At 57.3% G+C, this 57,643-nt stretch overlaps 2 protein-coding genes across 2 annotated transcripts; one reads left to right on the top strand and one right to left on the bottom strand.

The window, feature by feature from the left end:
• The first annotated feature begins 2,339 nt into the window (after window positions 1-2,339).
• Window positions 2,340-24,824, top strand: ARHGEF1 (Rho guanine nucleotide exchange factor 1). The gene is given in 33 exon segments (XM_038766973.1): window positions 2,340-2,433; window positions 11,317-11,393; window positions 11,647-11,715; window positions 12,002-12,115; window positions 12,277-12,375; window positions 12,964-13,006; window positions 13,394-13,640; window positions 14,463-14,489; window positions 14,784-14,883; window positions 15,067-15,163; window positions 15,323-15,358; window positions 15,542-15,599; window positions 15,645-15,805; window positions 15,920-16,043; window positions 16,796-16,807; window positions 17,754-17,883; window positions 17,885-17,964; window positions 18,240-18,385; window positions 19,179-19,325; window positions 19,439-19,521; window positions 20,490-20,615; window positions 21,399-21,513; window positions 21,588-21,688; window positions 21,828-21,905; window positions 22,614-22,689; window positions 22,946-23,113; window positions 23,198-23,285; window positions 23,540-23,623; window positions 23,812-23,879; window positions 23,970-24,056; window positions 24,152-24,318; window positions 24,464-24,566; window positions 24,733-24,824. Coding segments are annotated over 31 exon segments (3,048 nt in total). The 5' UTR covers window positions 2,340-2,433; window positions 11,317-11,366; the 3' UTR covers window positions 24,554-24,566; window positions 24,733-24,824.
• Window positions 24,825-25,880: 1,056 nt separating this feature from the next.
• ERFL (ETS repressor factor like) lies at window positions 25,881-33,754 on the bottom strand. Its single transcript, XM_038766972.1, has 5 exons — window positions 33,691-33,754; window positions 29,259-29,493; window positions 28,225-28,411; window positions 27,500-27,632; window positions 25,881-26,335 (listed from the first exon to the last, which is right to left on the bottom strand). The coding sequence occupies exons 1-5, from the start codon at window positions 33,752-33,754 to the stop codon at window positions 25,881-25,883; spliced, it is 1,074 nt and encodes a 357-aa protein (XP_038622900.1).
• Between the last annotated feature and the right edge of the window lie 23,889 nt (window positions 33,755-57,643).

The following is a 57,643-nucleotide window of genomic DNA, read 5'->3' as shown; positions in this document are numbered from 1 at the left end:
TCTCCCAGTAGTAGTAGTGATGGCATTTATTAAGCGCTTACTATGTGCAAAGCACTGTTCTAAGCGCTAGGGAGGTTACGAGGTGATCAGGTTGTCCCATAGGGGGCTCACAGTCTTAATCCCCATTTTACAGATGAGGTAACTGAGGCACAGAGAGGTTAAGTGACTTGCCCAAAGTCACACAGCTGACAAGCGGCAGAGCCGGGATTTGAACCCATTACCTCTGACTCCAAAGCCCGTGCTCTTTCCACTGAGCCACGCTGCTTCTCTAGTACACACACATACACGTACACATTTCCACCTAATCCACAAGGGCTCTGGAGACCAGCTAGGGTGGGCGATTGGAGGTTAAGAGAGCCTTTATGAGCGGAGGGGAGGTGAAGGGGGGGATGGGGAGGGAACATTTTTTTTCTACCTCTTCCTCTCCTCTGCATAGTCTCTTTAAATCAGGTTGGGGAGGAGAATAAAGAGTCCAGGAAGAAGCTGTCACTTCTTGAGGGTACCATTTTTACTCACCAAAGATTCTCTGCTAAGAATCAATCAATCATATTTACTGAGCACCTAGTGTGTGCAGAGCACTGTACTAAGCACTTGGGAGAAAGTACAATATAACAGCAGACACATTCCCTGCCCACGATGAGTTTACAAACTGGAGCACGTACTGTGTGCACAGCACTGCACTAACTTCTTGGGAGAGTACAGTGCAACAGAGTTAGCAGATACGTTACAATTACAATACTTTACTGTATGTTTTAGCTGCTGTATACACAATTGCTATATTGCTTTATAAGCTGTTTAACAAGGCTAATTAGTTCCCTTGGGGATTGAAAGGGCAAGGAAGGGATTGTATGGTAGACTAGATTGTAGACTGTAGACTCTACCTAGACTGTAAGCTCATTGTGGGCAGGGGATATGTCTATCAACCCTTTTTTTAAAAAAAGAAAGGTATTTGTTAAGCGCTTACTCTGCCAGGCACTTTATTCATTCATTCATTCAATCGTATTTATTGAGCGCTTACTGTGTGCAGAGCACTGTACTAAGCGCTTGGGAAGTACAAGTTGGCAACCTTGTACTTGGAGGAGTAGTTGGGCAGTACTGGGGGAGTACTTGGGGAGTAGTTGGCAACTTTGTACTTGGGGGAGTACTTGGGGAGTACTTGGGGGAGGGAAGGATGCTCTGTGGTAGAGGGAGCTGAAATTAGACGTCTCCTGATCCCGGGGAAACAGACCGAGACTCAGAGAGGGAGCAGAGACAGCGAGGAAGAAACAGAGATAAAAGGAGCCGGAGACAGACATAAACTGAGAAACCGACCCAAGAGAAGAGAGAAAGAGAGACACACACACACACACACACACAGTGCTTTACTAAGCACTGGGATAGATGCAAGCTAAGCAGGCTGGAAACAGTGTCCCACATGGGGCTCACAGCCTTGTTCCCCATTTTACAGATGAGGGAACTGAGGCCCAGAGTAGTGCAGTAACGTGCCCAAGGTCACACAGCAGACAGAGCCAGAATTAGGACCCAGGCTCTTCCAATTTCCAGGCCCAGGCCCTATCCATTCGACCAAACTGCCTTTCTACAATGCAACTCCGTTGTATTGGGCTCTCCCAGGCACACAGTACAGTACTATGCACGCAGTAAGCACTCAATAAATACAACTGATGGATTGATTGATCGGAAGGGAGATGGAGAGTGAGAACGGGACATGTCTCTGGGAACTCGGAAGGGGCCTTGGTGGGGGCTGAAAGGGGGAGGGAAGGATGCTTTGTGGTAGGGGGGGCTGAAATCAGCCGTCTCCTGACCCCGGGGAGACAGACAGAGACTGAGAGAGGGAGCAGAGACAGCGAGGAAGAAACAGAGATAAAAGGAGAAACAGAGAAACTGACCCAAGAGAATCAATCAATCAATCGTATTTATTGAGCGCTTACTGTGTGCAGAGCACTGTACTAAGCGCTTGGGAAGTCCAAGTTGGCAACATCTAGAGACGGTCCCTACCCAACAGTGGGCTCACAGTCTAGAAGGGGGAGACAGAGAACAAAACCAAACGTATTAACAAAATAAAATAAACAGAATGGATATGTACAAGTAAAATAAAGAAATAAAATAAGCGAAGAGCGAAAGAGACCCACACACACGGAAATAGCCAGAGGCAGAGCTACAAAACAGAGACAAGTATATGGTGGAAGGAGAGAAAGGGAAAGAAGAAGGAACTTAAAAGAGGGAGGGCGGAGCAAGAAGGGGGTGTCCCTCTCCCCGACAGGGCAGGAAGCGGGGAGGGGGTGGAGGAGGGGCCCGGTCTCCGGAAAAACGCCCCAACTTCCTGCCCTGTTGCAGCCTGCAAACCGGAGCCGGGACAGCGGGAATTCTGCGCCCCCCCGAGACCCTGGTGACCTCCCGTGACCTCCTGGGACTCTCCCGGCCCCGAGAGACCAGGTATTCCCCCCATTCCCACCCTCACCTCTTTCCCTCCCTCCTTCCCACCCTCTCTCCAAGGGTCCGGCCCAGCCCCTGGCCCTCTCTAGGCCGGGTCCGGGTTTCCGGGTTTTGGGCGATTCCTTCCCCCTTTTTCCTCCCTCACTTCCCTGTCAGCTGCATTCAGGAAGAGGCTCTTGCACCTCGGGGACAAGGGATGAGGGAGAGAGGTTGTGGCACCCCCGGGACAGGAGGTGCTGGGGGGGAGGTTGTGGCACCCCAGAGATAGGAGATGCGGGGGAAAAGTGGGTGCACCCCAAGAGAGGAGCTGGGGTGGAGAAGTTTTTGCACCCCCAAAGACAGGAGATGCGGGGGAGCAGTTGTACCCCAGGAGAGGAGCTGTGGGGGAGAAGTTGTTGCACCCCAAAGACAGGAGATGCGAGGGAGAAGCTGTTGCACCCCAGAATAATAATAATAATAATGATAATGGCATTTGTTATCGTTAATGGCATCTCCCAGAGACAGGAGATAATAATAATAATAACAATGATGGCATTTGTTAAGCGCTTACTATGTGCTCCCCCTTTTAGACTGTGAGCCCACTGTTGGGTAGGGACTGTCTCTATATGTTGCCAATTTGTACTTCCCAAGCGCTTAGTACAGTGCTCTGCACATAGTAAGCGCTCAATAAATACGATTGATGATGATGATGCAAAGCACTGTTCAAAGCGCTGGGGGGATACAAGGTGATCAGGTTGTCCCACGTGGGGCTCACAGTAACAATCCCCATTTTCCAGATGGGGTAACTGAGGCCCAGAGAAGTGAAGCGGCTTGCCCAAGGTCACACAGCCGACAAGTGGCGGAGTCGGGATTCGAACCCACGACCTCTGACTCCCAAGCCACGCTGCTTCTGATGCGGGGGAGAAACAGTTGCACCCCAGGAGAGGAGCCGTGGGGGAGAAGCTGTTGCCCCCCAGGAACAGGAGATGCGAGGGAAAAGTTGTTGCATCTCGGGGGAGGAGCTTTGGGAAAGATGCTGTTGCACCCCAGGGACAGAAGCCATGGGCGTTTTTGCATCCCCGGAGAGGAGCTGCGGGGGAGAATTTGTTGCACCCCGAGGAGCTTTAGGGAAGCAGCGTGGCTCAGTGGAAAGAGCCCGGGTTTGGGAGTCAGAGGTCGTGGGTTCTAATCCCGGCCCTGCCCCTTGTCAGCTGTGTGACTTTGGGCAAGTCGCTTCTCTTTGCCGTGCCTCAGTTACTTCATCTGTAAAATGGAGATTAAGACTGGGAGCCCCACGTGGGACAACCTGATTACCTTGTGTGTGTGTCCCCCCAGCGCTTAGAACAGTGCTTGGCACCTACTAAGCGCTTAATAAATGCCATTATTATTGTGGGGAGAAGGCTCTTGCACCCTGGTGAGAGGGGGTGGGGGGCTGCAGGGGTCGAAGGCTGGTAGAGGAGCGTGAGGCGCCAACCAGAAGCCTCCCTGTCAGGAGGTGGCACCTCCAGGGGAGGAGCGGGCAGCGGGCAAGGCAGCGTGGACGCAATATAAAAGAGGGGCGATAATAGAAATCAGAGAAGATCATGAGATACAGATCATGAGAAGCAGCGTGGCTCAGTGGAAAGAGTCTGAGCTTCGGAGTCAGAGGTCGTGGATTCTAATCCCGGCTCCGCCACTTGTCAGCTGTCACTTTGGGCAAATCACTTTAATAATAATAATAATGGCATTTATTAAGTGTTTACTGTGTGCAAAGCACTGTTTTAAGCGCAAGGGAGGTTACAAGGTGATCAGGTTGACCCCCGTGGGGCTCACAGTCTTCATCCCTATATTACAGATGAGGGAACTGAGGCTCAGAGAAGGTAAATGACTTGCCCAAAGTCACACAGCTGACAAGTGGCCGTGGGATTTGAACCCATGACCCATGACTCCAAAGCCCGTTCTCTTTTCCACTGAGCCACGCTGCTTCTCTAACCTTAACTTTAACTTCTCCGTGCCTCAGTTACCTCATCTGTAAAATGGGGATGAAGACTGTGAGCCCCCCTTGGGACTTCTCTGTGCCTCAGTTCCCTCATCTGTAAAATGGGGATGAAGACTGTGAGCCCCCCCGTGAGACAACCTGATCTCCTTGTAACCTCCCCAGCGCTTAGAACAGTGCTTGGCACATAGTAAGCGCTTAATCAGTGCCATTATTATTACAAGAAGCAGCGTGGCTCAGTGGAAAGAGCCCGGCCTTGGGAGTCAGAGGTCGTGGATTCTAATCCTGGCTCTGCCACTTGTCAGCCGGGTGACTTTGGACGAGTCACTTCACTTCTCTGTGTCTCCGTTACCCCGCGTGGGACAACCGGATTAGCCTGTATCCGCCCCCGCGCTTAGAACAGTGCTTGGCCCCTAGTAAGCGCAGTGTGGCTCAGTGGAAAAAAGCCCGGGCTTTGGAGTCAGAGATCATGGGTTCAAACCCCGGCTCCGCCAATTGTCAGCTGTGTGACTTTGGGCAAGTCACTTCACTTCTCTGTGCCTCAGTTCCCTCATCTGTAAAATGGGGATTAAGACTGTGAGCCCCCCCGTGGGACAAGCTGATCACCTTGTAACCTCCCCAGTGCTTAGAACAGTGCTTTGCACATAGTAAGCGCTTAATAAATGCCATCATTATTATTATTATTAACAAATACTGTCATCAGTCAATCAATCAATCAATCGTATTTATTGACCGCTTGCTGTGTGCAGAGCACTGTACTAAGCGCTTGGGAAGGACAAGTTGGCAACATATAGAATCATGATTATAAGCAGAGTGGCTCAGTTGAAAGAGCCCGGGCTTTGGAGTCAGAGGTCATGGGTTTGAATTCCGGCTCCACCACAAGTCTGCTGTGTGACCTTGGGCAAGTCACTTCACTTCTCCGAGCCTCAGTTACCTCATCTGTAAAAATGGGGATTAAGACTGTGAGCCCCACGTGGGACAACTTGATCACATTGTATCCCCCCCCAGTGCTTAGAACAGTGCTTCCGCCTTTTAGACTGTGAGCCCACTGTTGGGTAGGGACCGTCTCTATATGTTGCTAACTTGTACTTCCCAAGCGCTTAGTACAGTGCCCTGCCCACAGTAAGCGCTCAATAAATACGATTGATGATGATGATTGATGTTTTACTTGTACATATCCATTCTATTTATTTTATTTTGTTAGTATGTTTGGTTTTGTTCTCTGTCTCCCCCCTTTTAGACTGTGAGCCCACTGTTGGGTCGGGACTGTCTCTAGATGTTGCCAACTTGTACTTCCCAAGCGCTTAGTACAGTGCCCTGCACACAGTAAGCGCTCAATAAATACGATTGATGATGATGATTGATGACAAATGCCATCATTATTTTCTCTGTCTCCCCCTTTTAGACTGTGAGCGCACTGTTGGGTAGGGACTGTCTCTATATGTTGCCAATTTGTACTTCCCAAGCGCTTAGTACAGTGCTGTGCACACAGTAAGCGCTCAATAAGTACGATTGATGATGATGATGATGATGATTATATGGAGGAGGAAGCCCGGGCGCCCTCCCACTCGCCCGCCCACTCGCCCGCCCAGGCGTCGGGGCTGGGCCGGGCCGCAGTGACAGGGAGCAGTCGAGGCGAGGCGCCGGCGGTCCTCCGGGCGGGGCGGAGCGTCCCCATGGAGGGCGAGGGGCGGTGGGCCGGAAGTTGGCCGAGCGGCGGACTGGGGCCTGGGGGAGCAGTCGAGCTGGGGGCTAGGGGTGGGTAGAGCGGCCCTGGGGCTGGGGTTGGGAGGCCTTTGGCCAGTTGTCGGGCGCAGTGGAGAGGAGATTACCGGTCCTGGCGGTGGCTGTGGAGGCTCTCGGCCCGGACCAGGTGAGGGGACCCCCCATCCAGCCCCCCAAGAGACCCCAGCCGCCCTTTGCAGCCCCCTCACACCCCTCTCTGACACCCCAGTTCCTTTCCCAGACGCCTTTGCAACAGAGGCCCCTTATCCCCTGAACCTCAGCTCCCCCTAAAGCGCTCTCACCCCATCCCCTTATTCATTCATTCAATCATTCACTCATATTCATTCATTCAGTTTTGTTCGCTGTCTCCCCCTTTTAGACTGTGAGCCCACTGTTGGGTAGGGACTGTCTCTATATGTTGCCAATGTGTACTTCCCAAGCGCCTAGTACAGTGCTCTGCACATAGTAAGCGCTCAGTAAATACGATTGATGATGATGATTCAGTCGCGTTTATTGAGCGCTTACTGTGTGCAGAGCAGTATACTAAGCGCTTGATAATGATGGCATTTATTAATCAATCAATCGTATTTATTGAGCGCGTACTGTATGCAGAGTCACTTTTAGACTGTGAGCCCACTCTTTTAGACTGTGAGCCCACTGTTGGGTAGGGACTGTCTCTATATGTTGCCAATTTGTACTTCCCAAGCGCTTAGTACAGTGCTCTGCACATGGTAAGCGCTCAATAAATACGATTGATGATGATGATGCAGAGCACTGTTGTACTAAGCGCTTGATAATGATGGCATTTATTAATCAATCAATAATAATAATAATGATGTTGGTATTTGTTAAGCGCTTACTATGTGCAAAGCACTGTTCTAAGCGCTGGGGGGAACACAAGGAGATGAGGTTGTCCCATGTGGGGCTCACAGTCTTAATCCCCATTTTACAGATGAGGGAGCTGAGGCACAGAGAAGTGAAGTGACTCGCCCAAGGTCACACAGCAGACATGTGGGGGAGGTGGGATCAATCGTATTTATTGAGCGCTTACTGTGTGCAGAGCACTGGACTCAGCGCTTGGGAAGTACAAGTCAGCAACACATAGAGACGGTCCCTACCCAACAGCGGGCTCACAGTCTAGAAGGGGGAGACAGAGAACAAAACCAAACGTACTAACAAAATAAAATAAATAGAATAGATATGTACAAGTAAGATAAATAAATAAATAAATAGAGTAATAAATATGTACAAACATATATGTATATACAGGTGCTGTGGGGAAGGGAAGGAGGTAAGATGGGGGGGATGGAGGGGGAACGAGGGGGAGAGGAAGGAAGGGGCTCAGTCTAGGAAGGCCTCCTGGAGGAGGTGAGCTCTCAGTATGTGCAAGGCACTGTTCTTTTAGACTGGGAGTCCACTGTTGGGTAGGGACTGTCTCTATATGTTGCCAGCTTGTACTTCCCAAGCGCTTAGTACAGTGCTCTGCACACAGTAAGCTCTCAATGAATACGATTGATTGATTGATTCTAAGCGGTAGGGGAGGTTACAAGGAGATCAGGTTGTCCCATGGGGGGGCTCACAGTCTTAATCCCCATTTTACAGATGAGGGAACTGAGGCCCAGAGAAGTTAAGTGACATGCCCAAAGTCACACAGCTGACAATTGGCAGAGCCGGGATTCGAACCCATGGCCCCTGACTCCAAAGCCCGGGCTCTTTCCACTGAGTCATGCCCTCCTCCATTAGAATCAATCAGTGGTATTTATTGAGTGCTTATTGTGTGCAGAGCATTGTACAAAGCGCTTAGGAGAGTTAAGTACGACAATATAAAGGAGTTGGTAGGCACATTCCCTGCCCGCAGGCCAGAATCCCACGGCCCTCCATTAGAATTCCTTACTTCCCCAGTAGAATCCCTGGCTCCTGCTTTGTACAGCGCTCTGCACACAGTAAACACTCAATAAAAACCAATGAATGAATGGAGATGTTTCTGACTTTCCCTGTAGAGCCAACAATCATTCAATCAGTCGTATGGGTTCCAACCAACGATATTTACTGAGTGCTGATTATGTGCAAAGCAGTGTACTAAGCGCTTGGGAGACTACAATAGAACAGAGTTGGTAGACGTGGTCCCTGCCCACAAGGACCTTTCAGTCTAGAAGGGGAGAGCGGCGTTAAAGTCAGTTACGGACAAGTACGTAAATACTGTGGAGATGAGCACTTGCTGTGTGCAGAACACAGTACAATGGAATTGGTAGACAGGATGCCTGCCTTCAAGGATCTTACGGTCTAGTGGAATTTTAGTGGAATCTCCTTTAGAGACCCTTCCCAGCTCCTCCCCCCTGCCTTTCCATTAATCCCTTCTCGAGATCCCTTTAGGCCTTCCCGATTAACCCAAAGTGGACTCAGTCCTCCATAGACCCCAGAGAAGAACCCTGTAGCTGGCGAGTCCCCTGATGAAGGCCCCTGCGGATCACTTCCGCTTACAGGGAGGCGGAAACTAGAGAACCTCTCCGTTACTATTACCCATCTGTGACGAGGGAGGAAATTAGCGTGGCACAGAATGGGGTCGTGGGCAAGAAGTTTTTCAGTTACAAAGAGAGAGACTGCTGGGAAAAAAGCTACTCATTTATTCATTCAGTCGTATTTATTGAAGGCTTACTGTGTGCAGAGCACTGTACTAAGCGCTTGGAAAGTATAGTTCAGCAACAAAGAGAGACAGTCCCTGCCCACAACGGGCTCTCAGGCTAGAAGGCGGGGGGTTTCCAGGGGGAGGGAGAAGGAAGAGGGAATGGTGGAGGGTGTAAAAGAAAAGACTCACAATTCCCAGAAGAAGGGGTTAGTATTATTATTATTGTATTTGTTAGGCACTTACTATGTCTCTAAGCGCTGGGGTGGGTACAAGTTAATCAGGTCGGACGTGGATTGTGAGTCCCATGTGGGACAGGGACCAAGGGGGAGGGAGAACAGGTGTCAAATCCCCGTTTTACGGATGAGGAAGCCAAGGCACAAGAGAAGCGAAGTGACTTGCCTAGGCCACACAGCAGGCAACTGGCAGAGCCGGGAGTAGACTAAGGAGTAGTGTGGCCTAATGGAAAGAGCACAGGGTTGGGAGCCAGCCTGGGTTCTAATCCCAGCTCTACCACTGGTCTGCCGTTGGAATCTAGGGCAAAGGACTTCCCTTTGCCTCAGGTCCTCATCTGTAAAATGGGGATAAAATACCTGTGCTCCTTTCCTCTGAGACTTTGAGCTTTATGTGAGACAGGAACTGTGTCCAATCTGATGATCTTCTATCTACTCCAGCATTTAGCACTGTGCTTGGCGTAGAGTAAGTGCTTAACAAATGACAATAATTATTATTATTATCATTTTGTTATTAAGGCAGCATCACCCCCACAAGGAACAGGGTTGCAGGGAAGAAAGCTGTTGCATCTGAAGGAGAAGGGGTTGGGGACCAGAAGGCTCCCTTTTCTGGAAATCAAGCCAGGGTGGAGGGGAGAGAGTGAAGGGAGTGGGATTTGGTGCTCCCCAAGCTGAGGGTGGCAGAGGAGAAGGCTCTCTCCTCCTGCAAGGAGGGATGGAGAAAAGCAAGGGTTGAGGAGCAAGGGACTGGCAGACTGGCTTCTGGTGTTCTGGGCCAGGCCCAGATTTTGTTCTTTTTAACTCAGACACTCCCCGCCCAGGCTGAGGCCAAGAAAAGCCACGCCGAAGGCACATCTCCTCCACGAGGTCTTCCCTGACTAAGCTCTCCTTTCCTCTTCTCCCACTCCCTTCCGCACAGCCCTGACTTGCTCCCTTTATTCATCCTCCCTCCCAGTCCCACAGCCACTCATGTCCATATCTGTCATTTATTTATATTGCCGTCTGTCTCCTCCTCTAGACTCTTAAGTTCCCTGTGAGCAGGGAATGTGTCTGTTCATGATTATATCATACTCTCCCAAGTGCTTAGTACAGCGCTCTGCGCACAGTACTGATAATCAGCGCGCTCTCCCTCTCTGTTCCCCTCTCCTTGTCCTCCTCTTCCTCCCTCCTCGGATATTTCCCGTCTGTTTACCCCCCGCCCCGCCAACCCCATCTCGTGAGATAGGAGACTCTGAGCCTGAATCCCGCCAGCCACAAGCTGCCCCCACCCACCTCCCCCGGCCTGGCTCTTCTCTTTCCCGTTCCATACCTCCTGCCTGCCCAGGGTTCAGCCCCCTGCTCTCCCAGAAGACTGTGCCTGTGGTCACCTAAGACCCTGTGATCGATGCCTCTGAGTAGTCATCATCAATCGCATTTATTGAGCGCTTACTATGTGCAGAGCACTGTACTAAGCGCTTGGGAAGTACAGATTGGCAACATATAGAGACAGTCCCTACCCAACAGTGGGCTCACAGTCTAACAAGTCACACTTGTTAATGGGTCGAGGCCAAGGCTGAAGAGGGGAGGCATGGAGCGTTGAACCTGAAGGCAGGCCTCTGGCCCCCAGTGTTTGGGGAAGGGCACGGGGGCTGGGGGTGGGGCCCAGGATGGGATGGGGAGCCGGGGTGGGGGAGCGCGGCACACCTTAGTGCCGGAAGAAAGCAGTGACCCGGAGCCGGCTGGGTGGGGTGTGAGCGGGGCGAGGCCGAGGGTGCCGAGCCGGGCAGAAGCCGGCGGGGGGGACAGGACTCCCCGGGGGTTGGATGATTTGTGGGCCCATGTGACTTCCTGTGACAGGAAGTGGGTCTTGTGGGGAACACAATTTCCTGCAGTGGGTCCCAGTCTTGGCTGAGGTTGGAGCTCACCTTGAGACCCCCACCCTCTGGGCATTGGACTCCCGGCCTGTGGATTGGCATGGCTGGACTCCCTGAGCTCAGGGGTCCTGCCACCCCTCCTTCTCCCCCCAGCAGGCTTCGCACCTCCTCCACACCCCTCTACCTCCAGCCCTGGCTTTCCCCTTTGGCTCGGCTCTTCCTCCTCTGAAGGGCCTTTTTGTGGGGAGGGACAGAGGCCCCATTGACTGGCACTGCAGCAGGGGGGCGGGGAGAGACGGTGTTTGCTCACAGGGCGGCCCCACCACCTGGGCCAGGAATGTCTGAGTAACCCTGATGCCTGGGCCTCCTGGCCCAGCTCCAGCCCCCCCGGGGGAAGAGACTCCGCTCCTGGGGGCCGGCGACGGGGGAGGGGCCCGGGGTTTCTGGGCTCGGATCCGGAGGAAAGGAGGGCTTACTATGTCTTTCTCTCCTCAGCTTTCCTGCCCCTGTGGGGTCCCCCCTGAGAGCCCTGTGGCACCGGGCTTATGGAGGCAGACGAGCCTGCCAGAGGGGTGAGTGATTGGGGAGGACCGGGAGGGAGGGAGGAAGGGGGTCGGGGCGGTGTCTGGTGGGAGAGAAACTAGGCCGGGATGGCGGTGGGGGGTATTGATATTTTGCGGAGGGTCAGTGGGGGCAGGACGTGCCAGGGTAGGTTGGAGGGTGGGAGCGGGAACCCTGGCTCTGACGCCGATGAGACAGGGAGGGGCCGTGGGGCTGGGGAGAGCTGAGGGACGAACACCGTCGACGGAAGCTCTGCCCCCACAGGCCCCCACCATGGCCGGCCCCAGCATCATCGGAGCCGAGGATGAGGATTTCGAGAACGAGCTGGACACGGTGAGTCTGTTGGGGGCCACGCCCCACGCTCCCCCAGCCTGGAATCGGGAACCCCGCCTCCCCTGCCCCAGGGAGGCCCCTCGGGCTTCTGGTTTCTGGGCGGCAGGTCTGCCTAGCAACGAGGCCTGGAAGCTCCTGAAGGCCGGGCCCCCTTCCCACCCAGCCTGCCCCGCCACCACAGTGGCCTCTTTACCACCTTGGCTTCCCACCAGGGCCTCCTCCTTGCCTCAGGGCTACCGTAGAGGTGGCTGAGGGGCAACCTCTCTCCCCACCCCTCCACCCTCAGAACCCCGAGGAGCAAAAAAGCCATTTCCAGAACCTGGACCTGGTGAAGCGGAGGCCTGCCCACCTCATGGCTCTAGTGCTCCATGTGGTGCTACAGTTCGACCCCGGGTACCTGGTGAGGACCGTGAGAGGTGGGAGCGGGCATGGAGGGTTCACCACCAAGCTCGAGGGGGTGGTGGCGAAGAGGAAGGGGATCTGGGATCTGATCTGGGGAGTTTCCGGAGCTGGGCCGCGGAGGAGACCCCGGGGGACACGGTTTCTTCTCCACCTCTTCAGCTGTGCTGCCTTCATGCCGACATCCTGGCCAGCCTAGGATCCAAGGAGTTTAAGAAAGCCTTCCTGGATTTCTACCACACCTTCCTGGAGAAGTCTTCCGTGAGCCCTTCCCCTCACCCCCTTCTCCTCTCCACCTCTCCTCCCGCCACCCCTTCCCCCAGACAGGGAGGGGAGAGCCTTCTCCTCTGCCTCCGCAACCCCCTGGATTAGGAGGGAGCCTTCTCTTCTGCTGTTTCACCCCCTGGACTTGGGTTTTGGGGAGAGACAGGCCTTCTCCTCTGTCACACCATCCCCTGGACCATTGGAGGGGGGATTGAGAGCCTTCTCCTCTGCTGCCTCATCCCCTAGAGCAGGGAGAGCCTTCACCTCTGCCCACCCTCCCCAAGTTTGGGGAGAACTTTGTTTGCCACCCCACCCCCAGGATGGCGGGAGAGCCTTCTTCTCCGCTGCCCCATCTCCTGGTTGGGGGAGAACTTTCTCCTTTGCCACTCCCTGGTCTGGGAGGGGTGGGCCTTCTCCTCTGCTGCTCCTTCCCCTGGCTTGGAGGGGATAAAGAGGGGCTGGGGAGAGCTTTCTTCTTTGCTGCCCATCCCGTAGTAGGGGAAGAGGCCTCTCTCCTGCTACCCCTGTCCCCCTGGGCTGGGAGAGCCTTCTCCTCCTCTCTTACTCATCTTCTCCTTTGGGCAGGTTTTGCGGGTTCCAGTTCCCTCATCGGTGTCCTTCGAACTCGGTAAGGGGAGCCTAGGGAGGATGGCAGGGGGGCTTCCTGGAAGTTTCCATGGCGTCCTGAAGGCAGGGCAGTGAGGCAGCCCCATCACCCTGGCCTCGTTGCATTCCTGCTCTCTCTTACTGTAGGAGCTCTTTCTTCTCTGTCTCTTTCCTGAGTCATCTCAGGGACCAGAGCTTCCATCAGCCCTCAGGTTGCCCGGCCCAACTCCGACCCCTAGACGGAGTTGGGGACCGGAACCCGCCACCCTCAGAGGCTGATGGGAGCTATAGTTCCCTCGGCCACCCCAGCTTGGAGCGGCCGGGCCGGGGGCAGGGAGGGTGTGTGACCCCCGATTCCCTGTGTGTCACCCCTTCCTTCCTTCCCCCGCCCGGCCCCCACCTATCGCAGACAGGACCCGGCCGGACATGTTGACCGAGGAGCAGCAGCGGCACATTTTGCAGGATGTGGTGCAAAACCTGCAGCCCATGGTGAATAGTCAGCTGCAGGACTTCTGCTCCAAGCGGCTGATGGGGATGACCCCCGGGGAGCGGGAACTCATTCAGCTGGAAACCAAGGAGGGTCGGGACCCCTCCAAGCTGGAGGCCCTGGAGCGCTCATATGCCGAGTCTCTCCTGACTCAGTTGGAGGAGATACAGTAAGGACCAGCAGGGTGGGGCAGGGGTGGTTGGATGGTCGGACGGATGGACGGACAGACGGGGGCAGCTTTCACCCGGCTTTCCCCGGCTCCCCTTGCAGTCAGCCTCTCCGCCCCTCCCTTGTGGGCGATCCCTCTCCTCTACCCCAGCCTTCCTTCACCACCCCAGCTCTTAATACAGCGCCTGCCACAGAGTAAGCACTTAGTAAAAATCGTTATTATTATTCACCCCTCTTTAACACCTCACCCATCCCCTCTCCATGTGTCCCTGGTGGACCATCCCTCTCCTCTGCCCCAGCCTTCCCTGCCCTTCCCTGATGGGTGATCTCTCTCCTCCGTCCCAGTCTTCCGTCACCTCTCTTCCCCACTCCCATCCCCTCTCTGCCCCTCTTTGTTGGACCATACCTCTCTTCTGTCCTGGTCTTCCGTCACCTTTCTCCCCAACCCTCTTCGTCCCTCCGTGGTGGACAGTCCCTCTCCTGTGCCCCAGCCTTTCTTCCCTATTCTTTCCCCTCTCTGCCCCTCCCTGGTAGGCAGTCCTTGCCCCTGCCTTCCTTCACCCCTCTCTAACTCCACCCCTGTGCCCTTTCTGCCCTGTCCCTGGTAGGCGATCACTCTCCTCTGCCCCTGCCTTTCTTCACCCCGTCTTCCCCTCTCCTTGCCATTAGCCTCCCACCCGGACTCCTGCTCCTCTCCTTAGGCGCAAGAGCCTTCTCTGCAACTTTTCCCTCAGGCAGACAGTTGGCTGTGTGACCTGAGCCGCACACAGCCTCACATCCTCCCCACCCTCCCCACCCCACATCTCCTGCCTTCCCTCCACAGCTCCAACAACAGCGACGATGAGAAGAAGTGAGTGACGCTGAGAGAGGTCTGCCCAGGGATTTAGTGATGGGAGGCTGAGGGAGGGGATTCCTGGGTCCTGGGAGCTGGGGGCAGGCGGGGGAGGAGAAAGAGCTGGGTTCCGGTCCCTTTTTCTGCCCCTCCTCTGCACAAAAACAGGAAGTGGCTTTGGGGGTGAAGGTGTGTACCCCGGAAAAGGGTCAGGGGAAGCCGGGAGCCTGAAACTTGGGGCTCTGGTCCAGGGGAGACGGGGGCTCACCCACACTCCCCTCCTTTCTCCCCCCGCCCGCCGCTGCTGCCCAGTACGGCCATTTTCAGTGCTGTCAATCTGTACATGCGACACCTCGGGGTGCGGACAAAAACCAGCGACAAGAAGCCGAGGGGGAACTTCTTCCGCAAGAAGGTGGGGAGACGGGCTCGGCCCTGCCGGGCCCCACCCCTGCCCCTGCTGACCCCTCCCCAGCATTGCCACTTCTCCCCTCGTCCTCCTGCTCACCCCGCCTCTCGGACCATTCCAACCCTCCCGGGGAATGGGAGCAGGGATGGGTCGGGGGACCCGGATGCCACCGTGCCCGCCTCCCCCCAGATCTCGGGGAACCGGAAGTCAGACGACCCCCCCAAGACTAAGAAGGGTCTGAGCAGCATCCTGGACCCTGCGCGCTGGAACCGGACCGACAACCCGGGTGAGTCCTCCAAGCCCCTGCTGCTCCCCGGCTCTGGGCCCCACCCCTTCCCTCCCAACGCTGTGCCCACCCCGGCCCCGTGCCCGCCCTCCCTCCCCAACCCCGTGCCCTCCCCGGCTTTGTCCCTACCCGTCTGCAGCCTCCAATGTACCGTTCCAGGTCCAGAGCCCCGGCACTCCAAACTCGATACCGAAGGTAAGATCGATCCCCGGCTGGGTGCCAGGACCCTTGGGTCCCGCCAGGAGTGGGGTGCCTCCTCGGACCCGGGTTTGGAGATCCGACCCGGCTGAGGGGAGGCAGGTTGGGCCTGGGGGTTTGGGCAGGCCTGGCCCGAGGGGACCAGGGCTCCGAGTCACACGGGTCTAATTGTTCTCCAAGGTCACGGGCACGTGGGACTCGGCACACGGGCTGCCCAATCCTCCCCATCACCAGTCAGGTGGTCTCCGCTGTGCTGACTGGGGGCAGGACACCTGGGTCCCAGTTGGCTCTTCCCCCACACCCAGGTGAGAAGCCCGGAAACCTTGAGAGGAAGATTAGCCATGGGGCCCCTCCCCGGGACAGAGGGGCGGGGTCGCCCGGCCAGGACCCCCCCCGGAGTCACCGTCCACCCACCTCCCAGTGACGGCGCTGACAGGGAGCCCGGTGAGACTGGGCCTGGGGGTGGGGGCTGTGGGGAGCCTGGGGGTGGGGAGCCTGGGGGACGGCTGTGGGGAACGATCCCTCTCAGACCCCCACCTCTTCCCCCACCGCGCTCAGGCACCGACGTTCCCGTGGATACGGCCGACTCGCTGCTCCGGGGCCTCTCCAGTTCCGAGCCCTCCAGGATCGCGGAGATCACCGCCGCCACCACCGACGATGACGAAGGAGCTGACACCGAGAGGTGGGGTGGGGGCCGGCCGGGGCCGCGGTTGCTGGGACTGGGGCTTGAGGTTCGAGCGGGGTCCCGGGTCTGAGGTCGGTGAAGCCACAGTAGGAGGAGGAGGAGGAGAGATGCTGGGGGAACGTGGTTGTACTGGGTGGAGGGGGTGCTGGCCGCAGGACCAGTGGCTTGTTGTTCCTGGGAAGGGGCTTTGTTGCGGGGAAGAGGCCTCGCTGCTGCCAACTGCCCGTCTGCTGCCATATCCAGCCTCCTGCTGCCCCTCTTACCCTTCCTCTCGCCCCCCGTCCCCAACTCCCCCGGTTCCTGTCCTCTTTTCCTCTCTTCCTTAACTCATTTTTCCCATTTCCTCTTCACCCTCCTCTCCTTTCCTCCCCCATCCCTCGCCTCTCTTCCCATCCCCTATCCCTCTCATCTCGTGACATCCCCTACCCCTCTCCTTTCCTCCCATCCCCATTCCCTCTCAAATCCTCGTTTTCCCTGTTTCCCTTCCACTTCCCCGAGCCTGTGTGTGCCCCCGCCATGCTCCCTGCCTGGGGCCCCAGACCCGGCCCTGCCCTGTCTGTGCCGCCCCAGGCCCTGCCCCGCTTAGTGCCGCCCCAGGCCTTGTCCTGCTCTGTGCCACCCCCGGGGGCTCACCCCCTCAGGAGAGGGGGCTTGGTTGCCCCCAGCCCGTCCTCGTGCTGCTGCTTGGGGGCCAAGGGGACCGTGGGAGGCATGGGTGACCTCTGACCCTGTGCCTGCTCTCTCCCCAGAAGGTGGAAGAGGTGGGTGCCTAGGCCTGGAGGGGTGCTCCCCCTTCCTCCCCACCACTCCCTGCCCCCAGGACTGCTCCCCCAGCCACACTCCTGGGGGCTCCTTGCTTTCACAGCTAAGTATCTGTTTTCCTGTCCTCTGAGGAACCCCCAGCCCCTGCCCCTCCTCAGGGCAACAGCCTCTCTCCCAGACTGCCCATGTTCCCGGCCCGGCCCCAGCCCCTCCGGAGGTCGAAAGCCTTTTCTCCCAGAACCCCGGGCTCTCATCCCGACCCCTGCCCCCCCCCAGGGTGACAGCCTTTCTTCCCAGAGCCCTTCAGGCCCTCTTCCTTCCCCTACTCCTGCCCCCCATCCCACCCAGGCTCTCCAGCCGGACTGCTGCACCCCCAGCTGACCAGCAGCGTGGCTCAGTGGAAAGAGCCCTGGCTTTTGGAGTCAGAGGTCATGGGTTCGAATCCCGGCTCCGCCATATGTCTGCTGTGTGACCTTGGGCAAGTCACTTAACTTCTCTGAGCCTCAGTTACGTCATCTGTAAAATGGGGATGAAGACCATGAGCCCCACGTGGGACAACCTGATTCCCTTGTATCTACCCCAGCGCTTAGAACAGTGCTTTGCACATAGTAAGCGCTTAAATACCGACATTATTATTATTATTATTATTATCCAGGGCCCCATCCTCCTCCACTGACCCCTTCTCCCTCTGTCGTCGCTCCTCCCACCATCCCCTTCCTTCCCTGTCCCCTCCTCCCCGCACCCCTCACCCCCCTTTCCTCCTGAGCTGCCCCCCCCCTCGATTTAACACTCTCTCTTTTTTCTCTCCCTGTTGCACGTTTCCACCCCCGATCTCTGTCCTGTCCCCTGTCTCCGTCCCCCCGGCTCCCCCTTGGTATCCGGCCCCGGACCCCTCGGTTTCCGTCCTGTCTGCCGGTCCCTCCGTCCCTCCGTCCCCCGCCCCAGCCCAGTCCTCCCGTCCGTCCCCGTTTTGGGCCGGGGCCCCAAGCTGCCGGGGAGGCTGGGCCGGTCCGAGAGCCTGCGGGTGAACGATCTGCGGCGACCCTCACGGGGAAGCCAGGGGACCAAGGGCCGGGGGGGGGGGCCGGTCCCGCAGCGATGTCGACATGGACCCCAGTTCGGCCACCGCCGCCCTGGGCCCTGCCCAGCGCCCCACGTACGTCTCTGCATTCGTCTGCCCCTGGCGATGCCCTTCCCCGCGGCGGGCACGGCCCAGAGCGGGGAGTTTGGGGAGGGGAGCGTGGAGCCTGTGCCAAGGAACCTGGGAGGGGGCTGCACCTGGGGAGGGCAGGGCCTATTGGGTCTGCCAGCTGAGGGCAGGGGGCACCAAGGTCTGGGCAGGGGCAGAGTTGGAGGGCGGGGGTCCTGGGTCCAAGACTTCGGAGCGGCGGAGGTGCACGAGGACAGCCTCTGACCGCTGCTTGTCCACAGCCCGGAGCCGGGCGAGGAGGGGGAGCCGGGCCGGGGGGCGTTGGAGGTGGAGCCGGAGGAGCCCCCAGGTTGGCGGGAGCTTGTGCCCCTGGAGGTGCTGGCGAAGATGCGGAAGGACCAAGTGAAGCGGCAGGAGGTCATCAGCGGTGAGTCCCTCCGCCCTCATTCCCAAGTCCCTCCCTGTGCACCCCTCTCCAATCCCTTCCTGAGCACCCTGGGTTTTCGATGTCCCCCAAAGTCCCTGCATGTGCACCCTGGGTTTTTGCTCCCCCGCCCTGCCCCCGGGAATTGGGAAGCGGCGTGGCAGGGTGGATAGAGCACGGGCCTGGGAGTTAGAAGGTCATGAGTTCTAATCCCGGTTCTACCACTTGTCTGCTGTGTGGCCTTGGGCAAGTCACCTCACTTCTCTGTGCCTCAGTTACCTCGTCTGTAAAATGGGGATTAAGACTGTGAGCTCTGTGCGGGACAGGGACTGTGTCCAAACCCAATTTGCTTATGTCCACCTCAGCGCTTAGTACAGTGCCTGGCACGTAGTAAAAGCATAACAGCTACCATAATTATTATTATTATTATTATTCCTGTGTAGTCAGTCATATTGATTGAGCACTTACTATGTGCAAAGCACTGTACTAAGTACTTGGGAGAGTATAATGTAACAGGAAACAGCCACATTTCTTGCCCATAGCATGCTTACAGACTAGAGTGTACGTACCCTGGGTTTCTGCCCCACCCACCCAATCCATGTGTTTGCCCCCCAGATTTTTGATGCCCCGCGAAACACCTGCTTATGTACCCTGCCCCCCTAATTTCTGCGTGTGCACTCCAGATTTCCAGTGCATTTCTCTGCCCCTGCCCCACCCTGCTCAATTCCCTATGTGTGTGTGTGTGTGCCCTGGATTTCGGGTCGCCCCGCCACCAAGCCCCTGTATGCCCCTGCAGAGCTGCTGGTGACGGAGGCGGCCCACGTCCGGATGCTGCGCGTTCTCCACGACCTGTTCTTCCAGCCCATGGCGGCGGGCAATTTCTTCCTCCCGGAAGAGCTGCAGAACATTTTCCCCAGCCTGGACGAGCTGATCGAGTTGCACTGTGAGCGTTCCCCAGGCAGCGGCGGGACGGAGGGAGGGGCCCCTGGGCTGGGGCAGCGGGCGGGATCCGCTCACGGGGCCCTGGGGCCACCGACCCCTCCCCAACTCCTGCAGCCCAGTTCCTGGAGAAACTAATGAAGCTGCGGCAGGAAAGCGGGCATCTCATCGAGGAGGTCGGGGACGTGCTGCTGGCCACGGTGAGGCTCGGACCCCTGTTGTGGTTGAAGCCCCCGATACCTCTTTCTCCCCTCCCTCATGGATTCCAATCCTGGCTCTGCCACTTGTCTGCTGTGTGACCTTGGGCATGTCAGTTCTCTTCTCTGGGCCTCAGTTACCTCATCCGTAAAATGGGGAGCGAGACTGCGGGCCCCACGTGGGTACAGTGCCTGGCACATAGTAAGCGCTTAACAAATACCAGTATTCTTATTATCTGTGCCTCAGTTACCTCACCTGTAAAAATGGGGATTAAGACTGTAAGCCTAATGTGGGACAGGGATTGTGCCCAACCTGATTTGTTTGTATTCCCCCCAGTGTTTAGTACAGTGCTTGGCACACAATAAGAGCTTAACAAATGCCACAGTTATTAATTAGAACTCCCTCTCTTCTCCCTCCCCTCCTGGGGCCGTCTGACTTCAGTCAGTCATATTTATTGAGCCTTTACTGTGTGCAGAGTACTGTACTAAGCACTTGGGAGAGTACACTATAAGAATAGAACAGACACATTCCCTGCCCACAGTGTGCATACTGTCTAGAGAGACCAACCTGCCAGTGTCCCCTGTTTCCCTTCTGTCCCTGCCCAGTATCCTTCTCCTCACGTAGCCCCCGACCCCGTGTGCCCATCTGGCCCGTGGAGCCCCTTCCCCGCAGACCCCAGCGCCCCTTCTAATAGTAATAATGATGGTATTTGTTCAGCGCTTACTATGTGCCAAGCACCGTTCTAAGCACTGGAGTAGATACGGGGTTATCAGGTTATCCCACGTGAGGGCTCACCGTCTTAATCCCCATTTTACAGACGAGGTAACTGAGGCCCCGACAAGTGAAGTGGCTCACCCAAAGTCACCCAGCTCACAAGTGGCGGAGCCGGGATTAGAACCCACAACCTCCTACTCCCAAGCCCGGGCTCTTTCCACTAAGCCACGCTGCTTCTCTGGACTGTCTCCCCCAGTTTGACCATCCCGAGGGCGCGTGGTTCCAGAAGATCTCCTCCCGCTTCTGCAGCCGGCAGTCGTTCGCCCTGGAGCAGCTGAAAGCCAAGCAGAGGAAGGAGCCCAGGTTCTGTGCGTTCGTGCAGGTGAGGACCGGCGGGGGCCGGGGCCAGAGCCGAGGACGAGGGAGGGAGATTCATTCATTCAATCGTATTTATTGAGCGCTTACTGTGCACAGAGCACTGTACTAAGCGCTTGGGAAGTACAGGTCGGCAACATATAGAGCCGGTCCCTACCCAGCAGCAGGCTCACAGTCTGGAAGGGGGAGACAGACAACAAAACAAAACATGTGGACAGGTGTCAAGTCGTCAGAACAAAATGACGACTGAAGTGCGCAGATCTGCGGGCCCGCGGGTGGTTGGGTGGGTAGAGAAGCAGCGTGGCTCAGTGGAAAGAGCATGGGCTTTGGAGTCAGAGGTCATGGGTTCAAATCCCGGGTCTGCCAATTGTCAGCTGTGTGACTTTGGGCAAGTCACTTAGCTTCTCTGGACCTCAGTTACCTCATCTGGAAAATGGGGACTGAGACTGGGAGCCCCCCGTGAGACAACCTGATCACCTTGTAACCTCCCCAGCGCTTAGAACAGTGCATTGCACATAGTAAGCGCCTCATAAATGCCATCATTATTATTATTAAGACTGGCGGGGGCAGGGCCTGGGCCGGGCGTGGAACCAGAGATCGGGCGGGAGGGCCGGTGGAGGTGGGGCCTGATCTGAGGCGAGCGGAGCATGAGGGAGGCGGCCTGGACCATCCCTGTGGGCGGAGGGGGCCGGGATCAGGACCCGGGCGTTTGCCCCGATCCTGTTGTCCCTGAGGGCCACCGGCGGGCCTGGCCTCAACTCCCCGTCCCCTGACTGTCCCCGTCCCGTAGGAGGCAGAGAGTAAACCACGGTGCCGGCGTCTGCAGCTGAAGGACATGATCCCCACGGAGATGCAGCGCCTGACCAAGTATCCGCTGCTGCTGCAGAGCATCGGCCACAACACCGGTACACCGGGGCCTCCGCGGGAGCGGCCCGGGGCCGGGGGCGGGCGGGCCGAGCTGACCATTTGCCTCCCCCAGAGGAGACCCAGGAGCGAGGGAAGGTGGAGCGGGCGGCCGAATGCTGCCGGGACATCTTGCAACATGTCAACCAGGCTGTGCGGGACATGGAGGACCTGCTGGTGAGGGCTCCCGGGGGGGTAATTGGGCTGGGGGTTTGGGCAGTGGAGCTGGGGACATAGGGAGGGGGGTTGGTGTGGGGCAGGATGAGGAACGAGGAAGGGGCCCGCAGTCACAGGCGACCTCCCCCGTATCCCCCAGCGCCTCAAGGAATACCAGCGCCGACTTGACCTCTCCCATCTGCGGCAGAGCAGTGACCCCATGCTAAGTGAATTCAAGGTAAGCCAGGGGCCCTTCCTGCATCTTAGTATTTACTGAGCATTTACTCTGTGCAGGGCACTGTGCTAAGCACTTGGGAGTGTACAGTATAGCAGAGTTGATAGTTTGCTCCCCACCTACAAGTTTATAGTCTAGGGGGCAGAGACAGATGTTAGTATGTATGCACTTCAGTGCTGCGGGACTGATGGAGGGGTGAATAAAGGGAGAAAATCCAAGCACAAGGGGCACACAGAGGGGAGTGGGAGAAGAGGAAATGAGGGCTTGGTCAGGGAAGGCCTCCTGGAGAAGGTGTGCCTTCAGGAAGGCTTTGAAGGTGGGGAGGATGATTGTCAGATATGAGGAGGGAATGGCGTTCCAGGCCAGAGGCAGGAAGTGGGCAAAAGGTTGGATCTACCTCCACCCCACCTGGGCCCTCTCTTCCCACCTCCTCTGCCATGGTCCCCTTCACACCTCTCTTTCAGGATCACTCCATCCCTCCCCGGGGGGACTTGCCCCCTTGTCCTTGGAGTCTTCCCTGTCCCTCTCCCCATCCCATCCTCCCCATCCCTGGGGCAGCGGTATGGGCCCCTGCTTATCCCCCCATTCCAGCCGTGGCTCTGCCGGGATTTGGATCCTACGTTCCTCCATCCCTCCCCGACTGCGCCCAGAGGAAGAGGAGACCTCTTCCCACAGCTCCCCAGCCCCCCATTCTGGCCCCTTTCTTCCCAGAACCTGGACATCACCCACAAGAAGCTGGTACACGAAGGGCCTCTGACCTGGAGAGTGACCCGGGACAAAGCCGTAGGTCAGTAGGGCGGGACCGGGGGGCCGAGGGGGCAGCGGAGGAGGGGGTGGCTGCGAGGGGGGCTGGTGGGGGAACAGGAGGGCAGCGTTAGGGGGTACCTGGGGAAGCAGAGGCAGTGGCCTGAGGAGTTACTGGGACGAGGCCACTCGGGGGCTCAGGCGGTCTCAGACCGGGGGCTTCAGAGCGGCCTGGCGGAGCTGAGCCCGACCCCTCCGCACGGTCCCCACGGTCCCCACATCCTCCCCCCGGCCCTCAGAGGTGCACGTGCTCCTGCTGGATGACCTCCTGCTGCTGCTGCAGCGTCAAGACGAGCGGCTGCTGCTCAAGTCGCACAGCCGCACGCTGACGCCCACGCCCGATGGGAAGACCATGCTGCGGCCCGTCCTGCGCCTCACCTCCGCCATGACCCGCGAAGTGGCTACGGGTACAGCCCGGGGCTGGGGACGAGCCGGGGGCGGGACCACGGCGGGGAGGGCCCCTCCTGAGCCCATCCCCATCCCTCCTCTAGACCACAAGGCCTTCTACGTCCTCTTCAACTGGGGCAAGGAGGCCCAGATCTACGAGCTGGTGGCCCAGACCGTCTCTGAGAGGAAGAAGTGAGAGCGGGGATGGGGCTGGAGGGGATGGAGGCTGAGGGCAGAGGGAGAGCGGGAGGGAGTAGAGGCTGAGAGTGGAGGCAGTAAGGGGTTGGAGGGCAGGGTTTTTCAGATCGGGCAGGGTGTGGGAGGGGATGGAATCTGGGCCGGGAGCGGGTTCTTGGCTGGGCAGAGCGCCCCGGGACCGAGAGGAGGCTTTAAAGAGAGGGTGTGGTGTCCCCTTTGCTTCTGTCTACCCCCCACGCCCCACCAAGCTGGTGTGCCCTCATCACGGAGACGGCCGGCTCCCTGGCTCCAGCCGACCACAGCCGCCCCAAGACCCGCCCGATGCCCAATAGGTAAGGCTGGGGATGCCCCATGGGAAGCAGGGCGTGTCTCGTGGCCGGCCGGTGGGAATGAATGGGTGGGGGAAGCGGCAGTGAGGTAGGGGGAGGTGGGTCTTGTCTCCCACCTTTTCCCCCCGGCCAGGCCCCGTCGCTGGGGGCGGGAGCCGGGGGGTGCACCTCTGAGGCTCGTGTTCTCTCAGTTCCCGGGAGCCCCTGCTGAGCAGTTCAGAGAACGGGAGCAGCCACAGAGAGGCCCCCCAGCCTGACGGTGAGGGAGTCGGGATGGCTCGGAGGTCGGTGGGGGCCCATGATCACAGGGTTTTTGGGACCAGGCCTGAGCCGACCCCTCTCCCTACAGTCCTCCCGGAGCAGCTCGTCAGTCTCCTTCTGCCCTATGCCCAACCTGGCCCCGAGGGTCAACTCGCTGCCGCTGCCCAGCGTGAAGGTGACTGCCCTGGTGCCCCGCTGTCCCCCTCCCCCTGCCCCCCTCCCCCCCCCCCCCCCGCCCTCCAACTCCCTGGGCTCTTCTCTGTCCATCAGTGCAGTCATTGAAGCAGCTGCTGCTGCCCCTGGCCCCAGGGGAGGAGAATGGGTCAGGGCCACCCCCTGAGGGGGACGGGGGGCCTCCCCCCAACCTAACCCCAGCCCAGGCCCAAGAGCTGCAGGAGAGACTGCTCAACCTGGAGGGGACGGTGCGAAAGCTGGAGGTGAGGGCCGGGCAGCCGGGGAGATGGGAGACCTCAGGAGGCTGGGAGTGGGCTGTAGAGCGGGCGCGTCCGGCCTGGGGTTCGGGCAGGGGGTCGGCTCCCTCCAGCCTCGTTGCCCTGCCGCTCTGGGCCGTTGTGTTCCCAGGAGGTGGAGGAGCAGTTCTGCAACTTGCGGCATATCCTGTGCAGCCAGCTGAGCGGCACCACCTCCCCTCAGCCCCCCAGCTGTTCCTGAGGGCACAGGGACGGTAAGAGGGTAGAGTGGGGCAGGGAGGAGGACAGGGCGGAAGGCAGAGGTGGGGGCTGGGACACGGGAGACCTGGGCCCCCGAGAAGCCCGGGGGCGGGCAGGGGGACGAGTGGTCCAGACACCTAGGTCCTAGACATAACCCGCTCTTCCTCCCCGCCCCATCAGATCCCTCAAACCCGAGACTGAAGTTGGGGGAGGCCCTGTACCAGCGCCCGTACCCGCCCCCGGCTTCCCGCTCAGTCGCTCTCCGCCTGCTCGCCCTGCCACGTGGGAGGGAGGGGCCCAGGAGACAGAGTGGCAGAGGGACCCCGCCTGTCTCACCTGCCCCTTCCATCCCCAGCCGGGGACCTCACCTGGGTAGGCAGCCCCCCGCCCACTCGGCCTCTGTCTCCTCTCTCCCCCAGGCTGTTGGGGGGAGGCTCAGGGCTTCATTCCAGGGGGCCCAGGGTGGTGCGACTCCCCCGCCACTCACCCCTCCACTGCCCCCGCCATCTCAGTATTCCCCCCGGGGGCACTGCCCTCCAAGTGCCTTGGCCGCTCTGCTGCGTTTTTATATTCTGAGGAATATTTTTAATATATATATTATGTATACGTATCTGCGTCCGTGTGCGTCCTTGTGTGTCCACGTGTGGAGTCCGTGCCTGTGTTGGGGGTGGCAGGCCGGGTGGAAGAACAGGGAGGGATCAGAGGGGTGGTGAGCCTGGGTACCCATGCCCCCCGCCCAGGCCCTCCCCTCACCCCAGACAGATCAGTTGCATGTCATCATGCCGCACTTTTTCCCACTGTTTTATTTTCATAATAAACTCTTCACGGGGGTTTCGGGGTGGGGGGGAGTGGAGGCCCTCCCGGGTGGGGGCTGGGGGCGGGGTTATTGCTCTGAGCCCCCCCTGTCCCTGGGGGGCCGGGATGCGGGGAGGGACACCAAGACGGAGGGAGGGAGGGAGACAGGAACCCAGGCGTCCGGCTCCGTGGCACAAACACACGCACGTCACGGGGAGGGGCGAGAAGGGCCGGGGCGGACACACGGAGGCACAAGCTGGGGAGGGGAGGGAGGCCAGGGGGAAGCGCGAGCCATATTGCACTTTGGAAGGGGGGCTTGCCCCCCTCAGGCTGGCACCGTGACAGGGCTCTGTGGGCGGGGAGGGGGCTCGGGGAGTTGGGGGGAGAAGGCCCGGCAATGGGGTCACGGCCTCCTCCCTCCGTCCCCTGTGCTCTCTGGCTGGCAGAGGCAGGGGGGTCATGGTGGCACCTGTACCCCTCCTGCCATCCCCCAGCCGGCCCCCCCTTGACGTCCATCTGTCCGATCCGGCCGCTCAGGTCCCTGGCCTGGCTTTGCCCCCCGCTTTGGTCTTGGGGCCAGGGGGCGGCGGGGGGTCGGCGCCGGCCTCGCTGTCGGAGCTGCAGTCGCTGACGTCTGTGATCTCCAGCTCCGAGTCGCTCTCCTCCTTGCCCAGCGCCGCGGGTCCGACCCCGGCCCCGCGCTCCGCTCCCCCGGCTCCCGGCAGGCAGAGGCGGGGGGCCAGGCTGGGCCTCTCCGAGGGCACGGGGCCCTCGCCCGCCCCGGAGGGCAGGGGAGCCGTCGTCCCTCCTGCTGGCAGCTGGGTGAGGGAGCTGGCCAGAGGGTTGGGGTAGAAGTGGGGGGGGTAGAGGGAGGCGGGGAGTTTGGGGAAGGGGCCCGACAGGTAAGGGTTAAAGTTCCAGGGGTAGTCCGGGAAGGAGCGGTTGTAGGGGCTCAGCAGGCCGGGGGGCTTGGGGTAACCGGAGGTACCTGGGCAGGCGAGAGGGAGAATCAGGGTCTTCACGGCTTTCCGAGATGTTGCTTCTCTCGCCTTCACCACCCCCAAACCTGCTCTCCGTCTTGCCCACACCCCCAGACCCGCCCCGGGACCCGTCTCTGCCCCCCCCCCCCCCCCCCCACCACCCAACTTCTATCATCCTCTCTTCCCCGGACCAAACTCCGTCCTCTCCCATCGGTACCTACCTCCATCCTCTCTCCGCCTGGGCCTACCTCTATCCTCCCCCCATCAGGACCTACCCCCATCCTCCCCTGCCTGGGCCTACCTCCAACCTCTCCCATCGGGACCTACCTCCATCCTCCCCTGCCCGAAATTACCACACTCTTCCCCCATCGGGACCTACCCCCATCCTCCCCACCCCGAGCCTACCTCCATCCTCCCCCATCCCGGGCCTACCTCCATCCTCTTCCACTGGTGCCTACCTCCATCCTCCCCCGGCCGGAACTACCACACTCTTCCCCCATTGGGACCTACCTCCATCTTCCCCCTTCCCGGTCCTACCTCCGTTCTCTCCCATCGGGTCCTACCTCCATCCTCCCCTGCCGGGAATTACCACACTCTTCCCCCATCAGGACCTACCCCCATCCTCCCCCGCCCGAGCCTACCTCCGTTCTCTCCCATCGGGACTTACCTCTATCCTCCCCTGTCCCGGGCCTACCTCCATCCTCTCCCATCGGGACCTACCTCCATCCTTCCCCAACTGGAACTACGACACTCTTCCCCCATTGGGACCTACCTCCGTCCTCTCCCATCAGGACCTACCTCATCCTCCCCCATCAGGACGCACCCCCATCCTCCCCAGCCCGGGCCTGTCTCCCTCCTTCCCCTAACTGAAATGATTTGCAGTCCCCTCCTACCCCCGGACTTAACCGGCCTGCTTCCTCCTCTCACCTGGATCTACCTCCATTCTTCCCCAACCTGCTTCGGTCTCCCCTCTCCTCTGCAACATCCCTCTTTTCCCATTTTAGTACCCTCTTCCCCCTCCCACCATGATGTCCCTCTTCCCTCTATCTCACTGTGGGCAGGGAATGGGCCTGTGATAGTGTACTCTCCCGAGCGCTTAGTACAGTGCTCTGCACACAGCAAGTGTTCGATAAATGTGACTGATTGATTGATTCCCTCCCAGTCGTTCTCACCTGAGCCCAGGAAGTGGAAGGGACTGTCCAGTCTCAATTTGTCCGTCTCGGAAGTGGAAAGGTGCTGAGTGAACAAAGGGGTCCGAGCCCCCGGCTCCCCCAGGCGCGGTGTAGAAAACAGGGACTGCAGAGTCTGGGTGGTTTGAGGGGGGTGGGCAGAAAGAGTAGAAATAAGGTACTCCCCCAAGCATTCAGTACACTGCTCTGCACACAGTAGGCGCTCAATAAATACTACTGAATGGGGGCTGATCACCGGCAGGCCGAGCCCAGCCCCTTCCCACGACCCCCTGCCATTTCTCCTGTCGCCTCTCAAGCCCCGCCCCCTTGGTCCCCACCCCCATCCTCCAGGGCCCCCTCATCTCTCATCCCACCCTCTTATAATCATAATAATAATAATAATGATAATAATGGTATTTCTTAAGTGCTTACTATGTGCCAAGCACTGTTCTAAGCGGTGGGGTAGATACAAGGTTATCAGGTTGTCCCACGAGGGGCTCACAGACTTAGTCCCCAATTTACAGATGAGGTCACTGAGGCACAGAGAATTAAGTGACTTAAGTGACGCAGCAGACAAGTGGCGGAGGCAGGATTAGAACCCCCGACCTCTGACTCCCAGGCCAATAAACCAAGCTGCTGCTTCTCGCTTCAACTCCCAGTCCTTGCCCCCTTGTTCCTCCCCTCCGGTCCCCTCCCTTGGGCTCTCGGTAGACGCGGGCCGCCCGCACCTCAGGAGTGAGAGGCGGGCCGTCGGGTCCGGGCGCGCCCCCGAAGGGCCCCTGCGCCAGCAGCAACGGGGAGCCGGCCGCCATGTCCAGCAGCGGGTAGTTGACCAGGACGACTTTGCTGAAGTTGAACTTGTAGGTGAAGCGTTTCCCCTTGGTCTTGTGCAGGATCCGCTTGTTGTAGTAGTAGCTGAGGGAGGTTGGGGGTAGGGGGGCGTCAAGCAGGGGTGCGGGGCGGAGGGGGACACGTGGCCGGGGGCAAACCCGCCGGGGCTACGGAGGTTCAGGGGACGGGAGGAGTTGGGAGACATGGGGAAGGGGCCGGGGGGATCGGGCCCGGGGGAGGTGTCAGCGGGAGTGGGCCGGGGTCCTTGGGTCAATCACTGTCCCGGCGGAGGGATTGAGTCGCTATCCCCAGCCCCTAGCGCCAGGCCTTTGATTATAGTAATAATAATAGTATTTGTTCATCATCATCAATCATATTTATTGAGCGCTTACTGTGTGCAGAGCACTGTACTAAGCCCTTGGGAAGTACAAGTTGTACTATTGTACAAGTACAATAGTATTTGTTAAGTGCCAAGCACTGTTCAAAGTGCTGGGGTAGGTATAAGTTAATTAGGGTGGACACAGTCCCTGTCCCACACGGGGCTCACCCTTTTGATCCCCATTTTGCAGATGAGGTAACTGAGGTCCAGAGAAGTCAAGTGATTTTCCCAAGGTCACAGATACTAGCCTCACCCTCATCACCATAGCATTTAGGTACATATCTTTAAATTATATATTATACATTATGTAAATGTCTATTCCCCCCTCTAGACAGTAAATTCATTGAGGGCAGGGAACGTGTCTGCTAACTCTGTTGTACTTTGCCAAGGCTTGATACAGTGCTGTGCACATAGTATGTGCTCAAAAAGACTAATGATTGATTGATTGATTGATTCAGCCCTTGAGTCCCCTCCTTGAACCGAGCTAAATCTTGCCCCCCCGCCGGGTCCACCTCTTCCCCATCCCCATCCCCAGCCCCCGCCCCAGCTCACCGCAGGGCCCGGCTGAGTTTGTCGTAGTTCATGTGAGGTTTGCACTTTCGGATGCCCCACAGCCGGGCCACCTCGTCGGGGTCCTTGATGACGAACTCCCCGTAGTCCCCCTGCCAGGCGATGACCCCCTGGTACTCCTCCTTCTGCAACAGCTCCAGGATGAAATGCCACAGCTGGATCTGCCGGGAGCCCGGCGACGACTCGGGCTTGTAGGCCCAGTCCGGGAAGGCGAAGCCTGCCGGGCAGGGGAGATCAGAGTCACAACCCAGGGGTTTCTTCTCACGGGACCCAATCATCCCCCGGCCCCAGCCTCCGAGGAGTCTGACTACACTGAGCAGCTCCTTGTGGGCAGGGTTTTTGTCTATTACACCGTTACAGGGGACTCTCCCGAGTGCTTACTACAGTGCTCTGCACAAACAACGAGGCTTAGTGGAAAGAGCACGGGCTTGGGAGTGAGAGGACGTGGGTTCCACTCCCGGCTCCACCACTTGTCTGTTGTGTGACCTTGGGCAAGCCACTTAACTTCTCCGTGCTTCACTTACCTCATCTGTAAAATGGGGATGAAGACTGTGAGCCCCACATGGGACAACCTGACTACCTTGTATCTACCCCAGCGCTTAGAACAGTGCTTGGCACATAGTAAGTGCTTAACAAATACCATAATGAGTAATAATAATAATGTTGGCATTTGTTAGGTGCTTACAATTTGCCAAGCACTGTTCTAAGCGCTGAGGTAGATATAAGGTCATCAAATTGTCCCACAAGGGGCTCCCAATCTTCATCCCCATTTTACAGATGAGGTAACTGAGGCACAGAGAAGTTAAGTGACTTGCCCAAGGTCACACAACTGACAAGTGGCGGAGCCGGGATTAGAAAAATAATAATGGCATTTATTAAGCGCTTACTATGTGCAAAGCACTGTTCTGAGCACTGAGGAGGTTACAAGGTGATCAGGTTGTCCCACGGGGGCCTCACAGTTTTAATCCCCATTTTCCAGATGAGGTCACTGAGGGACAGAGAAGTTAAGTGACTTGCCCAAAGTCACATAGCTGACAAGTGGTGGAGCCGGGATTTGAACCCATGACCTCTGACTCCAAAGCCCGGGCTCTTTCCACTGAGCCACGCCATTTCTCACAACGCCACCTGCTTCACGCTGCTACTACTAGTAGTAGTAGCGAGGACGGGCGGGAGGCGGGGCCAGAGCCGAAGACGAGGGAGGGAGATTTATTCATTCAATCGTATTTATTGAGCGCTTACTGTGCGCAGAGCACTGTACTAAGCGCTTGGGAAGTACAAGTCGACAACATAAAGAGCCGGTCCCTACCCAACAGTGGGCTCACAGTCTGGAAGGGGGAGACAGACAACAGAACAAAACATGTGGACAGGTGTCAAGTCGTCGGAACAAAATGACGACTGAAGTGTGCAGATCTGTGGGCACACGGGTGGCTGGGTGGGTAGAGAAGCAGCGTGGCTCAGTGGAAAAAGCATGGACTTTGGAGTCAGAGGTCATGGGTTCAAATCCTGGCTCTGCCGACTGTCAGCTGTGTGACTTTGGGCAAGTCACTTAGCTTCTCTGTTAAGTTTGTTTGTACGTTGTTGTATGTTTGTACGTATTTATTTCTCTATTTATTTATTTTACTTGTACATATCCTATTTATTTTGTTAATATGTTTTGATTGGTTTTCTGTCTTCCCCTTCTAGACTGTGAGCCCACTGTTGGGTAGGGACCGTCTCTTTATGTCACCAACTTGTACTTCCCAGGCGCTTAGTACAATGCTCTGTACACAGTAAGCGCTTAATAAATACGATTGATTGATTGATTGATTCTCAGGGCCTCAGTTACCTCATCTGGAAAATGGGGACTGAGACTCGGAGCCCCCCGTGAGACAACCTGATCACCTTGTAACCTCCCCAGCGCTTAGAACGGTGCATTGCACATAGTAAGCGCTTAATAAATGCCATCATTATTATTATTAATAGTAGGCGCTCAGTAAATGATTGGATGAATGAATGATTGGATGAATGAATGAATGAATGAATGAATGAAGGGAGTCGGGGCCGTCCGGAGAGGTCGCTGCACCGGAATCCACCAGGGGGCGCTCGGCTGGCCCCGTCCCCTCCATGGCCGAGGGTGAGACGGAGCCCGGAGCCCAAGGTGGCGAAGGACCGGAGCATTTATTCATTCAATCGTATTTATTGAGCGCTTACTGTGTGCAGAGCACTGGGCTAAGCGCTTGGGAAGTACAAGCTGGCAACATATAGAGACGGTCCCTACCCAACAGCGGGCAGGGAGAGACAGGGGCCCCGGGGAGGTCCACCGGGACCCTGCGGGAGTAGGGGGTGTTAAAGGCCTTGACAGACACCCCTCCACACCCCTTCTTCCCCTCCCCAACCCACCCGGAGATAGGAAGAACCCGGACTGGCCCTACACAGTGCTCTGCACACAGTAAGCGCTTAATGAATGCGATTGATTGATTGATTGATTCTCTGGGCCTCAGTTACCTCAACTGGAAAATGGGGACTGAGACTGGGAGCCCCCCGTGAGACACCCTGGTCACCTTGTAACCTCCCCAGCGCTTAGAACAGTGCATTGCACATAGTAAGCGCTTAATAAATGCCATCATTATTATTATTAATAGTAAGCGCTCGATAAATACGATTGAATGAACGAATGAGGGCCGGAGAGCGGTTGAAGAAATCGGGCTGCGGGCGCCTGAGAAATCACCGCCCCCTCCACGACGCCATCGGCCTGCTCCCTTCTTCATCCCCGTCTAACGCCCTCATCCTCGCTAAGCGACATGGACTCGCATGGGAGCTGGGCATTTCTGAGCACCCCCCGACCCACCCACCCATCCGGACAGGGGACGGGGTTACAGTCCATCCTATTTCTGGCCTTTGAGCCGGGGTGTAGATGGAGGAATGACGGCCGGTTTCCCCAGGGCCCTATCTCTGCTACCCTCCTCCTCCGGGCAGGGGGAGAGATCTACTCAGGCTGGGAGCCCGGATGGGGAGAGAGAGAGACTTTCTCCCTGCACTCATCCAAACCCTCATCTCTTCACCTCCCCGCCTGCCATCTAGCTCACCATGCTTTGTTTTGTGCAGGACCCAACGCGCTGGGACGGAGAATGTTGGAAAGACAAACATCCAGACACCCCTGAGGACACACAGACACCCAAGACACCATGATGCATGTAAACCCACGCACACACACACTCCTAATGACACATCAACACCCCCCCACACACACACACTCCTAGTGACACGTCAACACAGTGCATACAGGTCATGTGTTTCCGATGAGTGGATCCTGGATAGCGAGAGCTTGTGGCACGGAATGGAGTTTTTCTCCTTCGGTTCCAGGCCAAGTGTCTAGGTCCCTGGCTGCTTCTGACTGCCTCGTTCCTCTGAATCGGACTCCGTTCTCCAATTCAGGGTCCAAGCATCTGGGTGTCCCTCTCTGTGTCTACGTGTCTGCCTCCGTGTCCCTGTCTCCATCTCCGTGTCTGTGTCTCTTCCAGCGTCTGGACCTCCAACTCAGTGCCTGTCCACCTCCAAGGGTCTGTGTCAGCCTCCAAGTCCATGGGTCAGCGTTTCCTTTCGCTATCTGTTGGTCTGCCCCTGTGTCTGGATGTCTGCCTCTGAGCTTGGGGGTCCATCTGTGTGGGGGTTGTCTGTTGCTGAGTCTGGGTGAACATCTCTGTGTCAGAATATCTCTCTGAGTCTAGTTGTCCATCTCTCTGCTTGTTTGTCTCTGAACCTGGGTGACCCTCTCTCTGTCGGTGTGTCCGTCTCTAAGTCTGGGTGGCCATCTCAGTGTCAGTGTATCTGTCTCTCTCTGAGTCTGGATGACTATCTCTCTGTGCATCTGTCTCTGAGTCTAGGCGACCATCTCTCTGTCCGTACGTCTGTCTCCGAGTCTGCGTGGCCTTCTCTGTGTCATAGGGGACAGGACAGGACAGACCCCTGGACGGAAAAGAAGACTTGAGAAGAGACTCAAGGTGATCTGCATTACAGGGGAGAGGAAGTGGAGCGCTCCACCTCCCATCCCACCCCTCTTTTCCCAGCCCCCAATTTTCCAGTTCCCCAGCCCCTGGGCCCTCCAGTCCTCAGGTCCTAGCCACCTCCCCACCGTTTATTCCCCAAGTTTGTTTTTCATGATCGGCCTGAACGCAAGAACCAGGGCTTGGAACGGGGAGAGAGAGAAAGAAAGAGGAGGGTAAAGGGTAGCGGGAAGAACTGGGCGAGAGGGTGCTCGGTCTTCGACCGGGGAAACGGGAGGAGGGAGTGGAGAGAAATGGGGCGACGGAGAGCCAAGGCCAGGAGGAGGAGGGGGCGGGGGGAAGAAAAGGAAAGAGAAATAGAGACAGAGAAGGAGGCTGAGAGATTGATGGGCACGAGGCCAGAAAAGATGAGTCCGAGGGCAAAGAGTTACCGGGGGTCCAGAGAGCGGGCACCGGCGGCGTGAAGAGCAGGTCGGAGACGCAGTTACAGTCCATTGCCGGGCTCTGCAGAGAGCGGAGAGAGACGGAGACACACACTTACACACATGTACACATACAGGGAGCCACAGGGAGTCAGACAGAGACACAGAGTCGGAGAGACACCGATCAGACCCAGAGACGAAGGGATGAACTGAGGTGGAGCGAAAACTCCGGACTCTGAGTGCCCCTTCCCACGGCCTCCGCCCTCTCCCCCAGCCTCCCTACAGGCCCCGGTCCGAGATCTCCCCACGTCCGAGATCTCCGCACCCTGGTCCAGCCGCCCTCGCCCTCCTCCTCCCCGCGCTTCCCAGCCTTGGCTCTCTCTGTCTCTCTCACCGTTTCTCTCGTTGTCTCTGTCTCTCGATATGTCTTTTCCGTCTCGGCCTCCGTGTAGCTGTCTTTTCCGTCTTTTTCTGTCTCTCTGTCTGCCTTTTTCTGTCTCCGCTTCCCTCCGTGTCTCTGTTTTTCTCTCTTTCTCTGTGTCTCTGTCTCTGTCCGTCTCTCTCCCACACACCCTTCATCTTTCTCCCCCTACTCCATCAGCTCTGCTCACACTCTCTGCTTTCACTCGTCTCCGCTTCTCGAGATATCTCCCTCCGTCTCTCACCATCTGGGTCTCTTGGCCTCTGTTTCCATGTCTCTTCTCCCCCCCCCCCCCCCCCCGCCGCCTTTTTCTTATTCTTTCCCTTCTTTCGGCTCAAACCATTCTGCTTTTCCTCTCCTCCTTTTGTCGCTCTCTCTTTCTCTTTCTCTGCCCCTCCCTCCCTCTCTCTCTCTAGCACCCGATCTCTCTGAGTCTCTTCACTCTTTCCCTCCTTCCCTCTTCTCTCCCCCGCTTCCCTACCCCCACCTCATATTCTCACTCCCTCTCTCTTCTCCTTCTATCTCCATCTCTCTACGTCTCTTTCCTCCTTCCGTCTCCCCCTAGCTCTCCATCTCTGTTTGCATTTTGGGTCTCCCTGGATCTCATCCCCCAGAGACTGGGATGGGAGTGAAGCTCCTGAGGCCAGAGGCGGGGGAGTCGGAGCGGGGGAGACCGGACCCGGCTCCCAAAGAGAGGAACAGGGATCCCCCGGATCACCCCTAAGTCAGGACCTCTCTCTCCCCCTCCCAGCCCTTTCCCACCCCTTTCCTCCCCTTTTCCCGCCGCCCTGCTCCCCCTGCTCGATCCCGCCCGGCCTCCCCCCGCTGCCCCTCACCCCCAACTCCTCTTCCCCCCGATGTTCCCCCCTTTTCTCCCCTCCCCTTTCCTCCCCACCCTCCCTCCCTCCGGCCCGGCTCATTTCCGTGTTGGTTTTGATTTCTCTTCCCAACGCTTTCAACTCCCCGCCGCCTCCTCCGGACACGTTATAACGAGGAGCCGGGGGAACACGGCGGCTCCCGGGCCCGGCCCCCTCCCCCTTTTTCCCTCCCCTCTCCCCCCTCCCCGCGCCCCCCGCCCCCTCCCCACCCCGCGCTCCCACGCTCCCGCCCCTCCCTCTGCCTCCCTCTTCTGTACTTCTCTCCCCTTTCCCCTTCTCCGCCCTATCTCTGTCTCTTCCCCTTCACGTCTCTGTCTGCCCGCCTCTATCTCTCTCCCCCTCCCACTCTGCCGCTGTCTCTCCCTCCTCTCCCCACTTGTTTCTTCCTCTGTTTCCGAATTTTCCACCCCGTCTCCGTCTCTCCGCCCTCATCTCTCTCTCTCGCCCTTTCTCTCTCTCTCCACGCCGCCTCTGAAGTCAGAGGGCGTGGGTTCTAATCTCGGTTCTGCCACTTGTCTGCTGTGTGACCTTGGGCCAATCACTTCTCTGTGCCTCAGTTACCTCATCTGTAAAATGGGGATTGAGACAGTGAGCCCCACGTGGGACAGGGACTGTGTCCAACCTGATTGCCTTGTATCTACCCCAGGGCTTCGAACAGTGCTTGGGACATAGTAAGAGCTTAACAAATACTATCATCATCTGCCCCCGCTTTGGCCTCTCTCTCTTCCTCTGCATGCCTCTGTCTCCCCTCGCCTCTTCCTCTTTGATGATGATGATGATATCTGCCCCATATCTGCCTCTCTCCCCCCCTCTGTCTCCCTCCACCTATGTCTCTGTCGTCTCTGCCACCGTCTCCGTCTGTCCGTCTCTCTCTGGTCTCTTCCTCCCTCCAGATCTCTCGTCCTTTCCCCTCTTCCGTCCCGTCCGGAGAGACCCCAACCCATTTTTCCTTGGCTTCTCTTCTCTCCCTGCGCCCTTTCCCTTGTCCCTCTCTCATCTTTTCCAAGTCCGGGCCTCCGTCCGTCTCTGTGGGTCTGTGGGTCTCTGGCTCCCGCCGTCCCTCCCCACCTGCGGGGTTCTTTGATCTCCGGTCTCTGCCCCTCGCTCCCCGCCCCCCTCCCCCGGCCCATTGATCCCATCGACCCGGGCTGGCGGGAGGATGGACCGGGCCGGAGCCCGAGGGCCGCCCCAGGTCACGGAACCGGAGACTGCGGGGGCCGGGGAAGGAGGAAGAGGAGGAGAGGGAGGAGAGGAAGGAGACCAAGAGATACACGCGGACCGACTGAGAGACGCGACCCCTCGCCCACCTCCTGCCTTTGGCCTGGAACGCCCTCCCTCCTCAAATCCGACAATACCTCCCCCCACCTTCAAAGCCTTATTGAAGGCCCCCTCCTCCAAGAGGCCTTCCCAGACTAAGGCCTACTTGGGTTCTAATCCCGTCTATGCCACTTGTCTGCTATGTGACCTTGGGAAGTCACTTCACTTCTCTGTGCCTCAATTACCTCATCTGTAAAATGGGGATTAAAAGTGTGAGCCCCATGTGGGACAACCTGGTTACCCTGTACCTACCCCAGTGCTTAGAACAGTGCTCGGCACTTAGTAGGTGCTTAACAAATAGCATCATCATTATTATTAGTTTCCTCATCTCCCCCTCCCTTCTGCATCGCCCTGACTTGCTCCCTTTGCTCTTCCCCCCTCCCAGCCCCACATCACTTATGTACGTATCTGTAACTTTATTTATTTGTTTTGAAGTTTGTCTCCCTCGACTGTAAGCTCGTTGTGGGCAGGGAATGTCACTGTTTGTTGTTGCAGTGTGCTTTCCCAAGCGCTTAGTACAATGCTCTGCACATAGTAAGCGCTCAATAAATACGATGGTTTGATTGACTGAGACATACACACGGACCGACATAGAGACATACAGAGACTGAGAGACACACACACACACACACACACACACACAGAGAGACACATGCATACACAGAGACACCCCCCCACACACACATAGACCGACTGAGAGACATAAAGAGAGACCGACTGAGAGATATAAAGAGAGACCGAGAGACATTCGGTCAGACACCGAGAGAAACTCCCAGGCAGAAAGCCCGAGAGAGACCCAGGTGGTCACAGAAACAGACCAAGAGAGTCGCAGAGGCTAAAGAGACCCACCGAGAGACGGAGAGATACACCTTTACAGAGACGAGGCCGAGAGATAGGGAGACAGGTTTAGAGAGAAAAAGAGATAAAGAGACATATGGGGAGACAAAGATTCAGAGAGATAGTCAAGAAGACAGAAAAAGATGGAGACGGAGGATGGGAGGCGGGAGATTTGATCTCTAGCAGCACGGTCTGGCACTCGGGGCAAATTTTAATTTTTAATTTTATTTTGCTTCCTCAGCCCCCGAACCCGCCTCCCCCCTCCCCCCCTCCTCATGCCGGCCCCGCGGCCACAGGAGCCCAGTGTGCGAAGACGGAGGCACGCATACACACACACACACACACACACACACACACACACTCAGAAAGACACACATTCAGATGCATACACATGCTTACACACACATACACACACACATTTAGACCCCCCCCCCCCCGACACACACCCACGGAATTCTTCCAGTGTCACCGAAGCGCATCTGGATTTAGTCACACACCTCTCCTACCCAAACCCACCTACAGCCTTACACACATACACACCCACGCAGCCTCTCGTACAGTTGCTCCCTCAGTCATACACAAACATGCAATCATGCACCCCCAGACACAGACACACGGGTCCACACAAACAGACACAAACATTAGATCTGCAAGGACGCAGTCCCACACAAACATACGCTGTCAGAAGCTGAAACAACCACAGTCACACCCGGACACACACAAGAAGGCACCCGGTCACACATTCCCAATCGCACCCAGACTCGCACAATCGCACACATCCCCTCCCTGCCCGTCTCCCCGAAGTCGTCCCACCCTCCCGTCCCCCCGAAAGCCCCCGGAGGGGATCAGAAAGTCTAGGGGGGCTACGAGCTGGGAGCGGGACAGAGATCTCGGCCCGGGAGAGTATAGACACCCGACTCCTGGAGGGACAGTCCGGGGAGTGTAGACACCAGGCTGCCGGCAGAAAGGGCTGGGAGACCTAAGACGCCGGGCTGCTGGCAGAAAGGGCCAGGGGAGTGTAGACACCCGGCTGCGGGCAGAAATCCTGGCAGAGTGTAGACACTCAGTGGCGGGCGGTAGAGACTGGGGCAGTGTAGACACCCGGCTGCAGGCGGAGGGGGCTGGGGGAGCGTAGACACCAGGCTGCGGGTGGACGAAACCCGGGGAGTGTAGAAACTAGGCTGCGGGCGGAAAGGTCTGGGGAAGTGTAGACACCCGGGCTGCAGGCTGAAGGAGCTGGGGGAGTGTAGACACTCTGCTGCGGGAGGACGGTGCTGGGGGAGCGTAGACACCCGGCTGCGGGTGGAAGAAGCCCGGGGAGCGTAGACACTAGGCTGAGGGCAGAAGGAGCTGGGGGAGTGTAGATACTCGGCTGCGGCCAGAAAGTCCTGGGGTAGTGTAGACACCCGGCTGTGGGAGGAAGGGACTGGGGGAGCGTAGACACCAGGCTACGGGTGGAAGGGGCCGGGGGAGCGTAGACACCCGGCTGCGGGTGGAAAGAGACAGGGAGCGTAGACACCAGGCTGCGGGCGATTTCCTAGAGCCGTTGTAAGAGGTCCCGTAGAGCTAGATGGGCTTTTGCTTTTCGCTCCCCAAACCCGAGGCCGATCGGGTCTCTCTGTCTCTGTGTCTCGCTCGGGTGTCTCTGTCCATGTTCCCCCCAACTCCCCGCCCCCCTCCTCGCCCCCTCCCCCGCGTTCCCCGGTCTCTCCATCCCCAATCCTCCCTCTCCCCCCTGGCTCTAACCAGTTGTTTTGATTCCTTAAAGCTTCGCTAGCTGCCTCGGGAGCCGCCTCGGGGCTACGGCCCCCTCCCCCCTCCCTCTCCTACTTCCATCCCCCCGACCCCCCCTTTCCTGTCCCCTTCCCCTCCCTCCTCGTCCCTGTCCCTGATCCCCCTCCCCTCCTCCTCCTCCTCTCCCCTTAACACAATCTGCACAAGTGGAATGAAAATTGATTTTTTTTTTAAATTTCATATCTTCTCCGGGGCTCTGTCTAAAGAGGAAAAGAGACATGGCCCGGAGCCGGCTCAGGGAGCCCCTGACACACACAATGACACACTCACACGGATACACTCGCCCTCGCCCCAGCCGCCCCGACACCAACACGGTCTCACCCCCCAATAAGTCCCTCACATCCCTGCGGGGGCGGGGGGCAACGGTGTCCGAGTGTCCGCTCATCTGTCCGGGTCCTTGTCACTGTCACACCGACAGATACCCTCACACCGGGACAGTTACAATGAACAGACTCCCTGACACACAGAGACCCCAGCCCCCCTGGGTGGGCGGCCTGACACACCTGGACAGACAGACTGATGCTCCCTCATCTCGAAATGTTCAGATTGAGCACAATATCTCTCTCTCTCATACACACACACACACACACACACACACACAGCCCGGAGAAAGGCAGACAGGCTCCTTGCAGCCCCAACATTGGCACCTCCGCCCCCTCCTCCACAAGCCTGGACACACAAACCCTCACAATCTCCGACAGACCTGCCTTCAAGTGACCCGTTGACTCAGACACCCAGTTGCTCGTCTCTGGCCGAATTCACTCCCAACACTCACCCAAATCCACCCATAAGTCCTCCCTCACCCTTAAGTCCACGGCATCTACCCCAACAGTCCCCCACCACCACCTCCTCCCTCCCCCTGAAACCCAGGCTCACTTGAATGCCCAGCCATACGCACAGCGACATGCACAATGACCTTAGTCACGAACGCCCCCCAAACTGGCACTCTAATACACATACACACATACAGCAGTCACACAAGTCTACCCCACGAGTCACCACACACCTAGGTTCACTCCGCACCCTACCCAGAGGGTGGAGATGGACTCCAACTACCCTGACACAAAGGACCAGGCTTGGCACAAAATTGTGCCTCGTGGCATTGTGCCTGGTAGCTTTGGTCATCCACCTGATCTCCGCTCCCCCATAATTCGGGCCCCTCCATCTCCCCCAGGCCCTAGCCAGCCACCCGGTTCCTTCCTCGGGGTCAAACCTCAATCCCAGTGTCCTACTGAGCACCTGAAGTTAGCCTTCGACTCCCTGTGTCTCTGCCTCTCTCCGTGTCTCCATATCTCTGGGTCTCTGTCTCCCTACGCAGGCCGCTCCCTGGGTTCCCTGTCTCTCAGTCTCTCCGGGACATGAGGCAGAGTGTGGAGGAAACACAGACCCCAGACCCACGCAGACGCCCACCAACTCCACCCTTCTCCGCCTTTCGAGCTGCCCGTGGAAGTGGGGGCGGCCCGAGATGGAAAGAAACAGAGATCCGAAGGCAGAGCCCAACGGAGACCCGGAGAGACTCCGTACCTCTCTGTCGGTCTCTGTGTCTCTGTCTCTGCATGTCTCTGGGGTCCCCGGCCGGGTTGGGGGTGGGGGGGAGGCTGCGGGGCGGAGGTGGGGGGATTGTCCCGTGGGAGGCGGGAGCCGCAGTGACCACGCTCCCCGCGTACCAAGCAGCCCCGGGAGGAGGGGAAAGGAGTGGGAGAGAGAGAGAGCAAAGGGGAAGAAAACTGGGGCTCCCAAATCTACCGGTTCTGGGCGGCCAGGTCTATCCGGTCCAGACTCTGCCTCGGCCTCCGCCCGAACTCTGCCCCTGCTTGGAAGAGAAGGTGGGGGGCCGGGGACGAGGGTGCGAAGGGGAGAGAAGGGGGGTAACTCGAAAACCCTGCTGAAAAAATGCGATGGGAAATCCAGGGAGGCCGTTAGAGACCTAGGGAGAGACAGGGACTCTCAGAGAGAGAGAAAGAGAGAGTCGGAGAGAGAGAAAGAGAAAGTGTCGGGGAGACAGGGAGAAAGAGAGAGTGTCGGAGAAAGAGAGAAAAAGAGAGATAGAGTCGGAGATAGCAAGAGAGAGGAAATGCAGACGTCCGTCCAAGGCCGACCTGAGGTAGCAGAGAGGCTGAGAGGGACAGACAGGTAAAAACTGCCGGGAAAAGTCTGACCGGAGACGGGGGAAAGAGGGAGGGACGGGGGAAAGGGAGAGAGCCGAGGGGAAAGGGGGTACAGACGTAGGGAAAGAGGGGAGAAATGGAGGGAAAGAGGGGAGAGATGGAGGGAAAGAGGGGAGAGACAGAGGGAAAGCGGGGAGAGGTGGAGGGAAAGAGGGGAGAGACGGAGGGAAAGAGGGGAGAGACGGAGGGCAAGGGGAGAGACAGAAGGGAAAGGGGAGAGCAGGAGGGAAAGAGGGGACAGGCGTAGGGAAAGAGGGGAGAGACGAAGGGAAAGGGGGGAAGACGGAGGGAAAGCGGGGGAAGACAGAGGGAAAGACCGAGGGAAAAAGGAGAGAGACGAAAGGGGAAGAGGAAGCGATGGAAGGGAAAGATGGATGGAAAGAGGAGAAACGAAAGAGGGAGAGACAGCGGGAAAAAGGTGGGAGCGGAAGAAAAGAGGGAGAAAGAGGAGAGACATAGGCAGAAAGGGGAGAGGCATAGGGAATGTAGGGGAGGCAGAGGGAAAGAGGGGAGAGATGGAGAGAAAGGGGGAGAGAGGAAAGGACAGAGATGGAGGGAAAAGGGGAAAGACAGAAGGAAAGGGGAGAATTGGAGGGAAAGAGGAGAGATGGGGCAAGGAAGAAATCAAAAAGAAATGGGGGAGTCGCAGAGAAATGCATGAGAAGGTCAGAGATGGAGGGAGAGATTCGAGGAGGATGAGACGGAAGAGAAGAGAGGAAGGAGTCGGGAAGAAGAGAAGAGAGCAGGGAGAAAGGAAGCGAAAAGCTGAGGGTGAGCGTGAGCAGGGCAAAGACCAGGCTGAGAATAGGCCGGACAGGGTCGACCCAGCACGGCAGAGATAATTTGTTAATTCATCATTGCGATCTCCATCTCTGTCTCTTAATTAGTCGTGTAAGGTCACTGCGCCTACGACAGGGATGGGGTTGAGTTCTACTTTCCCCCTCACTGCCCCTTCCCCAGTGGTGGGCAGTCACCCAGAGTGGGCAGTCACCCAGAGGACCCAGGGCACCCAGGGCAAGGGAGGGGCGAAGGTAGTGAAGGAATTAGTTTGGAGAAGTAGTCTCTCAGGGGTCAGCTCCATCCCAACTTCATGCCAAAGCCGCATCTCCAATCCTGCCCTCATTCCGAACTATCTCCATCCTCATCCTTATCCCCGTCATCGTCCCTATTCCCAACCAACTCCAGTCCCAAGCTCAATCCCTATCCCATCCCCTTCCCCAACCCAATCCCCACCCCAGCTTCATCCCATCTCCAACCCTTTCTCCACCTCATCCTCACACCCAACCCAACCTGGTCAACCCCCATTCCTATCTTTATCCCATCCTCATCTCCAACCCTATCCCATTCTAATGCCATCCCTATCTCCCTTTCATCATCATCCCCAACCCTATCCCAACCCGATTCCAACCCCATCCCTATCTCCAATCCCCAACCCCATCCCATCCCAGTGCCATTCCTAGCTCTCCCTCATCCTCATTCCCCACACCATCTCACCCCCATCCCTATCTCCACCCCATCCTCATCCTCCTCCCTAACCAGGTCCCAACCCCACCCCAACATCTCTATCTCCACCCCATCCTCTTCCCCAACGCAGTCCCAACCTAATCCCAACCCCATCCCTAGATCCCTCCATCTTCACCCCCAACCCAATCCCAACCCAATCTTTATCCCCATCCTTATCCTCATCATCACCCCCATCCCTAACCTCAACCTCAGTCTGACTCATCCTCAAAGACCTTTAATCCTTCCCAAGCCCTAATGGTGGGACCAATTTCATATTTTGCATTTCTTTCATTCAACCGTATTTATTGAGCTCTTAGTGTGTGCAAAGCACTGTACTAAGCGCTTGGGAGAGTACAATATAACAACAAACAGACACATTCCCTGCCCATCACAAGCTTTTTGGGAGCAACAAGAGAATAGGGATTCTAGGGAGTGGGTGGAATAGAAGCAAAAAGCTAATGAGTTATAAAAATCCGATTTGGGGCCACAGAAATACAGAAACTCCCAGGACTTGTTCACGACCTGGAGTGAGTGCGGCCAGAGGGGAACCTCACAAATGAGAGAAGTCAGAAGATCATGGGTTCTAATCCCAGCTCCACCACTGGTCTGCTGTGTGACCTTGGGCAAGTCACTTCACTCCTCTGTGCCTCAGTTCCCTCATCTGTAAAATGAGGATAGAGACTGTGACAGTAGTGGGACAGGGACTACGTCCAACCCAATTGGCTTGTATCCATCCTAGTGCTTAGCTATGTGCCTGGTATTCATTCATTCATTCAATCATATTTATTGAGCGCTTACTGTGTGCAGAGCACTGTACTAAGCGCTTGGGAAATACAAGTTGGCAACATATAGAGATGGTCCTTCCCAATAACGGGCTCACAGTCTAGAAGGGGGAGACAGACAACAAAACAAAACATAGTGAGAAGTTAACAAATACCAGTTACTATTATTTTTTCCCCACAGCTGGAAGACTGCGAGAGCAGTGACCCCCTTGCATTCCCATGGATTTGGCAACCTCGTATCTTCACCTATTTCTAACCCCCCTCGCCCCCTATTCTCACCTTACTTCCTCAGCTCCAACCCCTTCTCCAAGCCCAGGCCAAGAGCAAAGTCAGATCCACAGTGAGATCAGTACGATGTTCAACACCGGACAGCGACCCCGGGATGTAGAATATTCACACTTTGGACATCCAGAAATCCCACCATCAACCCAGCCCCATCACCAACTCAACCTATCATCAGCACAACCCCATCACCAACTCAACCTCACTATTCATTCACTCATTCATTCTTTCAAATATATATTGAGTGCTTACTGGGTGCAGAGCACCGTACTAAATGCTTGGGAGAGTACAACAACCCATCCCCATCACTAACCCAACCCTATTACCAACCCAGCCCCACCACCAATTAACCAACATCACCAACCAACAAGACCAACCAACCTACATCAACCCAACTCCGCCAACCCATCCCAACCCAATGCCGTTACCAACCCAAAACCATCACCAACTAACCAGTATCACCAATCAACCTCCATCACCAACCCAATACCTTTACCCACCCAACCTCACCACCAATCCAACCCTATCCCCAGCCAACTAGTACTACCAACAAACCTATATCAGCCACCCAATCCCATCACCACCTAACCTCATCACCAACCCAAACTCCGACACCAACCAAACAACCTCATCTCGAACCAACCCACATCATCAACCCAACCCTCTATCCTTCAGATCCTGGCCTCGCCCAATCACTGAGACCAGCCTTTCTGAATTCAGACAAAGAATCTGCAGAGAGCTCTCTGTTCTAGGATGGGAAGGTGAGGTGCTCAAGAAACTCCACCTCGCTCTCCCCCCTGGTGCTGACATATCCTCTGGGGTTGCGGGGAGTGGATGGAAGGAAGGACAGAAAGCTCAAAAACCCCAGTGACCAAGTTGGTCCACTCCCCACTGCTACCCACAATCACTCTGATGGCAGGCATCATGGTGCATGAGAGAGGGTGAGAGTTGCAGAGAGTCACCCAGAGTCACAGAGAGACACCCGGGGCCTCAGAGAGACACCCAGAGTGTCAGACTGAGGCAGAGATGGAGGCCCAGAGTAGGTAAAGGCCTTGGGTTACTCCTGGAAGGAGGAGGAAGCTGAGGGAGCCGAGCTCACAGTAAGGAGAAGAGGTTGCTTCCCAGATCTCCCTAAACGTGGTATTTGCTATGCGCTTGCTATGTGCCAGTCTGTACTAAGTGCTGGGGTAGATACAAAGTAATTTGGCTGGGCACTGTCCCCATCTCACATGGGGCTCACGGTCCTAATCTGCTTTTTACAGTTGAGGTAACTGAGGCCCAAGTGAAGTGACTAGCCCAAGGTCACACGGCAAACAAGTGAGGATTAGAACCCAGGTCCTTCTCCCTCCCCAGACCATGCTCTATCCACTAGACCATGCTGCTTCTCTGAGCCACCCTTTCTCAGTACTGTAGCCACCAAAGCCCAAGGAGCATTAAAACTATTCATTCATTCATTCATTCAGTTGTATTTATTGAGCACTTACTGTGTGCAGAGCATTGTACTAAACGCTTGGGAAGTACAAGTTGGTAACATATAGAGATGTCCCTACCCAACAACGGGCTCACAGTCTAGAAGGGAGAGACAGACAAGGCCCAGGCCCAGCCCTCTCCTCCTCCCACATTTCCACCCCAGGCCCAGACCTAATCTCCCCTTCCCCAGACTTCGCAGAGGCCCCACTGGCTTTCCCTGGGTTCCCTTCCTCTTCCCCCGACCTCTGCCTCCTCTCTCCAAGCTCCACCAGCTCTTTTGTGACTTATCTGATTGGGAGAGGGGAGAGTCAAACCCAGGTAGGTGGAAGGGCAGGGGAATGAGAAGAAGGGGTAGAGGGAAGGGAGTGAAGAGCAAGAGGGTGATTATTCATTCCATCATTCATTCAATCATATTTATTGAGCATTTACTGTGTGCAGAGCATTGTACTAAATGCTTGGGAGAGTACGATAGAACAATAAGCAGGCACATTCCCTGCCCGCAACAATCTTGCAGTCTAGAGATTAGGCCTGAAAGGGGCAGGGGTCCTTGGGGTTGTGGGTAGGGTCCTGGGATCATCTGGAACATTGGAGTGTGAGAGCCCCCCACTGGGAAGTAAGCAGGGGATTGGGGAATGGGAGGCAGGAAGCGGCAGGGGGCTGAGGGTCGTGGGACAGGGACAGTGCAATCTGGGGGATGGATGAGCAGAATTTGGGGGGCTGGGCTGGGGGCAGGGGTCGCCAGGGAGGGTGAGGGAGGTTGGGGGAAGAGGGACGGGAGGCTGGGGGTCCGGACTGGGAGGGCGGAGGTAAACATGAAAGCCAGAGCGGTGCTAATTCAGCCCCATCGATCAGCGGGGATGAGAGCAATAAATTATTGTGACAAGATGCAATCCTGAGCCCGCGCCTCTGCCGCCGATCGATGGCCGACCTCCCGGCCCCCCCCACCGCCTCTGCCGCCACCACGCACCCTTCCCCTCCCCCCGCCCACAGACCCTCTCAGCTCCCCGAGCCCCAGGGGTCTCCCACCCCTGGACCCCAGAGAGGAGATGATGCATAGGAGGGGAGCCAGGAACTCCAAGGGAACTGGGGATGCCAAGACAGGCAGGGATGGGGAGAGAGATGGGGCAGAGGGAGGGAGCGAGAGGCAGACAGAGAGAGAGATAGAGAGTGAGAGTGAGAGAGAGAGAGAGAGAGAGAGAGAGAGAGAGAGAGAGAGTGAGTGAGAAAGGAGGGCCAGGCCCAAACAGAGACCCAGAGTTATGTGGAGACAGAGACACAATGGGGAGACTGAGATGGAACTAAGGAGACAGGGTGGTGGGAATGGGGAAGGGTCTTAAGAGAGGGCCCTGAGACCCTGCGGGGCTGTGAGTCCGAGAGAGGTGTTTGTCCATGGGTGTGTACAAGTGAGACTCAGATCAACGCATGTATGCATGAGACACTTCTGTGTGTGTGTGTGTGTGTGTGTGTGTGTGTGTGTGTGTATATAAGTGAGACAGATCTGTTAATTTATATGTGAAACTCAATTCTGTGTGTGGTTGTGTGTCTGTGAGACTCAGATCTGTATATACATATGTGTGAGACTCAATTCTGTGGATGTGTGCATATGAGACTCAAATCAGAGAAGCAGCATGGCCTAGTGGACATGGGCTTGGGAGTCAGAAGGATCTGGTTCTAATCCCGGTTCCTCCGCTGTCTGCTGTGTGACCTTAGGCAAGTCTCTTCACTTCTCTGGGCCTCAGTTACCTCATCCTTATAATGGGGTTTGAGACTGTGAGCCCAACGAGAGACAGGGACTGTATCCAAACTGATTTGCTTGTATACACCCCAGCGCTTAGTACAGTGCCTGGCACATAGTAAGCGCTTAATAAATGCCATAATTATTATATGTATGCCTGAGACTCAATTTTGCACATGTGTGTATATGTGTATAAGTAAAACTGGGACTTGAGAGTCAGAACTGTGTGTGTGGGTGTGTTTCTGTGTGATGAGATGAGAGAGAACATCCAAGAGGACAGTAATACAGGCCTTTGGGCTTGAAAGTCTTCCAAACCATCTCCCTCTTCCTCCTCTTACCTGAAAGTACCTCTCATCCTGGCATTGGATATGTCTGTGCAGTTGTGTGTGTGTACATGTAGGCCTGAAAACACACTCAGTGAGTTAGAAAAGGTGGGTATAAAAAGAAAGGAGCTGGAAAGAGAAACAGAACCAGAGAGATGGAGAGACAGAGGAGGAGCAAACGTGTCGTTATTAGGCCTAGGTTTGTGTCAGTGGATGTGAGTGCGAAGAAGGGTGTGAATGTGTGGTTGTAAGAGACTTTGGAGGTGGCCTTGGGGAGAAAGCTTCCATGGGTGCATGAGTTTAGGGTGTGAGAGAGGGGCTGCAGGTGGGTGTGAGAAAATGTGTGAGAAAGTGTGTGCCAGTGTGGGTGGGAGAGTAGGTGTGAAAGAGACCATGTGTCCGAGAGCATGGGCAGGGGTATTTCTGAGAGTGAGGGGGAAAGACTGAGCGTGGGTGTGATGAGGAGAGGTGGGAGAAGAGGAGGCCAAGGCCGGTGGGACTACTACTACCGGCGACTGGGCCACGCCAGAGGCTCAGTCCTCATTCAGAACTGAACCAGGATCCACGCGGGCCAGGGCCTGAACTGGGATAATGATGATAATAATAATAGTAACTGTGGTATTTGTTAAGCACTTACTATGTCTTGTACTTCCCAAGCGCTTAGTACAGTGCTCTGCACATAGTAAGCTCTCAATAAATACAATTGAATGAATGAATATGCCAAACACTGGTCTAAGCACTGGGGCTGATACATAGTCATCAGATTGGACACAGTCCCTGTTCCATATGGAGCTCGCAGTCTTAACCCCCATTTTACAAATAACAATAATAATCATAATGATGATAGCATTTGTTAAGCACTTCCTATGTGCCAAGCAATGTTCTAAGCGCTGATTTGCTGAGCACTTGTAGCAAATTGGGTTGAACACGGTTCTTTGTCCCAGTTAGGGCTCACAGTTTCAATCCCCATTTTACAGATGAGGTCACTGAGGCACAGAGAAGTGAAGTGACTTGCCCAAGGTCACACAGCAGGCATGTGGCAGAGCTGGGATTAGAACACATGCTCTTACTCCCAGGCCCAGGGATGGAGTTACACTCTGTGTGTGTGTGTGTGTGCGCGCGCATATGAGACTGTGTCTGTCTCCTGTGTTCGTGTGTGCATATGTATGTACAAGATGCTCAAATCCTCTAGCCTTCTGTGGTCAGGGATTGTATCTATTAATTCTGTCGTCCTCTCTTAAATGCTTAGTACAGTGCAGGTGCCCAATAAATACCATTGACTGATCTGTATCCAGGTCTTGTGTGTGGGGGCGAGAGATTCAGATCTGTGTGTGTGTGTGTGTGTGTGTGTGTGTGTGTGTGTGAATCAGATCTGCAGGCTTGACACAAATCTGAGTCTGTCCGTGTGTGTATGTGAGGAAGATGCAGTCTTGGAGATATATGTGACTCAGATGTGTGTCCGTGTGTCTGTGTGTGTATGTAGGAGAGATTCAGTTCTGTGTTGGTGTGTGTGAGAGAGCCAATCAGTCAATCAATCGCTGGTAATTTATGAAGCGCTGACTGTGTGCAGAGCACTGGACTAAGTCCTTGGGAGAATACAATACTGTAGAGAAGGTAGTCTCATTCCCTGACCACAAAGAGCTTCCAGCCTAGAGGATTCAGGTCTGTGTATGTGTCAGATCACCATCCTTGTGTTTGTTTATGCGAGTGTGAGCAACTCAGTTCTGTGTCCACGTGTGTGAGATTCAATCAATCAATCAATCAATGGTATCTATTTAGCACTGACCTTATGCAGAGCATTGGACCGAATGCTTGGGAGACTACAATATAAAAGAGTTGGTAGATATGTTCCCTGCCCGCAAGGAATTTATAGTCTAGAGGATTCAGATCTGTGTACGTGAGACAGGTCTGCGTCCTTGTGTGTGTTTATGTGAGTGTGAGAGGCTTGGTGTCTCTCATTGTCTCAGTTCTGTGTCAGTGTGCGTGAGAGAGATTTAGATCTGTGTGTGTGACAAATTTGTGTGCGTAACTCAGGGCCAAGTGTGTGACTTCGTTCTGTATGTGTATATGTGAGACTCAGTTCTATGTCAGTGAGTGGGAGATTCAGATTGTGTGTGTGTGTGTGTGTGTGTGTGTATGATTCATTCATTCAGTCGTATTTATTGGGTGCTTACTGTGTGCACAGCACTGTACTAGACTCAGATGTAAAAGAGACTCAGATCTATGTCAGTGTGTGGGACACTGAGATGCATGTATACGTGTATGAGAGAGAGAGAGGCTCAGACATGTGTGAGTGATAGAGAGGGAGAGACTCATGCAGATCCTCCTTGTGTGTGAGACGGAGAGGCTGAATGAGAGGGCCTCAGATCTCTGTCCGCCTGTGCCGAAGTGAGAAAGGACTTCCTCGGAAACACACATAGACACACACACACACACACACATCACACACACACCCTCTCTCTGGCTCTCCGTCGCACTCCCAGAAACAAGTTTGTGAAGTTGGAACTGTGGCTCTCGGGCCTGGGGTGCGCCACGGTGTGAGTGGGCGAGGACAGGGAAGGCCGGGGGTGCGGTTGTGCTTGCTCTGTGAGTGTGTGTGTGTGTGTTTGTGTGTTTGTGTGGTGGAAGGGGAGAGAGAAAGAGAGAGAGAAAGAGGCGGGTGTCCGTCCGGGCCTCTCTCTGGCTCCCTCGGTCCCTCGGTCCTTCCTCTGCCCGGGGCGGCTGCTTGCCGATGCGGAGCGCGTAGCGGAGGGGCGGGGGGCGGGGGGCTGGGGGGGCCGAGGGGGGGGGGCCCCGTTTAGCCGTGATGGATCCGCGCGCCGCTTGTCTCTTAATCTCCGGAGCGCCCGATCGATTCGCTATTTCCCTTTGTTGCCAGAAAATTCGATCCCTGCCCTGGAATTAGGTTCCCGGCCTTAATCTAAACGGAAACCAGCGAGAGCTGGGCAGGGGAGAGAAGGAGACAGCGGGACGGACAGACGGACAGACACAGACGGACGGCCCGACGGGCGGACCGAGCGCCCCGGAGTGACCCGCCCCAGGGGGCAAGCACGCAGAGACAGGGAGAGAGACACAGAGGCAGAGAGGGGGAAGAGAGAGACAGGGAGAGAGGCAGAGACTGCGAGAGAGACCGAGGCGGGGGGAGAGAGACAGAGAAGGAGAGAGAGGCCAGACGGGGGAAGAGAGCCAGAGACAGCGAGAGAACCCGGCAGAGGAAGAGAGATGGAGACAGAGAGAGAGACCGAGACAGGGGCAGAGACGGCCACAGAGTCCTAGGCAGGGGCAGAGAGACAGACCCAGAGAGACAGAGATGGCGGGAGAGACTGAGATGGGGGAGAGAGACAGCGAGAGAGGCTGAGACGGGGGAACAGAGGCAGAGACAGCGAGAGAACCCGTTAGGGGAGAGAGACAGAGACAGAGATAGAGGCGAGACTTGGGGAGAGGGGCAGAGACTGCCAGAGAGTCCTAGACAGGGAGAGAGACAGACCCAGAGAGAGATCCCGAGACGGGGGAAGAAAGACAGGGACATAGAGGGAGGCCGGGACGGGGGGAGAGAGGCAGAGACAGCCAGAGAGTCCCAGACAGGGGGAGAGAGACAGACCCAGAGAGAGATCCCGAGACGGGGGGAGAGAGACAGAGACAGAGAGACAGAGACAGCCAGAGAGTCCTAGACAGGGGAGAGAGACAGACCCAGAGAGAGATCCCGAGACGGGGGAAGAAAGACAGGGACATAGAGGGAGGCCGGGACAGGGGGAGAGAGGCAGAGACAGCCAGAGAGTCCCAGACAGGGGGAGAGAGACAGACCCAGAGAGAGATCCCGAGACGGCGGGAAGAGAGACGGAGACAGAGAGAGAGGCAGAGACAGCCAGAGAGTCCTAGACAGGGGAGAGAGACAGACCCAGAGAGAGATCCCGAGACGGGGGAAGAGAGACAGGGACAGAGAGGGAGGAGGAGACAGGGGGAGAAAGGCAGAGACAGCCAGAGAGGCCGAACGTACAGATGGATGGAGAGACAGACAGACAGACAGATAGAGAGAGGCGGAGAGAGGAGGGGGCCCCGGCGGACTCCCGGACAGAAGAGCCGCAGCCGAGGGGCTCCGCTGCCCCGGGGGGCTCCCAGGACTCGGGGGAAGGGGCAGGGGGGCTCCCGGCCTCCTACTCCCCGAGCTTCGAGCCTCTAGAACTCCATCTTCGCGTTCCCCCGGACCCCAGCCCTACATCTGCCCCTCAGTCCCCGAACCCCTCAAACGTGAGACCCTCTCCAGCCCGCCGCCTCCCCTGGATCCCTCATGTTCGGGCTGGTCACTAGTCCCGGAACTCGGTCTCTGTTCAACCTCCTGAATCCCGGCCCCCAATACCCACTGGACTCTGGTCCGCCTGTATCCCGAGAACCCTGGCCCCCAAAAATCCTTTGGACTCTAGTCCACCTGTATCCCGAGAACCACAGCAACCCCAATAACCCTTTGGACTCTTGTGCGCCTGTATCCCGAGAACTCTGCCCCCCTCAGTAATAATGATTGCATTTGTTAAGCGCTTACCATGTGCAAAGCACTGTTCAGTACCTCCTGGACTCTGGTTTGCCTGTACCCCGAGGACCTCAGCCCTCCCCCAATACCCTTTGGACTCTGGTTCCCCTGTATCCCGAGAACCCCGGCCCCCCAATACCCACTGGACTCCAGTCCCCTCCTTCCCTTGAAACCTTAGCCTCCTTTAACCCGCTTCACTCCAACTTGCCAAGATCCCAAGGACCTCAGGCTCTTCCCCCCACCCCTCCAGCCCCATCCACCGATATCCCAGGTCCCCCAAACTCCTTTCCCCCCTGCGCCCCCTGAACCCCGATGGCTCCAGACAACCACCCCCCCCCCCCCCCCCCGCCCCTCCAGCTGTACCTCTCGCACTTGACGTCCTGTGTTTCCCGGCCTTTGATCTACGGATTCACTAAGCACTGCCTTTTCCGTGCCCATCCTTCTGGTAGACGGTGGCCCCGTTCCTCCGAACCCATACTTGCTGTTCCACAACCGCTCGAAGTCCCCTCCCCACGTGCCCCCTAGACCCCCGCCCCCGCGCCCCCTCCCCCTCCCCGGCGAGTGGGGTCCCTAACTCCGCTGCCTCTGCCCGGAGGGACTCCCGGTCTCCGGCTTCAGCCTCTCCTCTCCTCGGACCCCGGGACTCCCACCACAAATCCTGGCCCCCGACCCCCACGCGCCCCAGCCCACCCGGGACCGAGCCCCCCCAGGGGTCCCCCGAATCCACGACTCCCCTGACCCCGCCTGTGACCCCGACCCCCGGGCTCGCCCCCTCTGCCCTCTGCCCTTTCCCCTTCCCCCCAGGCCGGGCCCTCTCGGGGTACTCACTTGGCGGGATGCTCCGCATCCAGTCTGGGGGTCGCGGGAGGGTCGCGGGCGGGGGCGCGGGCGGGCGCGGGGCTGTGCGGAACTGTCGTCTAAAGTTTGGGTCCGGCGGCCATCGTGGCGGCGGCGAAGTCCGAGGGGGAGGAGAGGGTACGGGCAGAGGAGAGACAGGGGCAGGGACCGGGCAGAGACAGGGACGGGGCCAGAGGCGGGAGCGAGGGAGGGGACAGAGACAGGGAAAAGTGCAGGGGCAGCAGAGATCGAGACGAGAGGCAGGGGCACAGACGGGGACGGGGCACAGACGGGGACGGGGCACAGATGGGGACCGGCATAAGAGGCAGGGGCACAGACGGAGACGGGGAGACCGAGACGGAGCGACGGAGGAAGTGTGGACAGGAGACAGGGGGGTGGGGAGAGGGAGAGGGAGACAGGAGAGAGAGACAGGAGAGAGAGAGAGAGAGAGAGAGAGAGAGAGAGAGAGAAGATGATGAGAGAGAGTGATGAGACAGAGCAGAGAGAGATGAGAGAGGAGAGAGAGGAGAGAGATAAGAAAGAGGGGGGAGAGAGGAGAGGAGAGAGAGATAAGAGAAGAGAGAGATGAGGAGAGAGAGGAGAGAGATGAGAGAGGGGAGAGGGAGAGGAGAGAGAGAGGAGAGAGAAGAGAGAGATGAGAGAGAGGAGAGAGAGATGAGAAAGAGAGGGGAGAGAGAGGAGAGGAGAGAGATGAGAGAAGAGAGAGATGAGGAGAGAGAGATGAGGAGAGAGAGGAGAGGAGAGAGAAATTAGAGAGAAGAGAGAGATGAGAGAGAGAGAAGAGAAAGAGAGGGGAGAGAGAGGAGAGGAGAGAGATTAGGGGAGAGGAGAGAGAGAAGAGAAAGAGGAGAGAGAGAAGAGAAAGAGGAGAGAGAAGTGAAAGAGAGAGAAGAGAGAGAGAGACAGAGAGGGAGAGAGAGAGAAAGAGAGAGAGAGAGAGAGAGAAAGAGAGAGAGAGAGAGAGAGAGAGAGAGAGAGAGAGAGAGAGAGAGAGAGAAGAGGGGAAGGGAAGGAAAGGAAAGAGAAGGGAGCTGGGAAGAGCCGGGCAGGTGAGCTGGAGAGAAGAGGAGCAGAGCAGCAGGAGGAGCAGGAAGCAGGAGGAGGAGGAGGGAAGAGGGGAGGAGGAGGGAGGAGGGAGAGAGGAAGGGAGAGAGAGAAGGAGGGAGGGAAGAAGAGAGGGAGGGAGGGAGGGAGGGAGGGAGAGCCGGCGGGAGGCAGCCGGAGGCTCCGGCCTGGGCCCGGGCGGCGGGGCCCGGTCCTTCCTCCCCGGGCGGCGCAGCCCCAACTCCGGCCCGAGATATATGGAGGAGCAGGAGGAGGCGGCGGCGGCGGGAGCGGCGGCAGGGGAAGCGGGAGGGAAGCGGGAAGGAGCGGGAGAGAGGAAGCGGGAGGGAAGCGGGAGGGAGAAGGAGGGAGCGGGAGGGAGCGGGAGGGAGGGAGGGAGGAAAGGAGGGAGCCGTCCGGGCCGGGGAGGGAGCCGATCGATGGAATATAATTTTCCTCAAACTCGGAAAATAAAGTTCAGAGCTGATCAAATTTGAAAACAGATGTCGAATCGCGACTCTAAATAAGGTTCGATCCCCGGGACCGAGTGTGGAGAATGAGGTGCGGGGGGGGGGGAGGAGGGGGTTGGGGAGAGGAGGGGGGGAGGGGGAGGGGAGAGACAGAGGGCCCCCTTACTGAGGTGGACACACACGCACTGACACCCATACGGACGCACACCTTTACACACCTACGGGCCCACGCTGGTACACGCGGGCCCACACTGCCACACACGCGGACAAACACTGACACAGACCAGGCCCCACACTGGTCCACACCCGGAGGCTCACACAGACGCCCACAAGGCCACGCACGGACTCACACTGATGCACACACTGACACTCACCAGACGCCCGCAAGCACACACACCGACACACGCACATGGAATTCCCATACAGATTCACGCACGGACCCACACTAATGCACACACTGACACTCACCAGACACCCCCCCACACACATACACGGAAACCGCTAAGAACAAACCCACACACTGCTGCACTCCATAGACCTCAGCCCCCAGACACACACTGACACACACACACACCCCCCCCTACACATGGACACCCCTGGGCACCAACACACTTTCACCCAAGGCGGAGGGATACCCCCCCCCCACCCCCGGGAACAACACAAACACACACGCACATCCCTGCTCACCCCCACACTGTGCCACGAACACACTAAAGCGCACACAAACACACACACACACTCGGGGACAGGGACGGTGACCGCCCCCAGCCCAGCTTCTGCTCTGTTCCCCACTGAAATAACAATTAAATATCGACCCGGCTCTTCGGAGCTGCGGCTGGGGCAGCCTTGGGTACCGAGGCCTACCTCCCGGCTCCCAGTACCCTCTGCGGTCTGCTTCCACCTTCTCTAAACTCCCTCTTCTCTCCATCCCCGTCTCCCCCTTTTCCCAGCTCCCCCTCCCTTCCTTTTCCCCATTCTCCTGGGGGGTCTCGCCCCCCCCCCTCCGCCCATCCTCTAGCCCCTCTCTCAGCACCCCTGGCCTGTCCTGTCCTCTTCTCTCTGCCCTTCTTCCCCCCTCCATCGATGGGGGTCCTGCTTGGAGGATGGAGTTGGGGGGTGCGAGCCCCCCCCCCCACACACACACACATACACACACCGCGAAGGTGTGAGGGTCACTCCGACCCAGGATACAAACCCCCTTGGTCCCCGTGGGACCCCGGCCCAAATTATAGTGCCCTTTGGCAGTATATGGAGCCCGAGGCCCTATGGTCGCCCTTGGATCATGCTGCGTGCCTCGTGCAGAGAGACACCCCCATCTCCCTATGTATGCAATTCTTCCCAGAATGGGGGTCACCCCAAAGAGTGACACCCCCCCCCCCAACCCCGAGAGCTGCATGTAGCACCCCCGGGCTTCAGAGGCATGGGGTGGGTAACCTCGTCCCCGCGGGGTCATAACCCCCGAAGGACAGAGACAACACGTGAAAGCCCTCTCTCCCCTCTGCCCCTGCCCACCCGGTTCCAAGAAGAAAATAGGGCGAGGGGCGGCCGGCTTCGGGCAGAGGGGGATCTGGGGGTGGGGGGAGCCCTCCAGGTGGGGGTCGGAGCCTCAAAGTTAGGCCTGAGGGAAGAGACGAGAGAGGCAGAGACCACCTCAGAGACCCAGGGAGATAGAGACGGAAACCCAGAGACGGGCAGGAAGACAGAGATAGAGAGACAGGGCCGAGAGGCACAGAAAGGCAGACGGGAAAGCAGACAGTGAGCCGGGGAAGAGACACCGAGACAGAGACCCGAAACGGAGAGGAAGAGAGAGACGGACGGAGAGACGGAAGGAGACAACTGGTCAGATGCCCAGAAGGCCCGAGAGACGACGGGCCGGAGGGAAGGAGGGAGCCCGCGAGGGGTTGGAGATTCTGGGGGGTCGATGCAAGTGGGGGGACAATGGGGGGCGCGGGGGCAGGTCCCGGGAAAGCGGGATTGGGGGAGGGGAAGGACCAGCCCGGCAGGAGTTTGGGTGGGGGGGACTGGGGCGAGTCTGGGGGTGCAGAGGGGGAGAGGAGAATCCTTGAGGAGCCTTGCTGAGATCTTGGGTGGGGGCACTTGGGGTCCAGGGACCGGGAACCGTGGCCGGGGGGGGGGCCGAGGATGTGGGGGAAATGGGGGATGCGGGGGTCCCCCCGGAGACGGTGGGGGGCGGCGGGGGGCACCGGGCCGGAGCGGCAGAGGGCAGGGGCCGGGGGAGGGGGCTGGGGAGGGGGCCACGGCCGGGGGGGGCGGGGGAGGCGTTTGCAGCCTGCTCTGTTTGTGGAGCTGTCTGCAGTGGTGGAATTATGAAAAATAGCAGGCATCGGAGTCGGACTTCAGCTTCGATTAGGGGAGATGGGACATGACAGGCGCGATCAATACGCAGCCGTTCTATAAAGTGTCAAGTAATGAATCAATTTCGACTAAATTTTCCATTTTTCAGGGGCCGTTCGCCGAGAGAAGAATATCCTCTTTTGTAAAGATATTATTATCGATTTCGGCGGCAATTTGACATCAGGGGTAGTTAATTCCACTCAGAATAAAATTGAAAACACTTGAGAGAGAAAAGAGAGAGGCGAAGAGTGAGACAGAGGGAGAGAGGGAGAGAAAGAGGGGGAGGGAGGGGCGGAGGGAGGGAGAGAGGGAGGGAGACAGAGACCCGGGCGGAGGAGAGATAGAGACAAGGACGAGAGAGAGAGAGAAAGAGAGAGAGATACTAAGGCAGAGTGCAGAAGAAAGGAAAGAGGAAGGAGAGATGGGGAAAGAGGCAGGAGGGCAGAGGAAGAGGAGTCACACGGGGAAATGGAGTTCAGTCAAACAAGTTGTCCCTGGGGTGCTTGAAGGGACGGAATAGTGGGCTCCCCCTAGTCACCCTGATGGAAGGAGGAAAGAGAACGAAGGAGGGATGGAAGATGGAAAGCAGGGAGGGAGGGAAAGAAGAAGAAAAGGAAAGAAGAAAAAGGCAAAAAGTGAAGAAGAGGAAAGGAAAGAGAGAAAGACAGAGATAGAGATAGAAAGAAGACGGGCAGAGATCGAAGAGACCAGCAGAAAACAGACAGTGACAGAGAAAGAGAGAGAGAGAGAGAGAGAGAGAGAGAGAGAGAGAGATTAGACTCGGAAGGCAGCAGAAGGGAAGAAAAGGGGAGAAACAAGAAAGGGGACAGGGAGAGTGGAAAAATTGGAAACTGAGGCACGGGCCGAGACAGAGATAGAAAGGCTCCTTCTAGGGTTTCTTAGAAACAGAGAGATGTGTGGGTGCCTGAGAAGGCCGATTAATAAGCAGAAGGGCCTGCTCGCTGATGGGAGACAGAGGGACACAGGGACGGATCCACCCCAACCAGTCAGCCACCCAGCCAGGCAGAATGGAGAGAAACAGAGACCGCTGGAGAGACTGAGGCAGAGGATGGGGAGGGGAGGGGAGCGAGCAGAGGGGCGAGAGGGGAAGAAGAGGCTGTGCAGAGAGCAGTTGAGGCAGCCGGCTGGATCCCACAGCCCCCTTCTCCTGGGCTGGGTGCCCCGGTTTGGCCCTGGGCA

Source organism: Tachyglossus aculeatus, chromosome 26 (assembly GCF_015852505.1).
Source record: "Tachyglossus aculeatus isolate mTacAcu1 chromosome 26, mTacAcu1.pri, whole genome shotgun sequence".
Classification (NCBI taxonomy): domain Eukaryota; kingdom Metazoa; phylum Chordata; class Mammalia; order Monotremata; family Tachyglossidae; genus Tachyglossus; species Tachyglossus aculeatus.
The sequence above is the reverse complement of the archived record's forward strand: the minus strand, read 5'-3'. Positions and strand labels throughout refer to the sequence as shown.

Excerpts from the sequence above, each read along its gene's own strand:
- ERFL (XM_038766972.1), bottom strand. The coding sequence starts at position 33,754 with ATGGACTGTAACTGCGTCTCCGACCTGCTCTTCACGCCGCCGGTGCCC. Across the intron at positions 29,494-33,690 it reads GCCCGCTCTCTGGACCCCCG|GCTTCGCCTTCCCGGACTGG; the intron begins GTAACTCTTTGC and ends CCTGCCCGGCAG. Across the intron at positions 27,633-28,224 it reads GCCCGCCTCTCACTCCTGAG|ACTCTGCAGTCCCTGTTTTC; the intron begins GTGCGGGCGGCC and ends CAAACCACCCAG.